The sequence below is a fragment of the Cynocephalus volans genome, chromosome 1 (genome assembly GCF_027409185.1).
Source record: "Cynocephalus volans isolate mCynVol1 chromosome 1, mCynVol1.pri, whole genome shotgun sequence".
In the NCBI taxonomy this organism is placed as follows: domain Eukaryota; kingdom Metazoa; phylum Chordata; class Mammalia; order Dermoptera; family Cynocephalidae; genus Cynocephalus; species Cynocephalus volans.
This window is the reverse complement of record NC_084460.1, coordinates 303,508,170-303,580,258: the sequence shown is the minus strand read 5'-3', so window position 1 is coordinate 303,580,258 and position 72,089 is coordinate 303,508,170.

The following is a 72,089-nucleotide window of genomic DNA, read 5'->3' as shown; positions in this document are numbered from 1 at the left end:
ACGAACCATCCACTGTCCCCACCCAACACGAACCATCCACACTGTCCCCACCCAACACGAACCATCCACTGTCCCCACCCAACACGAACCATCCACTGTCCCCACCCAACACGAGCCATCCACACTGTCCCCACCCAACATGAACCGTCCACTGTCCCCACCCAAGACAGACCATCCACTGTCCCCACCCAACACAAACCATCCACTGTCCCCACCCAACATGAACCATCCACACTGTGCCCACCCAACATGAACCGTCCACTGTCCCCACCCAAGACAGACCATCCACTGTCCCCACCCAACATGAACTGTCCTCTGTCCACTGTCCAGCACTTACTGCTCACTGAGTTGTTTTCCTTGTGTTCAGTTGCAGAAATCTGGGTTTTTGGGGTTTTTTTCTCCTGTCAAGACTTGTGGCTCCAAGAAAAACCAAACATCGTCCAGCAAGGGAAATCGGCTCGTAAACCCTGAGGATGTCCGGCATTGAAAAGATGGCCCTGGCTCTCTCCATTCTGTCACCTGGGTGGCAGCCGTGTCTCTGTCTCCTGGCCCAGCCCAGCCTCAGGCTTTAATTGCCTCTCTCCTCTATCGTGAGGGAGACCCTGACCTCAGTGTTTGCTGCACATTGACTTGGCCACAAAGACACCATCCAAGCAGATTTTCCGAAGCCTGTGCATCGTTTATTGCCATTAATTGGGGACAGGCGGTGTCTCCAGTTGACCCATGGTGATGGGAGAGGATTCACCCTTCTCCTGTCTCTGTGATGAGACTCTCGAGGTTTCCTCACACCGAGAGCACCAGACTTCAGCAGCCCTCAAAAGAAATGAACGGTGTTATTGGAAATCATCTTCTGTATACCCCGACTGCACCGACAGCCCTTCCTTCTGAAACAGCTTCCCTTCCCGTGGATTTAGCTGTGCACCTCACTCTGGACGTCCAGCTTTGGCGCTTGGTGGTGAAGAATTTAATCAGAAACCACAGGGACGTTTGCCCCTCTCTGCCGTCATTCCTCACTGAGCCTCTGCTGAGACCGAGCCCAGCTCTCCAACCTCCGCTGAGCCAGACTCCTCCTGCCTGCCTCTCGTGGCCACCTGCAGGACCGAGGACAGTTCCACCACATCTCTCATCGTCCCAGGAACCACCAGCGCTGGGGCTGGAGAATACACAGGTAGGTACTTTCAGGTCTGGGCTGAGAGCTGGCCGGGCCCTGATTACGTGGATCAGGGCCCCCCACTCCTGCCCTGCCCAGCACCCTGGTCTTTCTCACACGCTGCGCTCGGGGCTTGGCTGGAGTCCCCGCATTGACCCCACTCTTCTGTCCCCACTGCGCACTGCACATTCTGATTATGAGCTGCTTTGTAACCTCATGTTGTCATGCCCAGGATTTGCATCTGGACCTTGGTGGTCTGCTGGGAAGTGTTTAACAGCCAGCTCTCTGGGAACGGCCCTGGATTGTGGTGATTCCACAAGCAGACTCCAGTGCCCAGGAGTTGCCTGCACACCATGCACAGGTCCTCCCACTGCCCAAGACCACGCCGGGGTCTGTGCATCTAAACCAGTGTCCCGCCTGTGGTCACAGGAGTCAGCCTCTGAATCTCCTGTGTTCTCATCTGCCCTGCTGAGCTCACCAAGATCTGGTCAGAATGATGTCAGGTTTAAGTGGAAATATTTCCCAAGGCGAAAACCTAAACGTGCATATCACCTTGGTCCTTCTTTTACTTTTAGTTTATACCAAATGTTACCATCTCTCCTGGAGAAGAGAAGTTAACTCAGTTCAACTGGAACAGGCAATTTCTCAAATACACTTGTACGTAAATATATCAGATTCAATGAAAAGTGCAGAGGTTAAAGTTCAATGATGCATTTTAGCTTTGAACGTGGAGGTAGTTCATGATGAGACAGGTTCTGGAAACAAGCTGAGAAGGGAAAAGTCATTCCAAGCGCAAGCCCTGATGACGTGGGCTGTGGAGGCTCCTTCCACTCGGTATTTAACACCCAGACACGAGCAGCTTCGGCAGGTCTCCAGGGCTCGTCCCCACTACCATAAAAAGATGCCCTCATGAGGCTTTGTGTTTCCAAAGAAAGCTTATGACCCATGGAGTGTCGCATTGTGCCAAACACAGCTACGTACATGGTGTTCATCTTCAAATAACCAAAGCTGTCCCAATGATAATGTGGTAAACCTCAACGCGTCAACATTCAGTCTGAACAGATAAAGGGACGTAGAACTGAATTTACACGCAGCTCTTCAAAGGCAAACCGGCCATCGCCTACAGGTTCGGGAGACAGATGGGTTTTGTTTCTTTGCTTCTCCCTGTTTCAACACATGCCGCTAAGTGGTTGGTGTGTCCAGTGAGACTTACTGCACGAGCTCTTAAAAATGATATCAGTCAACTCTGGAAATCTGGCGTTAGGAAGTAGTGTGCTACATACTATGCATACTGTGCAGATGTTTTGATAAAAACCAAATTTGTCTGTAGTCGACAGCACCCACCGGGCTAACTCAGCCAAGCACCTAGCAGTTCCTCACTGGTGTATTTTATGGGAAAGCTAATAGCCAGACTAGCAGTCCCGAGAATAACATTCCAGAAACAGGAGAGAAGTTTGCTGACGGTGACTCTTCGGAACAAGTGCCTCATCTGCCCCATCTCCCCAGCTTGTGAGGGGCTAAAACCCAAAGACCCTCCACCCCTTCTCTACTCCACGCAGAGCAAGAGGGGGGTCCCGCTCAGCCATGTCTCCTTCTCTGGAATGGGAACCTGGGCATCCTCCACATGCACGTGGGAAACACAGAAGGCAGGTAAACTGAGGAATCGTCAGTGCCACGTGTTCAGAGTTGGCTGGGCTCACTGCGTGAGAGCTGCCCTCAGGAAGGACACATTCCGTGTCGACTGAACACAGCCTGGACACCCGCACTGAACATACCAGTAAGTAAATTAGTGACTCTCCTCCAGCAATGCGGCTCCAGCATGCAGGGCCCATCTCCAGTCCTCCTTCCCCTGGTGTTTCCCAGCATGAGCAGATACCCTAGGCTCTTCCACCTGGAAACGGCCTCAGGATGCCCTGGCCCCTCTGCCCCATCCCTGTGCTCTTGTTCACATTCAGGCTTGCTCAGTGCACAGAACCCACCGGCAGCTTCAGGGGAGCCTGGGAGGGTGGTCATGCTGCATCCACAGGGAGGGGGACGGGCTGGAAGTGTGAGCCAGCCTAAACCTGCCGCCCCTCCAGGAGCAGCCAGAGGCAGCAGCCACAGTGACACGGGGGAGTAGGTGGTGGGCCAGGCCCTGGGGAGGTGGACCAAGGAGTCTCGGGCTGGAGTACAGGCTTGGGGGTGTGATCAGACAGGAGCCACTGGCCCAAGCCCCTGGGTCCTGGCACACCTGCGGGCAGGGGAGAGGGACTGATCCTGAGGGTGGACCAGCTGCTGCTCCAGATTCCCTGTCAGAACACTGCACCTCCAGGCCACGGCCACCTTGGCACAAGTGAGAAGGAGCCTTTCTAAGGCACACTCAGGCTGGAGAGAGGCCAGTCGGGTCCCACACCAGGAGTCATCTGCCATCACATGGAGAGACATCCACACGATCTTCCCAACGTGCAGGTGCAGCTCACCAATCAACGAGACCCACCCACGGACCCCGAGTAGCCTGCTGCCACCTCACTCACAAAATGGGTGACAGCCACAGGTCTCAGGAGCTTTGAGGAAAGATGCACACCAAAATAAAGAAGCAGAAAAAGGCCCCCTGGGGAAAGCTGCTAGGAAACAATAGTTACTGTAAATAACTTCGAAAATATATCAAGTCCTAATCCCTGGAACCTGTGAACGTCCTCTTATACGTAAAAAAAAGATCCTTGCAGATGTGAGTTACTTAAAGATCTGGAGATGAGGAGATGATCCTGGATCATTGCAGTGGGTCCTAAATGTAATCACATCGCCCTCATAAGACAGAGACAGAGGGAGCTTCGTCTGTCTCGCACGCACACACACACACACTCGTGCGCACACACACACGCACTCGCGCGCACACGCACGCACACACGTGCACACACGCACACACACGCACGCACGCACACACGCATACACACATGCACACACGCACACACACTCGCGTGCACACACACACATACACGCACACGCACACACACGCGCACACGCACACACACACAGAGGAGACGGCTGTGTGAAGACAGAGGCGGAGATTGCAGTTTGCAGCCCACGAATACCAGTAGCTACCAGAAGCTGGAGGAGGCAGGAAGGACCCTCCCCAGCCCCCCCACCCCAGGAGCACGGCCCTGCCGACACCTTGGTTTCAGACTTCTGGCCTCCAGAACTGTGAGAGGACAAACCTCCACTGTTTTAAGCCACTGGGTTTGTGGCAATTTGTTACAGCAGCCCCAGGAAACTAGTACAAAGAAATTGCAAGCATAAAGCCAAGGCAAGAGAAAAGAGGCCATAGAAGAGGAACGAGACAAGCAGAAAGAAAATAACACCTGGCAAAACAAACAGTTAAAGGAGGTTTGGAAGGTTAGAAAAAAAAAGAAAAGTCTCAGAAAGTAAAACCCAGAAAACGGAGACGAAAATATGAGAGACACAGACTGATGATTACGTAGTTTTCAACTACAATGAGGCTCCACTGAGACAGAGAGGCTCTGTTAATAAATACAGTGTGACAAAGAACTGTCCCAGGCAAAACAGGACACCTGGCCAACTGCTCCCTGGCACATTGGGTGAGGACAGTCAACAAATCAGAAGTCCAGAATATTGAACAGAGAAATTATAAAAATAACAGTGGAAGATAATTTCAAAAAAGTGACCCACAGAAGTCTCCCTATTAAAAAGATGTCCTGGGTTGCCAGTACACCAAGCAAGGATGTCCTTGTGAGAGTCCATGAATCCAGTTCTAAAGAAAAAGCAGTGATAATAAAATCCTTGGGGCAGTGAAAGGGACAGGACAGGAAGCCTCCTGACCTCCGACCTTTCATTATGAGCACTCATGGTCACAATGACACAATGTGATGGAACAACTTTTGCAAATTCCTGAAGTAAACTTATTTTGATGTACAACTCTATACCTACAGTCTGTCACAGTCAAGGAAAAGGGAGAAAACAAATATTTTCAGATATACAAGAACTCAAAAACCTTTCCTCCCAGATCCTTGTTCGGAGAAAGTTATGCCAAAATGTGCACCAGCAAACATGGGGACTAAATCAGGGAAAGGAGATGCCAGGCCTCGGGGAGCAGGGGCAGGGGCGGCTCATGGACAGCCATCTGGAGAGAAGCAGTTAAACTGTCCTTAACGTGACCTACGACTTTCTCTTGAAGACATTGAGGAATCTGAAGTGTGAAAGGTACTGGAACAGCAGGGTGAAGAGTGTCCCTTCTTGACAACAGCTTGAGACATTCTGTATAAACACTTGTTAGGACTGATTTCCCAACATGCATAGTTTTCTCTCTTTTTTTTTTTTTCTTTTTTTTTCAATAGTGTTTTGATTTTTATTATAATTTTAAGGAATGTAGCTCATATAATAAATCCTTCAAAACAAGATAAGTCAGCATATTGCAGGCAATCTATTTCTTTTATTTCTAACATTGTAGCAAACTTTTTTTTAAAGGATTTAGCTTGGGAACAATTAAAGATTATAGTGCTCATTGAGAAGGATATTTTTTGTTGATAAAGGCAAAATTGAGAAAGATGGGGGAGAAAAGAAGAAAAAATAGACAATTCACCAATAATAACTGAAGATTTCAATACCTCACTATTAGTAGGAGATGGAACAAAGGCAGAAGAACAAGGAAACAGCAGACTAGAGCAGTGCTGTAATCCAGGTAGACTAAACAGGTGTCCATAGGACTCTACGCCGTCTACCAAAGTACATGTTCTTCCTCTGTTCAACCACAGCATTTATAGCACAGAGCTTATGCTAAGACACAAAACAAATCTCAATAAATTCAAAAAGGTAAAGTCATGCAAAGTGTGTTTTCCAAACACAATGGAATTAAAAATTAAACAGAATAAAATTGGGTGAAATTCACAAATATGTGAATATTGAATATCCCACTGCTAAATAAGCAATGAATAAAAGGAGAAATCACAAGAGAAATCAGAAAATAGTTTTAAATGATTGGAAACCAAAGTACAACACATCAAAACTTATGCAGTGCAGCTGAAGCAATGCTTAGAGGGAAATTTATAGCTGTAAACACATGTAACAAATAAAGAAAGATTTTGATTGAATTCAACCTAGCCTCCAAAGAAACTGGAAAAAGAAGATCTACCTAAAACACAAAGAAAGCAGAGTAAAGAAGGGAATTACTGTCCGAGTGGAAATAAGTGAAGGAGAGAATACCAAGAACAATAGAGAAGATCAACAAAACCAAAAGTTCGTTTTTTGAAAAGATCAACATAATTGACAAAAAAGAAAAAGGGAGGGGCTGGGAAGAAAGAGAGAGAAGATTCAAGTCACTAGATCAGAATGAAAAAGGGACATCACTACGGACCTGACAGCAATGAAGATGATTCTGAGGGAGTGCCATGAGCAGCTATGTTGTGATGCTTAATTCTACGTGTCACCTTGGAGGATGTTTTTAGAGGGTATTAATATTTAAATCAGTGAACTTTGGGTAAGCAGATTGACCTTTCATAATGTGGGGTCGTCCTCAACCAATCAGCTGAAGCTCTGAACAGAATAAAAAGACCATCCTACTGGACAGGAGGGAACTCTCCAGCAGAAGCATCTGACTCCACCTGCACCATCCGCTGTCCCGGGTCCCCAGCCTGCCAGCCCACACGGCAGACTTCAGACATGCCAGCCTCCATGATCGTGTGGGCCAATTCCTTACAATAAATCTCTTTATATATAGAAAAGAGGCAGAAAATATTCACGAATCATAAATCTGATAAGGGACATATATCCAGAATATATAGTAAACAGTTTGCCCTCAATAATAAAAGACAAGTCCATTGAAACGATGGGCAAAAGGCACAGAAAGAGAAATAACACATGTCCTCACTCATAAGTGGGAGCTGAAAATAAACAAATTTTTTGAAAAAAGAAAGATACAACAATCACAATAATAAATTGAACTTTCAAAATGAGACAACAGAACTGAGGTTACCAGAGGGGGGAAAGGTTGGGGGGTAAGGGAGGAATTGGTAAAGGACGTGAAGACTGACTACATTGGATAAGGCTGAATATACGAATTATCCTTTTTGAGGACCCATATTGCACACAGGTATTGATATTCAACTCTGTACCCCACAGATATGTACAATCAACTCTGTTACAATAAAAAATAAAATAAAAATGAAAATTTAAAAAAATAAGCATGGGCAAAGAACAGGCAATAAACCCATGAAAAAGATGCGCAGCCCATTAGTCATTTTGAAAATTTAAGTCAAAATCACAATGAGAAACAACTTCACAGAATAAAAAATACAGACAATAAGTGCTGGAGAGAAATTAAAGCACTCGTACATTTCTGGTAGAAACGGAATGACACAGCCACTATGGAAAACACTGCAGCAGTTCCTCAAAACATTAAACACAGAGCTGTCATGCGACCCAGCAATTCACGCCCGAGTGTATTCTCAGTAGACTGGGAAGCCTGTGTCCACACCAGGACTTATGAGCAATGTTCACAGCGGCAGTGTTCACGGTGGACCAAACGCTGACTCAGTCCAAATGCCCACCCACTGACAAAAGGACGGACACGACGCGCTGTCATCAACAATGGAACATTGTTTGCCCACAAAAAAGAATGAAGTCCTGCCACACAGCACGACGTGGATGAAACTGGAAAACATCACGCTGTGTTTAGTCGGCCACAGAAGGACACATCTTGTTTGATTCCATCTACAGGAAAAGTCCAGAACAGGCAAATCTGCAGAAACGGGAAGCAGATTTTGGCTGCCTGAGGTTGGGGGAGGGGTGCAGTGAGGTGAGATTGCTGAGTCGGGGGCTCTTTGGGTGATGAAATGTTCTAAAATTAGACTGTGTAAGGACTGCACAGGCCCGTGAACAGGCTAAATCAGCTGAGCTGCACACTTGCAAAGGGCAGATCTGAAGGTGTGTGAATTGTATCCCAGCAAGACGGTCAAAACAAATTTATGGAGGGGGACACTTAGTGAAAACGTGTAAATCGTGTCCTTTGGAGGGTGATAATGAAGGAAGGTTGGGAAGCACGGCTCTGCAGAATTTTGCTGTGTGACTTTAGCAGCTTTTTGTCCCTTCTTCAGTTGCTTGGCGTTTGTACCCACGTGGGGCTACTGGGAACACCGCTCCTGTAACGACATACACCTGCATCTAGTGCCCCGGGCCTGCGACACTCTTAGGGGCCCACAAACACATTTTAATTTTACTTTAATTTTAAAACAGAAGAAAAAATGAGTAGTATGATAGTGAATACTCATATTTAGTAGAGAGTCCATCCAGAGTCTGTTTGTGTTCATAACAATATGGTCATGGAATATAACTTTTTATTTACATTGTTTACGGAGAAGAGGCCCAGGAAAGCAGCCGCGTGGCCCCAGGCGTGTGCTCAGGGCTCTGCGCACTGTCACCAGCAGGGAGTGAAGGTGCCATGTGTCTCGTGACTTTGCCAAGAGCGGTGCTCCCAGCCTTCCTGACTTGTGTCACCCTGAGCTCATGTGCTGGTCCCTCCTGAGGTGCTGGTGACATCAGTCATCCCGTGTTCATCAACCACTTGGATCTCTCTCTGCAAGGGTCTGGCCAAGCCCTTCGCCCGCTTTCCTGTGGGCTGCCTGCGCTTTGCGTGGGACTCTCTGGAGCACTGTGCACACAGGGTGAGCTCCCCACTGCCCACAGGTCCCCACGTCCCCTCCCGCCCTGCAGTTCACACGTTCACTCTCTCAGCACCGTCCTTGGATAGCAAGAGTTCCTAAATTTAATACTGCCCAATTTATCATCTTTTTTCCTGTTATGTTTAGTGCCTTTTGTGTCCTCTTTAAGAAATCTTTGCCCTGATTGACTTCACCTGCTTTGTGCATTTGCAAATCGTCAGACCGTTGCCTCCAGGACGCTCCTTCACACACGGCGAAATGCTCCTGGGCCCGGTCCCAGCGTGGCGAGGCCGCCTGGACTCAGCTACTGGGCTGTTCTTTGGTCCGGAGATGCTGGCCCTGGACTGGAAGTCATGGAGTGTTAATGTGAGATGGGTCCTCTTGGGATTCCAGACGTACCCCACATGCTGCTGTGATGCTCCTGGGGACAAAGCTGTCGAGTCCGCATTTTGGGCAGCTGCCTGTGTTCCTTCTCACCGTTCCTGTGAGCCGCCCCCTAAACTCCACATGCCTCACTTCCAACTGCCAGCCCCTGCTGCTGTTCTCTGGTGACACTCCTGAGCCCCCGAAGCTGCTTCAGCAGATGCACAGCCAGAGGGGCATGGGGTTGCATCCCCTGCCCTGTCCCCATCCCGCAGGCCCTTAGCCCTCGATGCCCACTAGGGCCTGGAGCAGGCAAGCCCATCCCTCCACACAGGGGACCGTCGTGCACGGTGTTGGCTCTCCTGTGGTGCCACATGGATGCAGCTACAGCCACAACACATCACTGCCTCCCACGATGCTCCCTGCCAGAGGCCATGTGCACCAGGGAGACTGAGGCAGACCCATCCCAGGAGACCAGGACACCTTTGTTGGGCCATCTTGGGTTCAAAGACTGTCCTGAGGCTTAATGAACCTTCTCAGAAGGTAGGGGTCCAGGGACTCCCCAACCACCCCTCCCTCTCACCACAGTCAGCCCTGCATGGTCCCCAGCAGGCCATGGCTTCATTTTTATTTGGTTAGTTGATTTGGCCACCTTTGAGCCCCTGCCCCTTTGAGCAATCAGATTATTGCCATTTTGGCCAAATTTACTTCCCCCTGCAGCAGTTACCTCACCCCTGCACAGGCCCACCCTGGCTGCATCTGTTTTTGTTTCTCTGTTTTTTGTTTTAATTTAACAGTTTAAGCTAGCAACCTTGGCTGTGAGGTTTTGCTCCGGGTTTGCTGCGGGTGTGGGAGAATATCATGTAAAGAGTTTTATTCAGACAGGACACACTGACAGGTTTGTTGAGACCAGGAGATGCTGAGAAGCTCTAACAGCCGCTCAGCCTTTGAGATCAACCTTACAGTGCAGAGGCGTCGGTGAAGACTTCACAGCCTGGGGACCCGCGCAGTGTTTTCTCTCTCTCCACTTTGCAGTCAGAGAATGTCATAAAAGGCACTTGGTCACACAGCCCTTTCTGTCCAGTATACCAGGAATTCTAATCCCATCCCACTGGTGCTTGCCTAGTGAGCACCTATGTATGCTGAGTGCACACAGGGCTCTGTGGTCCCAGAGGGCACTCACCTGTGACACCGCGGCTCCAGAAGGTGTTCTGATTGGGGCAGGCAGCCCCCAGAGATCCCTGGGGGGCAGAGAGAATCACGCCTTCGGGGAGGAAGCAGACACTGGGGAGGCGAAAGTGATAGGAAGCAGGATCTGCACCAAGAAGCAGAGGCCAGACCTCAACTGTGTGCACAGAGCAGCCCAAAGCCAGGCAGCCCTGACCACGTGTGGGGATCCAGAGCACTCAGGCGCGTCCACACGACCAGCAGAATTCAGAAGCAACTCGCTAGGCCCTGTATTGACCAGCTCTGAATTCCCCAGGGTCCCTGCCTCGTCCACCCCATCTAACCACGGCAGCAATCGCTGGCTGCTCCAGGTGTGGGAAGCCCCGCGCTGCAATCTACCACGGTGTCTCCTTTTGCACGCACATCGACCACGCCAGCCATGACTCTGAATCTGCTCAGCAGCTTGTGTTTCTTAGTCCCAGTATGCTTCTATGCACAGACCTGGGTGTCAGACACATTTCATGAACATGTTTGAAAAATAATATTCAGTCCGCATATTTTACAGCCCACTTCCTAATATAATGGAAGACACAAAGTAATTACTCTAAATGCAAGGAGATGAAAAGTCTTTCCTTTGGGTGCAAACAAAATTTATTTAATATTTCTTCACAGATAAATCCTCAGATATAATGTAAGCCTTGAAAGATTTTAAGGTGCTCCTGTTTTATTTCTTTGGAAAAGAAAAGAGAAGATAATCATAGACAGTAAAGCATTTTCTCTTGGTGTGCGCATGGCTTACCGAATATTAAAGCTCTAAGTGCCTTCTGCTCTCTAAGTAACACTTTTGCAAAATATATTTATACCTTCTGATATATGTAATTTTCCGTGTGGATTGTAGAGAAAGTTAGCATATAATAACAGCAGGGGCTTGATTTTCTGACTAGAAATCCTATAATTCAGATGAGAACTCTGCCACCTTTCACGCACATGCAAACAGCAGGAGCCACTAAAACCACCCAACAGCAAAGGAGGTATTTGCTACAATGTTACGGATCAGCCCTCCCTGTCCACCTCTTTTGGGAAAGAATTCCAAAGAATTCTTTTCCTGTTCCTTTGTCTTTATATTTTATAGAGCGGGACCCACTTACAATGAGTCGAATTCAGTGGTCATTTTAAGGAGCATGTTTTAAGTGAGATAATCTGTGCCACCGAGACCCCTTTATTAATTTACCAGGCTCACATGGATACGTATCCCTGCAGTTGACATACGTCTCCGTGTTCTTTGATGGATCCCTCCAAACTGTTCAAGAAAAATAAAAAGGAGGCCACAGTTTAGATGCATCCCAGGACAACCATCCATAATAACCATAAAGCCAAAATACGTCGTCCTGATTTCCTCAAAATGCCGGTTCTAATCATGATCCCAGAACAAGACTTAAGCCTGTGCTCGTCAGCATGATTCAGTGAAACTGAACCAATCAGCTAAACAGCGCTACTTGCCCTAGAGAGAATGTTAATGCATAACAGCCAGTCAAGAAAGGGTTAAAACACTTCCTCCTACCAGCTGTGCAGAAAGTGCCGCAGGGCTGGGAGCTGGCTTCCGGGCACTTTCCCCGTGAGGTCTCTCAGTTCTCAAGCTATTTTTGTATGCACAATCAACCTCTACAGTGTTTTTTAATTTGATCTGGTTCTACTTTTGACAAAACTAAAGGGACAGAGAGAACTCCAGCCTGAGTTGTCTTAACCTCCTGCTCCAATTAAATCAGAATCCACTGGTGAGTCACCAACAGACAATGAAAATCAGTCACCAACATTTCTTAATCCACGAGACGCACAAACGCAGAGGATGGCTTGAGTTCCACTGTGACCTCCAGTACAGTACGAGTGCTGGGATGTTACTTGACTTAGCAATGGTGTTACTGCGTCTATCTCCTGCCCTTGAGGGGAGCCTATCAGGGCAAGAGCTGTTTTCTGTCCTCCTCACCTGTCTCCCCAGCACCTCTGCAGTGCTGGACACCAGCTACGGCTTGAAGATGCTCAGTCAGCTAGTGGGGACACGTGACAGAGCAGGGAGGTGCACGTTCTCTGTGTGGGGCTCTGTGGCCTCTGTCATGGCTACCAGCTCTGCCTTTATCGTATAAAAGTCACGGTCGCAGACACACACAGAAACTGTGTGGCTGTATTCCAGTACAACTTCATTCACACAGACATTGATGGGCCATAGTTAGCTGACCCCGTGATAGTTACACAGAAAAAAGAGAGAATCTGATCTGATTCAGTAAATATTAATTTGCATCTTTTCTTACCTGCTTTTAATGGTAAAAATTTGGCACTTAACATATAGACATATTCTGCATCCAGCAGTGTTGGTCTGTTCCTAGGAGCCTGCTAATAACACCCTGTGCCTTGCTTTGGTCCCATTAGTGAATAGGCATTTTTACTCAAAAACGGAGGTCATGATTAGCATGCGATAAATATGGAGCAGCATAAACCCAGCATTCTCGTTCTTAGTAAAAGAAGATTTGCCAACTGTTCATGGGAGTATCAATGTGAGGAGATCCAGATACTGGCCATTTTCCTATAATGCTGTCATCTGTATTCATACAGAAGCCAAATTTTTAAATAAGAATATCATCGAATCAGCTAAATCTTTCTTAATGAATGCGGCTTAGTTGCACCAAGAGTTCTGTTCAGTGTTTTAAACAAACATGAGATAACCAAGCATAAATACAACCAAAATCACTTTTTGAATTGCTTTTGAAGAGCGAGTATATTTGCTCAAGTCAGATGCACCAGAGGGCCCCAGCCCAGATCTGTAGAGGACGCAGAGTTGTACAGGAAATATAAAATACTAAAAAGCCCCATGCCTTCAATACGTTTTAGGATGAAGATCACTTTCCCACAGTCTTCAGTAGAGTCAGGCTAAAGCTTACTTGGTGCAATGAATTAAAAAACTAATATGGCTATATATGCACGTGCTCATCTTTTGTTGCCTTGATTGAGGAAAGATCAGAAATAAGCTGAACGTCAGTTGCAGTAACTGGCTCCAAGTATTGCTTTAATGTCAGGATTTTTTGTTTTGCTAGTAAGTTTTACTATATACGAGTATTAGTATTTCACTCTAGTTATTTACATGAACATGGTATTGAAAATTAGCTTTTGAAAATAGGAATAACAAAAATATATTGAGAAAATATTTATTTGCTAATTGCTTTATGAAATCCCATCTTCTTTGAATGACATCTTATTTCTATCCAAGTCACTTCTTACTACATCCCAGAATGGAGTGGGGGGGTTGCCTGATCACAGCATGATCCATTCATATCCCAGGTTAAGTTCTTTGTCAAGTTTACCCCAAAACCGTTTTCACATTTTTCCTCGAATTGTGCTTAAGTATAGAAATTGTTATGAGTTAATGAGAGCAGAGGTGGAGGTGTGAGCTTGTACCACCTCCCACCTGGGAGCAAGGATGCCAGCCTCCAGGATTAGATTCCCCAGCCTCTCGGGCGTCTGGGTCCCTCGTCCGTGGAGGGGTCTTGCTCACCATACTTTCAACAGGATATTGCTGGAGCAAAGGATTTACACAATGGCATGTTGCAACTTCACCCTATGCTTGCTAATTCCAACTGTTGTTCAGGTTCCCTTAGCTTTTCAAGAAAAGTGTCATCTGTAAACATGAGGCCTGTGCTGCTGCTTCTCAGAAGATGATCACCATGGCTGGGACTCCCCACGAGAGTAGAGTGACCACCGCAGGGCAGGGCGGTTGTGAATCACCGCTGACTTTAATAATGCTGGGAGAGTTTCACTGTTCAATACAGTGCTGTTGCCTGGTTTTGAAGTAAATGCTCATTTTTATGTTGAACAAGAATCTTCCATTACCTTATAAAGTGTCCAAGTTATAAGAAAACACAAGTCATTAATAGAAAACACACCAATCCCAAAAGTAGTAAACAGAAAGAAATAATCAAGATCAAGGCAGAACTAAATGAGATAGAGACCCAGAAAACAGTACAAAAGATCAATAAAATAAACAATTGGGTTTTTGAGAAAATAAAATAAACAAACTATTACTCACGTTAACAAAAAAAAAGGAAAAGATCCAAATAATAACAATCAGAAGTGAAAAGGGAGGCATTACGACTGATACCATAGAAATATGAAGAATCATCAGAGATGATGTTAAATTATATGCCAACAAATGTGAAAAGCTGTAGGAAATGGATAAATTTTTAGACACATACAAACTACCAAGACTAAACCAAGAAGAAATAGAGAACCTGAAGAGACGAATAACAGGCAACAAGATTGAAGCAGGAATCAGAAATCTTCCAATAAAGTAAAGCCCAGGACCAGACGGCTTTACAGCTGAATTCTATCAAACCTTTAAAGAAGAATTAATACCACTTCTCTTCAAACTTTTCCAAAACATTGAAACAGAAGCCATTCTCCCAAACTCATTCTATGAGGCCTGCATCACCCTGATACCAAAACCAGATAAAGATACAACAAAAAAAGAAAAGCCCAGACCAATAATCTTGATGAAATAGATGCAAAAACCCTCAACAAAATGCTGGCAACCAGATTACAGCAACACATCAAAAAAAATTATGCACCATAGTTAAGTGGGATTCATCCCAGGGATGCAAGTTTGATTCAACATACACAAGTCAATAAATGTGATACACCACATCAACAAAACCAAGGACAAAAACCACATGATTAGCTCAATAGATGCAGAAAACATATTGGCCAAAATTCAACATCCTTTCATGACAAAGACTCTCAGCAAATTGGGTATAGAAGGAAATCATCTGAATACAATAAAAGCAGAAAATGCTTAAAAAAAAAAAAAAAAGAAAGAAAGAAAGAAAAGAACACACCACAGGAGAAGGTGTGGGTCAGGATGGTGCATCATACCACATGAGGACTGTAAAATGCCGGATGCTAGAGTGAAGCCCAAGCTCACACCAGTGACCGGAACCTGCAGCTGAGTGACGGTGTGGGGAGCCGTCTCTGCACTCCAAAGCACTGAGAACTGGAAGCCTGACAAAAGTTTCCTTAATTGTCCACGTACATGTTGCAAATATTCAGTCATTAGCAGCTATTTGAGATGTTTCTCACCAATAAAAAAAAAGCATATGGCTGTTTTCTCCCCGTGGCATGCTAATTATGGCTCTTGGAGGTCCTTAGGATAATGAGAAAGTTTTTTAATGAGGCCCCTCAGAAAAAGGTGGAGGCAAGGGTGGGCCTGAGGAGCTGCCGCCTGTTGTCCGGTGTGGTTTGTGGCTGCAGGAGAACCAGCTCAGGAGAGCAGAGGAAACATAGCTGCATGACCACTCACTCCTCCACAGAGGCCCCTGCTGTTCAGAAAAGGGAAAAAATGCTTGTAAGCCCAATTAGACTGAAAATGTTCTTACATCCACTGATTTCAACAATCACTACTCTCGAACCCAGCACTTCCCAATTAACCTTTCTGTGAGGATGGAAACGCCACACACCTTGAAGCATTCAAACAGGAGCCAATGGCCACATGCAGCTACAGGGCACGTGAAACGTGGGCAGTGTGAGGAAGAGACTGACTTTTGAGTGTATTTCATCTTAATTAATTTAGACACAGAATTAAACAGCCCACGTGACCAGTGGCATCTGCTCTGGGTGGTCCCGAGTCTCGGCATCCCTGCCTCCCTGGCTCTGCCCTGGGACATGAGCCCAGGGGATGCTGCCAGGGCTCCCGGGGTGCCCTGCACTCCTCCTGGTTCTGGGGCCACATCAGCACAGACAGCAGAGTCACTGTGCTCATGGGTGCTGGACGTCTGAGGCTGAAGACAGAGGTATAAATGACGTGCAAGGCTCTGGGTGGCAACAGCACCAAGAAGAAAAGCAAAGCTGGTGGGGGGCAGGGACGGCCCCTCAAGAGCCTAAATGAGGCAGGGGCAGCCACAAGGACATATCAGAAGAGCTTTCCTGCGTGGCATATGCGGGGTCGCTGGGAGGGGTGAGGCTGGCACAGCTCACTGCCCACATCCTCAGCCTCACCTCCCCCCTCGGCCAGTAAGACACAGGGAGGTCTGGGCCAGGGACCCCACCCTGCAGTGCTGGTGACTAAGCCCCTCTCCCTGCCCTGGAGACCCCTTCCCCAGCCCACCCAGGCCACTGAGGAGCCAGGGCAGGCTCGGGGCCCCTCGCTCGAGCTTCTGTGTTCTCATTGCTGGGTGCTTCAGGGCAGTCTGCCAGGAAAGAAACGGGTTTATGTAAAGCAGCATAAGTGCTCAGAATTCATAAACTCCAACAGAGCCTCCCAGTGAATATCACAACCGCAATTCTGGTAGGAAGCTGTCTTTTTTCACCACTGTAAATGCCTGCTACCTTTTAGTACATACTCTGTCACCTGGATTTGCAAACCTCTAGGACTCAGGAAGTGGGGTGTAGAGCTGATAAGTTGAGAAATAATTTCATACAATTGTGCTAAAATTGTAATGTGCCAACGAGTGTATAAAAGTGTCCTTAAATCCAAGTATGCGCTTAAAAACCAAGTTTGTGTGGCTGTACATACACATTTTTTTTTTTTTTTGTCTTTTTCGTGACCGGTACTCAGCCAGTGAGCTCACCGGCCATTCCTATATAGGATCCGAACCCGCGGCGGGAGCGTGGCTGCGCTCCCAGCGTCGCACTCTCCCGAGTGCGCCACAGGCTCGGCCCCATACACATATATTTTTAAATTAAGACACATGCCCTCGAGTTGCTCTTCCTCAGCCTACCTGTAAATATGGATACACACGACCCCAGTCATGCCCCCATTGGTGTTAGCGCCGCTGTCTGTTTAAAGAACATGCAAAAGCACTTGGCAGGTGCACTTTTGGTATTGCGTGTGCATATTTATTAGAATCTACTTATGAGGATAAAAAGTTCTCACTATGCTAGGAAAAGACTGGTTATTCTTTCACCATTACAGGTAAACATTGGAACTGGTTTTAGAGCTGTTCTAATTAATCAATTAATCAGCAAAAGCTCACACCAGTCCACTGGGTTCTGACAGCAGCCAATCAGTGACACTGTGTTTTTTACAGTCAACCAATCAGTGACTTCTGTGCTCTGACAGCCAGCCAATCAACCTCAGTCTCACCCCCCCACGTGGAAGGTCCCTAATCCACAAACACCCTACACCCTAGCGTCTCCGAGTCCACCAGTCCCTGAACGCAGATCCTCCCACAAATCCTGTCACCATTCATCCTGCTTTTCCTACGGACCCTGCACTTCGCAAGCACAGCTCCTCCACGCTTAGCAAACAATAGACCCAGACTTTGTTCAGACTTGGGGCGTGGGCTCCTACATCCGACCTTCCTCATTATTCTCAAAGTCGCTTCTCAGCAATATTCCAAGTTCTTGGCCTTTTTTGAAGGTTTCTCTTTGAACATAGAGACTCCACAGCCTTCAGCACTTAACTGTGCCAGCTTTAAGTAGTGTTTTCCTCTTCTGCATATTTGAAACTGTGTCAGCGTGCTACAGCTCCCAGGACACAATGTCAAGCCTGGGGGACTCACACAAAGGACACTCATTGTCCCCAGTTCTGGAGGCTGGATGTCCGGGTCAAGGGCCAGCTGGGCTGGTTTCTCCCGGGGCCTCACCCCTTGGCCTGCAGAGGGCCGTCTTCTCGCTGCACCCTCTCCTGGCCTTTTCTCTCTATGCAAACATGTCCTAGGAAGATGCCAGTGCTGTTGGATTAGTTCCCACCCTATGGCCTCATTTTAACCTTAGTTGCTTCCATAAAGACCCTAAGTCCAAATACAGTCACATTGGGGGCTAAGATTTTAACGTATAAACTTAGTAGGGGGGGGGATGCAATCAGTCCATGACAGAAATATTCTATTAACAGTTAAGATATATCAGCATTAGCTATGTATTGACACAGCAAATACATGAACAAGCATGAGAACACCTGGAGTTTGGAGAATGCAGTGTTTCTGGTAAGAGGATTTTGAAAATGGGCAGCCCTTTCTGATTGATTTTTGATAATTCACATTCATTCTGATGACGTCCCACTCATTAGCTTCGGGTGGACCCCGCGACACTGAGCTCTACCCAGAGCACTTCCACAAACTGCTGGCCCAGGACCACCTCCCTCAGTTCTGCTGCACAGCCCCTGCCCAGAAGCTTCTAGTCCGCCTGGTCTGCGCCTATCTCCCCTCCCCCACTTGCCAAGTGAAATCTCCCACGTCTCTGACCAATGCTGCTGTCAATGTGTCCTGTCTCCCGGGGCAGCCTTTCTGCACCCCTGTCCTCCAGGCACCCTCCTCACCGGACCAGAAGCTCAGCACACAGTCAGACACTGAGGAATCTGACTGCCCAGGGACGCGACTTCCTTGGACCAAGGCAGGTTTTCATAAACTGGTCCCCATCAAACTTTAAATCACTACTAAATACCTCATTTTTTCCTAATTTAAAGAGAAGAATAGACTCATTCCCAGATTTACCAACTCCATGCACCTTCTCCTAGACTCTGACACCCTAACTTTAGGAGTTAATCAGACAGTTCCAAGCAGAAATTTCAAAGGTTTGGCAGGCTTATCATAGAAAAACTTGGTGGTGTTTTCTTTCTGATTCTCAAAGGTCCCGAGGGGGAAGATTGACAATCTGAAAACGGATGCTGGGGCGGCACCACCTGCCATGCTAGCAGCTGGGATGGGTGGACAGTCACGGGCCAAAGCTTACGGAGAGGCGGTGAACCCAGACACGGGTCAGTCAGGCTGCACGGGGACAGGAAACAGAACTCGCCCTGGTTGTCTCAGGTGAGGAGGATTTAATGAAGGGACACTCGTCGGCATGTGGCCGGGGCTAAGGGACCCAGCAGGCAGGGAAGCCTCCAAAGACTAGCAGCAGGGAGCTGTGAGCATCCCATGCTGAAGGAGGCCCCAAGGCCAAACATGCAGGGCTGAACCAGGCTTGAGGAGGGAGCAAACACCGACCTCTGTGTCCCCACCCCTGATCTCCTATCAGGCAAGTCCGCACAGAAGCCAGCTGGCGGGAAATGCCAGGAGACGCAATCTGAGGACTCCTGGGGGAGCACAGTGGGCAACGAGAATAAAAACACCGAGGGAAGGAGAGAGAGAGAGAGAGAGAGAGAGAGAGAGAGGAAATACCCAGCACAGAGAATAAGAAAGAAAAACAAGGAATAAAAGAGGAAAGAGGCGCCTGTAACAGGGGAGAGTGCGGTCAGAGGACACGTGCACACAAAACCTTGACAAAAGTGGGAACCATCATTAAAAGTAGACCCTGGAGAAGATAAACATTCAAAAATGCAAGGAGTTGAAATTTGCTCGACAGATTTCCTTCCCTTGAAGGGGAGGGTTGAGACCAGCCTGACTCATTCTGGGAGAGGAGCATGGAGAGGAGTAGAAGTTTCTCTCTGTGGGAAATAACCCGGCCACTTGCCCTCCACGGCCACGGTGCTGACTTCACAAACACGTGCACGTCCCTGCCATGTCACCCAGGATACGGGTCCTTCTAAAACAGCCTTTCCTGATCCTTCCTCCCTCAACAATCAGTGAATGGCCTCACCTACTGCATTTTCTGCAAAAGTCTCTCCCTCTGCACCCGTTGTGAGTCCAACTCCCACCTGGACAACAACCGCATCACTTTGTGAAGAAACGTTATCAGGGAAGGAGAGACACTCAGATGGCTTCGCCCATTAGCCCAGCTAGTGCATGAAATTCTTTACTCCCGGTATGAATAACCGGTTTTCTTAAGTTATCAAACCACAGGAAGACTGTAGCCACTGTAATTTTCAGCATCAAAATCTTCGCTGCTCATGGGAAGACTTTGTCTGGCCCATTTGGCAGATGAGATCAGAGAGAAGGGCTGGGGTCAGAGTCGGGACGCACCCATTTTTGTCAAAGTCAGTGCAGGGATAATGGATGAATGGAGTGTCGTGGCCCCTCCCTTCACTGTCTTTGTCCAGCACTTTTGGTCCTAGAAGTTTAATACGTTGCAGGCTCATGTCAGGTTTAATAGAACGCCACGCGAGGCAGAAGTCTGCAGGAAACACCCTCCCATCCTTGACAAGGAAGAACAGATTGTAATGAGGTGGAGAGCTGTGGAGCACAGCTCAGCAAATTGTCAGGGAAGTCAGACATATCCGGGAGCCATCCACCACTATGGCTCGTGGCCATCTCCTCATGCAGGAATAAAATGAACCTTAAAAAGTCACTTTGCTATTAAGTGATAACAAGATTAATCAGAAATAGCCACAGTTGGAGTGGGCAGTGGGTTTTCTATTGCTGGAGCATCCTGGGAGACTGTGGGTGTCTAAAGGGGATCTGTGAATCAGAAGGAACTTACACTAAATAAACCTCCAAGCCTTGTAAGTGTTCTACAATGAACATCAGCATGGCCTGCCCATCTGAAAGGTCAGTAGCAAATAAAGTGACATGAAAAAGTAATTGGTGGAAGGAAACAGCTAGGGAGGGACTTCCAGCTGTGGTAGAGCAAGGACATCAGCAGTTCCTCCCCCAGAAACAATGATAAATCTGACAAAACTGATAAAAAGCAACTGTTTCACTGCTCTGGAAACTGACCAGGGCACTTGACAGTCTGGAAAGCCTGGGTGAGAGCAGCAGGGCCCCTTGGAGCTCCGAGCTGGAGGAGCACCCCTCTTGCCCCAGTTCGGTTGGCCCAAGGGTTCTGATGGGGCAGAGCAGGTCACAATGTCTGTCACTCCCCCACTGTGACTGAGGGAGACTCACTCAGTGTGAGGCAATGGGCAGTGCCCACCACCGGGGTGTTGTCAGTGCAAGTGATGTCTCCAAGGTGGCCCACAGGAAGGAAGGGCAACAGCTCCACTATCCCGAGGTTGTAGCTGTGGTTGGAGCCATTCCTGGCTGAGGCTGTGCACAGTAAAGACTGGTGTCCATTTGGGCCATTCACACACTACCTGGTGACCCTGGGGCTCTACACATGGACACAGGGGATGCTAACGAGACCAGCACATAGGAAAGCCCTAGCAGGCTTACAAATGGCTAGAACTTTAAGTGTGCACTCCTACCCACACACTGATCGATCTGGAGAGAGAAAGAGACTTACTGGCTCCAGGTGACAAGCACGACACTGTCCAATCATTGGCTGACCACTGAACTAGGCAGACACCAGGGCAACCCCTAGAAAGTCAGGCCTCAAAATCCAAACAAGAGCAAGATTACATATATAACTTTAGCAGAGACAGCAGAGGACAAACACCACCAGGGAGACGGATTTCACAGATTTAGCCCAAAGAAACAAACAATGAAGCAGTAACATCAAATTTCCAGGGAAAATGTCAGAATTCAGAGTTGCTACAATACAGTATCTAAAGTGTTCAGTCCAACAACAACAACAACAAAATTAGGAGATATACCAAAAAAAAAAGAAAAAAGAAGAGGAGGAAGAAGAAAGAAAGAAAAATAGATAGATAGATGTAAAGAAAAGTATAACTTGTACTCAGGGGAAAAAGCAGTCAGTGCAAACTTTTGCTGAGTGTCCCTAGAAGTGGGATTTAGAAGAGAAAGACTTCTAAACAGCTATTATAATTATGTTGGAAGAACTAAAGGAAATCATATTTAAAGAATTAAAGGAAAGTGTGATGACTGTGACTGAAAAAAATAGAGATTCTCAATGAAGACACAGAAATTTTATACACAGACACATACATATTCAAAATGGAAACTCTGGAGTTTAAAAAGACAGATAATTAAAAAGAAAAACTCACTAAAGGAGATCAACAGCAGATCCAAGATGGCAGAAGAATGAATCAGTGAACTACATATAGGTCAAAAAAGTTGGGCCGAGCCTGTGGCGCACTCGGGAGAGTGCGGCACTGGGAGCGCAACGACGCTCCCGCTGCGGGTTCGGATCCTGTATAGGAATGGCCGGTGCACTCTCTGGCTGAGTGCCGGTCACAAAAAAGACAAAAAAAAAAAAAGTTACCTAATCTGAACAACAGAAAGATAAAAGACTGAAAAAAAATGGACAGAGATTCAGAGATGGGGAGCAGCATCAATCAAACCAACACGTGTATAATTGGAATCACAGAAGTAGAAGAGATAAAAAAAGGTGCCCAAAAAATGAAAAAAAAATTGTAGACTAAAATATCCTGAATTTGATGGAAAATATTAAGCTACACACCCAAGAGCCTAAATGAATCCCAAGTAGGATAAACTCATAGAGATTCACATCTACACATCTCATAGTCAAAATGTCGAAAACCAAAGCTAAAAAGGAAATCTTAAAAGCAGCAAGATAAAAAAAATGACTCATCACATATAGGAGGTGTTTAATGGTTGACTTCTCAGCTGAAACATGGCAGCCAAAAGGCAGTGCAATGACAGACCTAAAGTGCTGAAAGAAAAATGAAACTGTCAACCAAGAATTCTATATCCAGGAAAACTCTTCTTCAAAAAAGTAGGTGAAATAAGACATTCTCACATTTAGAAAAAAAAAGACAGAAAATTCATTGCTAGGCATATGTAAACATATACGCACCTACAAACAGAACCCAAAAATGCATGAAGCGAAAAATCACAGAACTGAAGGGAGAAACAGACAATGCAGCAAATATAGCTGGAGATTTTAATACCCTGCTGTGCTAGCGTGTTTTCTGTTGCTCATAACAGAATTCCTGAAACTGGGTAATTTATGAAGAAACAATTTATTTCTTACAGGTGTGAAGGCTAGGAAGGCCAAGGCTGAGGGAATACATCCAGTGAGGGCCTTTGTCCTGGTGGGGACTCTCTGCAGAGTCTCGAGGAGACACAGGGTATCACATGGCTAGGAGCTGAGCATGTTTACATGCTCAGGTCTCTCTTCCTCTTGATACGAAGCCACCAGTTTCACACCCATGGGTCCATGAATAAATAGATTAATTCATTCATTAGGGCAGGGTCCTCAAAATCCAATCACCCCCTAAAGGCTCCACCTCTCAACACTGGCACATTGGGGATTAAGCTTCAACATGAGTTTTGAGAAGACATTCAAACCATAGCTTCAAAAATTGGTAACAGACAGAAAAATTAGCAGGGATACACAAGACTTGAACAACCACCTCAACCTAATTGACACATACAGTACATCCTACCCAATGACTGACAACTCATTCTTTTCAAGTGCACATAGGTCATTTTCCAGGATAAACCATACAGTAGGCCATAGAACAAATCTCAGCAAAATTAAATCATTCAAAATAGGCTCTCATATCACACAGGAATTAAGTTAACAATCAACTACAGGAAGAAATCTGGGAAATCCCCAAATTTTTGGAAAATAAAGAACAAAGTTCTAAATAGCCCATGACCAAAGAGAAATTAAAATAGAATTAGAATTAGAAAATATTTCAAACTCAGTGAAAATAAAAATAGGATATCAAAATTTATGGGACATGTGTAAAGCAGTGCATAGAAGAAAATGTATATGTTTAAATGCCCATACCATAAGACAAAAGGTCTCAAACTAGTACCTGAGATTCCACCTTAGGAAACTAAGAAAAAAAGAGCAAACTAAACCCTAAGCAAGTAAAAGAAAGGTAAAATAAACATGAGAGTAGAAATAAATGAAATAGAAAACATAAAATCAATAGAAAAGGCAAAGAAATGGAAATTTGGTTATTCCCAAAGATCATCAAAATTAACAGAACTTTAGCTCATCTAACCAAGAAAAAAAGAAAGGAAACAAAAATTATCAAAAATAAGAATGAAAAAGGGATACCATTACTGACCTCAGAGAAAATAAAGTGACTGCAGGCACACCTCGCTTCACTGTGCATCTCAGATGCTGCATTTTTTACGAATTGAAGGTTTGAGGTGACCCTGCGTTAATCCATCTATTGGTGTCGTTTCTCTAACAGAGTATGCTCACTTCACTTCTCTGTGTCACATTCTGGTTGTTCTTACAACATTTTAACTTTTTATTGTTATTGCGTCTGTTGTGGTGATCCATGATCAGTGATCTTTGATGTCACCACTGTAGTTGTTCTGGGGCACCATGAGCCGTGTCCACGTAAGATGATGAACTTAACTAATATGTGTTCTGTGTGTCCTGACTGCTCCACCGACCAGGTCCCCCATCTCTCTCCCGCTCCTTGGGCCTTCCTCTTCCCTGAGACACAACAATATTGAGATCAGGCCAATTAATAACCTTGCAATAGCCTGTAAGTGTTCAGATAAATGAAAGAGTCACCTGTCCCTCACTTTAAATCAAAAGCTAGCAACAGTTAAGCTTCATGAGGAAGACATGTCAAAAGGTGAGACATGTCAAAAGTGAGGCCTCTTGTGCCCAACAGCCAAGTTATGAATGTGAAGGGAAAGTTCTTGAAGGAAATTAGAAGTGCTTCTCCAGTGAACAATGAATGACAAGAAAGTGAAACGGCCTTACTGCTGACATGGAGAAAGTTCTAGTGGTCGGGACCAGACCCCCCTCCACAACCAGGCACAGTGTGCCAGCTTAGGGTCCACCGAGGGAGCTGGGGCATGGAGAAGTGGACCAGACTCCCCTCCCACAACCAGGCAAACCACCAGGGCCTTGGGGCACTGCCTGGGGACCCAAGGCATGGAGCTGGAAACTGGAACCCCCTCCCACAACCGGGTACACTGTGCCAGTGCCTCGGGGCCAGCCCAGGGACCTGAGGCATGGAGAAGGGGACTGGACGACCCTCCCACAACCAGGCACACCATGCTAGCACCTCAGGACCCACCCAGGGACCTGAGTCATGGAGAAGTGGACCAGACTCCACCTCCCACAACCAGGCACATTGTGCCAGTGCCTCAGGGCCCACCTGGGAACCAGAGGCATGGAGAAGGGGATGCCCCTCCCCACAACCAGGCACACTGCCAGCACAAAGGAGCATGCCAAAAGCATCGCCTCCATGTGGGTGGCCCAGCACAGCCACCATGCAAGCATCTAGATGCCACAATCACCATGCAGGTGATCCACCAGCCACTGGAGTGCAGTGAAACAAGGAGAGTCACCAGCACAGGTAAAGAAAAGAAGAGGACATCTCTCTGCACAGAGTCCATTCCAGAGTGACAGGAGAAGCTTCTGTTCTGTGATAATATTGGGGGACCTGATCACACCTCTCAGCATTGGACAGATCATCTAGGCAACGAATCAACAGAGTAACCATTACTCTTTCAGAGAGAGAAGAAATCTAGGGTCATTAGAGGGGGAGGGGGAGGGAATGGGGGAAGGGGAGAGATTGCACAAGGGGCATAAAGAATAATTACGATTTGTAACAATATATATGCTAGTAATATTGATTTGATCAACATATCTCAATGTTGAACTCCAGGAAAAAAAAAAGAAAGTTCTAGTGGTCTAGACAGAGGATCAAACCAGCTACAACATTTCAGAGGCCAAAGCCTAGTCCACAGCGAGGCCCCAGGTCTCCTCAATTCTGTGAAGGCTGAGAGAGGTGAGGAAACTGCAGAAGGAAAGTCTGAGGCCAGCAGAGGCTGCTTCATGAGGTTTGAGGAAAGAAGCCGTCTCCATGACATAAAAGTGCCAGGTGAGGCAGCACGTGCTGATGGAGAAGCAGCAGCGAGTTATCCAGAAAGTCACGATAAGATCACTGAGGAAGGTGGATACACTAGACAACAGATTTTCATTGTAGGCAAAACAGTTCTATATTGGAAGAAGATGCCATCCAGGACTTTCATAGCTAGAGAGTGGTCAACTCCTGGCTTCAAAGCTTCAAAGGACAGGCTGGCTCTCTTGTTAGGGGCTAATGCAGCTGGTGGCTTTACGTTGAGGTCAATGTTCATTTACCATTCTGAAAATCCTAGGGCTCTTATGAGTTATGCTAAACCTATTCTGCCTGTGTTTTATAAATGGAACAGCAAAGCCTGGATGACACCAACTGCTCAGAGAAAAAGATTCCTTTCAAAATGTTACTGCTCACTGACAAGGCCCCTGGTCACCCGAGAGCTCGGATGGAGATGTACAGGGAGACTCACGCTGTCTTCGTGCTGCTAACACAACATCATCCTGCAGCCCATGCATCGGGGGGTGGTTTTGACTTTCAAGTCTTACTATTTAAGACACACATTTTGTAAGGCTATAGCTGCCATAGATAGTGATTCCTGTGATGGATCTGCGAAAAGTAAATTGAAAACCTTCGGGAAAGGATTCAATATTCTGGACACTATCAAGAACATTTGTGATTCATGGGAGGTAAAAATGTCAATGTAACAGGAGTTTGGAAGATGTTGATTCCAATCCTCACAGATGACTTTGGGTTGAAGACTTCAGTGAGGAGGTCACTGCAGATGTGGTGGAAACAGCAAGAGAACTGGGATGAGGAGTGGAGCCTGAAGGTGGGACTGAATTGCTGCAAGCTGAAGATAAAACGTCAATGAATGAGGTGTTATTTCTTACGGATGAGCAAGGCGGTCTCTTGAGATGGAATCTACTCCTGGTGAAGACACTCTGGACATTGTTGAAATAACAGCAAAGGATTTAGAGTATTCCATAAACTTAGTTGATAAAGCAGCAGCAGGGTTTGAGAGGACTGACTCCAATTTTGAAAGAAGTTCTACCGCGGGTAAAATGCTCTCACATAGAATCACACACTACAGAGAAATCTTCCGTGACAGGAAGAGTCCATGGATGCAGCAAACTTCTCTGTTGTCTTAGTTTAAGATATTGCCACAGCCACCCCACCATCCTGCTCGTCAACAGCCACCAACATCGAGGCAGGACCCTCGACCAGCAGAAAGATTATGACTTGCTGAAGGCTCAGATGACCATTAGCATTTTCTAGAAATAAAGCATTTTTTAATTAAGGTATGTATATTTTTTAGACACGGTGCTATTGCACACTTACTAGACTACAGTACAGTGTAAACACAATTTGCATACGCACTGGGAGACCAAAACATTCGTGTGACTTGCTGCACTGTGACGTTTGCTTTATTGCAGTGGTCTGGAACCAACCCTGCAACGTCTCTGAGGTGAGCTCGTGTAAGGAAGTATTGTGAACAACTTTATGTCAACAAATGACACAGCCTGGGTGAAATCTAAGATTCCTTGCTCTGGATTAGGCTTTGGCTTAAGGCAATGTTGTGGCAGGTTTGATCTTCTATATAAGATTCCCGAGAAGACACAAAACAGCAAAACTAACTCAAGAAGAAACAAAAACATCTGAATAAATCTATAATAAGTACGTTAATTGAATTGGTCACTTAAAATATACCCACAAAGAAAAGCCTAGGACCAGATGACTTTTTGTGAATTTTCCCAAACTCTGAGGAAGAAAGGAAACCAATCCTTAACCAACTCTTTCAGAAAAGCGAGAAGGGGAAAAACTCAGCAGACGTTCCCTGGGAACGAGGCCGGTACTGAAAAGAAATCTATAAACCAGTGGCTCTCACAAAGTTAGATGCAAAAATCCTCAATTAAACACTAACAAGCCAAGTGCCACGATACATACAATGGAAGGAGACGATGGTTAAACACCCAAAAAGTAACTAGTGTGATGCACCATATCAATGAAGTGAAGGGCAAAAACCACGTGACTGTTTTAATAGATGCAGAAAAAGCGTTTGACAGAATGCAAAATCCATTCATGACTAATATTTTCAGCGATCTTCTCTAAGGGACTTGCTCAACGTCTAGAAGTTTACAGATTGGCGGGGTGGGGGGCGCTTCTCACGTGGTGATGGATCAGGGTTGGAGACACTGGTGTACACCCGAGTTTGGCTTAACACAGACACAGATGGCTTCATATAGGAACATTTATAGATGCATGTGCACACCTCAGTGAGTTTGCACATGCATGTCTTCTGCTCAGACAGCTGGTGATGAAAATGAGGGTCGTTGTTACTTTAGGTTCTCACTTAGGCCTTAGAATACAAGCTCCATTGTGAACCTCCCTAAGGAGCTCTGGGTCAGCTACACAAAACAATGACCTGCCAATGTCCCTCCTCATTCCCATCTGACCCACTCACTCATGCACAGCATGCTTTCCTCGTCTCCACAGACAAGCTCTCACAAACAGAAGCTTAAGGAACCTCCATACGGGATGGTAGTTAAGTCTGGTGCAAAGGAAGGATTTGGTGAAAATGGTACTTCAGTTCAGTTCAATAAACATTTGCTGTGGAAGCGAGCCCAGATATGGAAAATAAACGTCAGCTCACCTGGGCTTTCCTGAGGTCATTGTCTTCCACGAGCCCTGTCCAGGCCTCTGCTGAGCACCCCCTGCCCCAAACCAGATCTGAACCCCACCTGCAGCTTCCCTCCCCCAACCTGCACACACACAGACTGCACAAGACAGTCTCCAGATGGAACACGAGGCCCAGGTGGGCCGTGGCCCCCTTGTTTGTAGTTGTGATGCATCACATGGCACTGTCCAACAAGCTGAATTGTGTGTTCGTCACAAGTGTTTTGAACCCTGCACCATCAAATCTCTCTCTAGAGTGACGCAGAGGTAAATCTGCAAACCAGAGGCTATCAGCATCATCTGGGTGTTTGCTGAAAATGCAGTCTCAGTCCTCACCCCAGACCTCCTAGACTGGAATCTGGATTTTAACAAGTGTCTCCACCCCAAAGTGCGGGAAGCCCAGCTTGGAGTGGAGTGCCAGCGGTAACGAGACCAACGTAGCGAGCATAATTCTGGGTCCAGTGGACCTGCTGTGCCCTGGGGATACCCACTGCACCCTACCTCAGGTCCACCAATTTCCAAATCCACGTCCTTTCTCCCAAGAGCTGTTAGGTACAAGAGCATGATTAAAGCAGTCAAATGAATCGTTATCTTGCCTCAGAAGCTCAAATCCCAGAAACTGTGAGGCAGGTGGACATTGTCACTTTCATACAAAGGTCAGTGTATTAAATGGGTCGACAGGCCAGAAGCTATTGCTAGTGTTGTGGGCAGAACTGTGCTCCCAAATCTATATGCTGAAGCCTTAACCCCAGTTACCTCAGAACGTCACTGTATCTGCACACAAGACCTTTAAAAAGGTGACTGAGTTAAATAAGGCCATTATGGTGGGCCCTAACCCAATCTGACGGGTGTCTTCATAGAAAGAGGAAATTGGACACACAGAGACAGCAGGGATGTGGGCCTGGAGTCGTGACCACATTAGGGCACAGCAAGAAGGCACCACCCCGAGCCAGGGAGAGGGGCCCCAGGAGAAGCCAACCCTGTCCACCCCCTTGATCTCAGACTTCCAGCCCCGAGGACTGTGAGGAAATACCTGTCTGCTGTTTAAGCCACCCAGTCTGTACTAATACAGTAGTAACCGCAGGCACTGCAAAAATGAGAAATCAAGACCTGACTGCACACACAGGCCATTCCTCTGGCTTCGCCTGCAAGATGCTGCTGCGTAACAAAAGAGCACGCGTGCCTGGGTGTCTAGCACGTCTACTCACGCTCAAAGAGCTGCCTCTGCCAACGCTGATTTCACTCTCATTTAAAAGCCCTGTGGCCTGTCCTTGCCTCCTCAGGGTAACAAGCAATGCTTCCTTCCATCTATTCCTTGTTTATCCAAAGAAATGAAGATGAAAACACATGGGCCATGGACTGGGGATCACGGTCTGTTGTCAAGGATGTTTGAGAGCAGACTGCACACATTTTAATTGGAATAAAGCACCCACACGCCCGAGCAGCCTGCACGGCCTGGACGCAGCAGCTTCAATTTCAGTGCAACATAAATGAAACCGCTCGTGAATTAAAACCCACAGCAGATGGAGCGGCCGCCCTCCAGGCACCTGAAGGCCGGTGGAAGTAAGTTCAGACCTTCGTAATATCCCACCGCGAGGCAGTGACTGCACGAGGAGACACGGGGCAGAAGATGGCTGCAGGCCACAGACGCCACACCCACAGGCGTTTTAAGCTTCACCTTCACATAAGATAAAGAATGAAGCCAGAAGTAACTTTAGGACGTGAAAGGAAGGATAATCCACTCAGACACCTGGAGCGAGCCTCAGGAAAGGTTCAACCAGCGCATGAGTGACATACAGGTAAGAAGCAAAACGGAAGTCAAAATGACAGAATGTGTGACAAGAACGTGTCACCTTCAGATGTCGTCAGCATATGCGTGTGAAGGCGAGCTGTGTGTTTGACCTCACAGTGGCTCCAGGAGGCGCGCTGTGTAACGGGCTGAGGAAGCTGCCGAGCGCTCCGAGTGCCGGTGCCAGTCTCCATGGCCACGACGACCACGATGGCCACGACGGCTCCCTCCCTGCTCAGACGCCAGTGCAGGCTTGGCGCTCCTCAGGGACATCTGTCCACCAGCCCCGCCTCCCCCCAGGGAGCCTCACTGGGAGGTGGGACTGAGGGGCCCATCAGGGTGTCATTTGGGGACCATCAGTACAGGGGGACAGAGAGACACAGGAATGGATGGAGTCACTGGGGGAGACGCCAAGGGAGAACAAGGTTCTGGGCAAGCCCTCGACGCGACGCTCCCGCGGCAGGTAAATCCAGGGTACAGAGGAGGACGGAGACCAGAGGGGGTGAGGCCGAGGAAGCGCCCAAGGCGTCATCCCAGGGCGGGGGCTCGTGTGCCCAGGGTCGCTGGCGGGACACGCAGAGCAAGGTGGTTGATGAGTTTGGCGAGGACGGCCCAGCCCCCGAGGGCAGAAGCCCCTCGACCCCCGTGGTCTCCGGGTGAGCAAAGAGCCCACGAGACGGTGTTCCTGAGAAGGGCCTCGGAGAAGGGGCCTGGAGTCAGGGTGGCCTCTGGCAGGTTGGTGGAACAGTCCAGAAGGAAAGGGCGTCGAGGGCCCGGGGTTGAGGGGGGAGGTGAGCCGAGCCTGCCCTTTCCTCCTCTGTCCTTCTCTTGGTCTAAATGTGTCTGTGTGTTTGTCTTCAAAACGCATTGATGAGTCCGGGCGTTATTATAAAACAGACCCTGAGACATAAAACAACGAGACCACTTCATCATCCCCAGAAGTAAAGTGAGGTGCACTCGGCTTCCAAAACAAGAAAAAGAAAAATCCCAAGCTGCGGAGTCCCTGAAGGGCTGCAGAGTCCCCAAAGCCAGCTCAGGGCTGGCGGGAGAGGCTGTGCCAGCGTCTCGCAGGCCACCGTCGCCACCTCAGGGACAGCGCCTGGCAACGTCTCGCAGAGCAGACGTCCCTGAACTCGCTCGTCAGTGTCAACTGCGATTTCTCCTCCCTTCAGCCACTCACCTTTCTGAAGATCGTATCACTGAATAGTAAGAATGTGCCTTAAGTTTGCAACACGTTTCCTCCCAGGGATCACAGTTGACAGGGTAGTGCCCACCCTTTCCTGATTAGCCTATTTTTGTACTGATTGCTGTGCCCCCTTATGGGGATATTGATTGGTGCCACCCTCACTCAGAGGGTGCACGAATCCCTCAAAGTCCCGCTTACTTTGTCAGCCGGTACTCTCCTCCGACAGAGCTTTGCTGAGGAGCCAGAGCCGGTGGACCCAGGCTTGTCCCTGGGGGCGGCCACCATGCCTGTGCCCTCCCCAGACAGGGCGTCTCCCCCAGTGACTCCATCCATTCCTGTGTCTCTCTGTCCCCCTGTACTGATGGTCCCCAAATGACACCCTGATGGGCCCCTCAGTCCCACCTCCCAGTGAGGCTCCCCGGGGGGAGGCGGGGCTGGGGGACAGATGTCCCTGAGGAGCACCAAGCCTGCACTGGCGTCTGAGCAGGGAGGGAGCCGTCATGGCCATCGTGGCCATCGTGGCCATGGAGACTGGCACCGGCACTCGGAGTGCTCAACAGCTTCCTCAGCCCATTATGCAGCGCGCCTCCTGGAGTCACTCGGTGGGTGAACCAGGTGTAGACCGAGTCACTCAGTGGGTGAACCACGTATAGACCGAGTCACTCAGTGGGTGAACCAGGTGTAGACCGAGTCACTCAGTGGGTGAACCAGGTGTAGACCGAGTCACTCGGTGGGTGAACCAGGTGTAGACTGAGTCACTCAGTGGGTGCACCAAGGGTGCACAGATGGGGCCGCTCTACTCTTCCCGGACCTGGATATCTGCTGCTCTCAGATGTGGTGATTTTTTCAGTACTTCTCGGCACCTGCCCGTAGAGCTGAACATGTGGTTGTGTCTGTGCCTTTAACATACAGGTGCAAATCTCCCAAAGTGAAATGGCTCTGGGACATCATTGTCATGTTCCAGAGAGAGACTGACATCTCTCTGTGCAGGCTCACCCCACCCCTGCCAGGGGTGGTCTGCAAGCAGGAGGTCGAGTCCATCTGTGCCATTAGCCAGACAAGCCGGATTTACCCTACACAGAACAGACACGCACCTGTATGTCAACTGTAAACTCAAGCCATTTTACCGAAAAAGAACTCCATATGTATTAAATGCTGAACTAATTGAATTGCTCCAAATAATCTCCAGAGTGGGTTATAATGCATATCATAGCTTAAGTCATGGTAAAGCTATAGTCACACTCTAGTTGGACGGGTGTCCACTGCGACAGTGATCAGGAGCTCCATGTTCTGACCAGTCTACTCGACTCTCCACGCCATGGTCCCTCCCTTTCCTGTGCCTTTTACTGTAAACAGTTCTCTTATCAGTGTTTTGCACAAACTCCTTTATTTCCCATGGAGTTAGTTTCTTACTAGCAATGAACAGCATGGGTAGGTATATGTGAACATATCGTGTAATCAAATTAAATATCAAAATGCAAAGCACTTTTATCATCAGTAAAACAGAGTCAGGATCTATTTAGAAATGAAGATAGGTAATATATTGTTCAAACATTTCCACAGGATAACATCATGCTTAACACTGTTGACAGTTTCACTGGAAAATGTCTAAGCAATACAAAAGTTGGAAGGATTATATAATGAACGGCCACCGATCTTTCACTTAGATTCGGCCATGAACACTGAACCTTCACATATACACACGCACATGCAGACCGTCCCCAGCCCTCGAGGTTCCCTTACAATGTGTCCACTGTACGATGCTGTGAAAGCGAGGCCACTCAGTAGAAACCATACTTGAGTCCAGCATTCAGTAAGGTACACAAGACGTTCAGCACTTCATCATAAGACAGGCTCTGCGCGAGGTGGTCTCGCCCAGCTGCAGGCTCATGTGGGTGTTCTGAGCACGTCTGAGGCAGGCTAATCTGTGATGTGGTTATGAGTATTAAATGCATTTCTGACTTATGATATTTTCAACTTACGATGGATTTATCAGGACATAACCCCAATGTAAGTGGAGGAGCATCTGTATTTTACTTTCTGAACAGTTTGGAAATAAATTCCAGACAACAGTGTATGTCACCCCCAATGACTGCAGCACGATCTTATGGAAGCAAAGACATCCTCCGACAGAACCAAAGGACCGTTTTTATATCTGAGCCTTTCACATGGATTGAGAACGTCAGACGCACGCTCTGCCTCAGATATCCCAGTTACCATCTCAGTACCAGCAGCAACAGGTCCAGATGAAGCTCACACGCAGCACTGGGCCATCATCTCTTTCTGATCTTTAATCCAGAGATGTCCTGGCCTCTTCTATAAACAACGTTGATACTTGTCAAAGAATCTAAGCCAGTTTTCTTGTAGAACGTCCACCGCTCTGGATTTGTTTCTTTGTGTCCTCTTGACAGGTGGGCAGGAATCCCCCACCACCATGCCCTATCAAGAGGAATGGAATGTGCATTTGTTTCAGGACTGGTGACATTGGGTTCGGTCCCCTGGTTGAGATGGTGTCACACAAACTCTTCTTGGAAAAGGATCTATGGGTGAGACATTGAGACATGCAGACACATCGGTCCCCAGAAGCTGCCACCAGTGGTTTGTCACCACCGAGAACCTTGCCTGGACCAGTTTTTCCACTGGGTGGGGAAGGTGATGCCCTCGACCCGGGAGTCCTCTTCTGACTTCCAGCCACATCTTCTGCAAACCTCCACTCTCTCTGTCTGAGTAACACAATGGACCCCTTGATTCTTCTTGTGTTTCTGTTATAATCCATCACCAGCATTTTCCTTCCTGATGTTAGACTGCTCCAGTTTGGGCTCGCCCTTTAAGCTGCCCCTCTGTCCTTCTAACCCCATCCCCAATTAGTCTTTGAGGCATCTTTGCTTCAGGAACATGAGAAGATGTTCCCAAGGTCAACTCGTGTTTACCTGCCCCCCCCCCACCAACATGGAATTGGCCCCAGGGAATGGATTTACAAGCCAGGGCCTGGGTGCTGGACTCCTCACAGCCAGTGGGATTGGGATGCCGTGGATTCCAGACCTGTCTAGAGGCCAAGTAGGTGTGTGAGCACCAGGAACTTAAACACAATACCTCAGGGTTCTTCCCACCCATCCATGTTGCATGTTGAATTCCTTCACACACGAGGAAGGTCCTGGCTGCAGTGGTGACAGACTTAGTCGTCTGCTCCCTCCGATGTCACACCCTCGCTGTCCGTAGTTGCTGCTCAGACACCGCTGCCAGCAGCCAGCCTCTGAGGAAGCTCACTGTGTCGCCGTGGTCCCTGGCATCCTCAGCCTGACATTCAGGCTCTGCGTCAGAGTCGCCGAAGTGACTTTTCATCTGTGTTCATGCTTTCAGCTGTGCACAGCGAGCTTACCTCTCTGTATTCAGAATCGTGGTTTGTGCTTTTTTGCTTTTTATTCTTTTCTAAGTTTTCTTTTTTGAGTATGTAATATACTTTACATGTTCAAAAGTCAAGATTATATGAGCGTACTTCGAAAAGTTCCTGGAGAGATTCCTGTTGTGTTTTAATTCTACTTTTCCTCCCGTCCCAGCTCATTCTCATCCATCCCCACACACTGCTGTGAGTGACAGTGCTGGCTTGTCCCTGCTCTGTCCCCCGTCCTAGGCAAGGTGCAGCAGAGCGTGGACGTGCTCGCACTGGGCTCCTGCTCAGCATCACCCGTGGTCCGTCCACAGGAAGCCTCCTCAGTGCTTGTGTTGGCCACGCTGCATTCCCTGCAGAGTGTGCCGTGGTTTATGTCACTCTCACCCTGTGTGCGGGCACCTGGGTCTTCCACAATATCTTGCTGTTAGAAATAATGCCACAGTGAATACCCTGTGCATGTTTCTTTTTCAGATCAGTGGAGGTGGATCTTTGGGTAACTTCCAGTGCTGGGATTGTTCGATCAAAAAGAATGCACACGTCCTTCTGTGGAACAATGCCACCCCTCCACGGGGACGCCTGCACCTGCAGCAGGATGGAGCCCACCCGCCATCCTGCCGACAGAGGCCGTCAGGCCTCGGAGCCGCTGCCAAGCCGAGAGGCAAGAATGGAGTCTGGTGTGGTTTTAACTTGCATTTGTCTTAAAACGGGTAGAATTTGAGCATCTTTTCACCTACTTAAAGGCTATTTCTGTATTGTGTGTGTGTGTGTGTGAACTCTCTGCTAGTATCAATTTTGTTTGGTATTGTCCTCAAGTTTGTAAGACCCCCTTATGTATCAGGGAATTGAGCCTTTGTCTGGAATGTATATAAATATTTTCTTCTGCTGCCAGCTGCCTCTTGACTTTGCTTATATTTTTTTGTTTTGCCATGGAAAGTTATTTTTGGAGCAAAACTTGTTAGTCTTTTTCTTATTTTAAGTGTAAATACATCTCAATTTTAAGTGTACATTAGGAAGTTTTTCCCTGCACTCAGTTTATCTTAGAATCCACCTGTGATTGCCTCACTGTCTGGATTATACTTAGATCTGATCCCCTGGGGATCTTTATTCCTCGTGTATGGTGGGTGTATGGATCCAACTTCTTTTTCCAAATGGCTATTGAGTTGTTCCGAGACCATTCTAAGATAGCCGTGTCAGATGTCACTGTCGCCATGGACTGAGCTTCTGCACATCCCTGGGTCCCGTGCACGAGGCCCAGGCTGCTCTCACAGGGATGGTTCTGGGTGGGTCCGGCTCTTCTTTCAAGGCCTTCCCTCGTGACTCTTGCATGTTTATTCTTCCATATGAACTTTAAACTCAACTTGTACAGCTTGAGAAAAAACAGTGTGTTGATTTTGTGTCTGTGTTATTAATTTACTGTCATTTATTCACGAATGTTTCAAAGTTTCCCTTTTACAAATTTTAAACATTTATTACATCGATGCCTGAGTATTTTATTTTTCGTTGCTGTTGTAAAAGGCTACTGTTATCATTTCTAAACATGCAAGTTATTTACTTTATGCTAGTTTTATTCTGCCAGCTTACAGAGTTGTTTTTATTGTTTGTGTTAGCATTGTTGTTGACGTTCTTGGGCTTTCTAGGTAAACTATCACTATACTAGTTGTCTGTTGCTGCAGAACAAATTACCACAAATTCAGCATCTTAAAATAATGCACACCTATAAAATCCCAGTTTCTGTGGGTCTGTGGTCCACACGCGGTGTGGCTGGGTCTCCTACCTCCAGATCGCTCCAAGGCTGACATCTAGGACTCAGCCAGGGTGGGGTCTCCTCTGAAAGCTTGACTGGGGAAGGGTCCACCTCCACACTCATGTGGTATATCAGTCCATTTTCTGTCGCTCAAAACAGAAGACCTGAAACTGGGTAATGTGTAAAGAAAACAGGTTTATCTCCTACAGTTTTGGGGACTGGAAAGTCCAAAGTCGAGGGGTACATCTGGTGAGGGCTTCCTCCTGGTGTGGAGTCTCTGCAGAGTCCTGCAGTGACCAGGGTGTCACACTGTGAGGAGGCAGAGAGCACTCCCACATGCTCACTCTCCTTCTAAAGCCTCCAGTCCACACCCGTGACAACCCTTTCAGCCACTAACCCACTCCTCATTAGTGGATTCATCCACTTGTGACAGCACAGTCCCCATGACCCAGTCACCTCTTAAAGGCCACACCTCTCAACATTGCCACACTGAGGATCAAGTTCCCACATGAGCTCTGGAGGGGATAAGCGTTCAGACTGTAGCATGTGGTTATTGGCAGAATTTCACTTCCTCGAGGGTTGTTGGACTGAGGTCTCAGTTTCCAGCTGGCTGTTGGTCAAAGGCCACCCTCAGGTGCATGCTGCGTGGCCGCTCCAGCATGGGCACCCTGCTCATTAAAGCCAGCAAGGGAGGAAGTCTGTCAGCAAGACGGGCTCGCCAATCTTGGAAATGACATCTGGTCACCTGTGCCATATTCCACCTGCTGGAAGCAACTCACAGATTCCAGCCACCCCCAGGGGAGGAGGCCACTCAGGTGTGACTACGGGAGGTGGATCAAAGCCCCACATAATCCACAGAGACCACGTGTGCTTCAGAAATTACAGACGGGTGGGTTTTATTTCTCATGAAGGCAGGAACCCTGCTGCCTGTGCGGGAGTCCAGAGCACCTGCTTTTGCTGCTGTGACAAATCCATTCCAGCATCTTTTGTGTTAGAATTTTTGTTTTATTTTCTGTTTTTATTATTATATTTGGGGGGTTAAGATTTTTTTCTTTTATGTTTTAGTGAACTTTAAGTATTCTGTTTTCTATTGTATGTATCAGATCTAAAGGGGATATTATCAGTTCTTTCCCATTTCAAACACATTTTGCATCAAATACATTTTCGACTGTTTTGGTCATTTCAGACGTTTCATATCTGTTTATATTAGTTTTTAAAAACCTGGACTCCTCTTGGTGGAGATTGCAAGAATCTTCTAGGCTAGTTTTCCCATCTCTCACAGGTCTTCCCCCTCTTCATTATGTCATGACAGCCAGAAAGTCTTTATGAAATTCTGCAATTAACCCTTCTCTCACTGAATTAAATTGAATCAGGTCGCCAAGGAGTGAGGGAATTTGAACGCCATCTCTTGGTCATCCTCTGATATCCATATCTCATCTGATCCATTCCTTCTTAGGGCTTTTACCCACCTGACGTTCAGCTGCCAGCTCTGGGAGGTGCACACCCAGCCTCAAAGGGGATCCTCGGCCGGGCCGTTGTCTCACAGGGACCCTGCAAGCCCTGGAGCTCTGCGGAGGGCTCTCCCCTCCCCGCTTCTCCTCAGACATGGGGGAAGCTCATTCCGTGCTCGGTCCTTCAATGCCACCTTCTTTTCAGCACCCAGTATAACCTCCTTTTACTGAGAAGTTCAAGTCACTGACACATGTATCCAGAACGTCTTTCCTCCAGAGACGCTCGTGGAGCAGGCACAGCAGGCTCTGCAGAGCCGGGAGGAAAGCATTCCCTGGGCACGGGCGGCTCCTCACCCACACTCCTGTTTGCTTGCAGGAGCAGTTCTGCTGCTTTCCTCTTCCCACTCATTACACAGCAAGCCCAGCCTCGCGACCTCTCTCCTGGCCCATCAGCCTTGCCTTCTGTCCCGTCGTCTACGATGAGGTTCCACCGAGGCTGGGCTCTGCGTGGCCGCTGGTCCTCGTGTCTGACTGTGAAAGCTATGTCAGCACCTCCACCACACGGCAGCTGGGCGTCTCACCATGCAGATGCTCGTGCGTGTTTGCATGTGCACCATTTGGCCTCTGCTGTGTTGAGACTCCTAGGCTGCGGTTTGTTAGCCGTGGTCTTCACTGCCTTCATCTCTGCGGCGTGAGCAGCCCCTGAGGCTGGCGTTTCTGCTGCTGCGGTTCTCCTTCTGCAGCTTCTCTAACCTGCCCTTCCCTGTGTCTCTCTCTTCCCTCGGCACACACGATTCTCCAGCCAACATCCCAGCTCTGCCCATCTGCACCGCACTGTTCAGGCATCACTGGCCCCTGCCGGCTGCTCCACTTTGGAAGACAGGTGAGCAGTTTCTTATAAGTTAAACGTGGTTGTACCACGGGATCTGAAAACCACACCTCTAGCTTTTACACAACTGACCTGAAATCTTGTTCTCATGAGCCTGCATGTGAGTGTTCATAGCGGTTTCACTCTCAGCTGCTGAAGACTGGAAGCAACCAAGATTTCTGCTACAGACTAAACGTTTGTGTCTCCCCGAAATTCATACATTGAAGCCCTGACCCCCAGCGTGATGGCATTTGGAGGTGGGGCCCTTGGGAGAGGGTCGGGTTGGATGAGGCCATGAGGCTGGCCCACAATGGGATTAGTGTCCTTGCAAGAAGACACAGTGAATCTCTTTCTCATTCCCATGTGCACACAAAGAGGTTGTGTGGACGCACACTGAGAAGGTGGCCACCAAGCTGAAAAGGGGCCTCGATCCCACCTGCCCTGCCAGCAGCTGGATCTCGGACTTCCCAGCTCCACAACCATGAGAAATACATTCCTGATGTTTGAGCCACCCAGTATATGGTATTTTGTTACACAGCAGCTCAAACTGACTAACGCAACAATCTCCAACAGGGAGCAGAAAAACAAACATACTTCTCGGTGCAAGAGGATGCTACACAGAGAGGAAAAGGAACCAGCTATTATTCATGCAGCAACTTGGGGGAAACAGTTCCAAAAGCCTACACATTGTAGAAAAGTCAACAACATATTAGGGGTTGCTGGGGTGGGGGCATTTGGCTCTCCAGAGGATGCACAGGGGAACTTGTCTGTGTGGTGTGGGGTGGTGACATATGATGATGCACTTGTCAAAACCCACAGAACCAGGCACCACAAAGCATGAGCTGCAATGTGCACTAAAGACAAAAAGAACTGTACACAAATACTGTACTCTTCGTTGGTAGAGTTGTTTCTCACAGGGTACAGGTTAACAATTCAGTGCACTGGGACTAAACGAACAAGTGTGTGGAAGGTGGGTGGTGGACCAGGCTGTCCTGCTGGAGAAGGAAGCTGTTTATACACAAGAAAGAAAGGCTGGAATGAACCCTGTGTGCTGGACGGGAACCCGGGACATCAGTGTGAACTCAGGTTTGACTCAATGTGCATATGCAGACGGACAGATCCAGGAACCAGCACGAGTACGTGTTTGACACCTGTTAACATCCGTACGAGTATTACCTGCTCTCTCCACTTACAGGCTGGGGGCAGCTACAACCCCGAACCACTCAGCACACCCAAGGCCCAGATTCTGATTTCTAAGTATCATTCCCCAGTGAAGGGGGCCAGGGCCGATTCTAGGGCTGAACCACAGAAATACAGGATGAGCCTGGAGTGTCTCATAGTGTCAGAAAGCAAGGAAATGCTCAAAAAACAGAAGTAGGGGCATGTCGAAGGGACACAGGAGCCAAACCAGAGAGCTCCCAGTGACCAAAGCTGGAGCAATATGAACACCAAAGAAATAATGTAGCCCTGGATTATACCCAAAGAATAAAATAAATACGCACAAGCCCACACTGTGTAAATAAATAATTGAACAAATAAATAAGTGAGGGAGACGAGGCAAACCTTTTCTACTAAAAATTCCAAGTAGCAGTGTAGATGGCCCTCTCCAGGGGAGCCTACGTCCGCCCGCCCTCCCGGGAAGGTGGCACAGCCTTAGCACCTTGCCCGCTAGAATGGAGTGGTGAAAGGGAAACGCAGTAATGACTGCGGAGAAACCAGGCGATCAGGTCAGCATCATCCATGACATGGTGAGGACAGCACGGGCCAGATACAATGTGATCAGTGTAATCCTGAGAAAAACGAGACACACCCGGACAGAGGGGTCGTCCACAGGACACCCGGATGGTATCCTCAACACTGTCAAGGTCACGGCAAATGAGGAAAGACTGAGAAAAGGTCGCAGAAGAGAGACAGGGACACAGAGGAACAAATCCAGATGTGGCACCCGGATGGGGTCCTGGAGCAGAGGAGCTGTCGATGCGAAAACTCTGAACTGCAAACGAAGCCCGGAGCCCAGTCAATAGCAATGTGCCAAGCCACTGTCACCACGTGGCAAGAGCTCCACGGCCACGCAGGGGCACAGCACTGGGGGAAATTGGGATGGGGTCTGCAGAAAGTGCCTGTACTATCTGCACAACTTTTCTGCAAATCTAAGATTATTCACAAATCAGCAGTGCATTCACAGAGATGCATGCGAGGTCTCCCTTGGCCTAAACCCTCCTGTCATCTGTGGTCTCTTAAGCGGCAGGCAGCTCTGGAGAACAGCTGCTCTTTGAGCTTGAAAGGCAGGGGCTTCCCCGCCTCCCACCCTGGCAGATTCCAAATCAAGCCTCTGAAGAATCCGTGCATCATTTTTGATCCAAGTGATTGCGATTGAGACGAGTCCAAATCATTAGCAACTGCAGCATCTCCCTGCACCCCGCCCCCCAGGACAGACATGGCTTGATAACTAATATTGATTTGGAGAACTAAGAACTCTAGAAGAGAGTTAAAACTTAGCAACTTCCTCATGCTAAATAAATAAAGGAATGAATAAATAAGATGGAAAGACATTTGGCCCCATCTTCGAGGAAGCACAGCTCAGGAATGGCAGCAATGTGGGTGTGGCCACGTCCAGACCTGTGGGCTCTCAGCTCCTGTGGCCCTGGGAGCCTCCATCCTCATGTTCCTGTGGGACAACGGATTCACTGGGAGCATTAATCGCACTTGTTTCTAAAATCACAGGCACAGCGAGAGGCACAGAGTGAGCCCGGGCTGGTCCTGCCCTGTGCCTGGCTCTCGCCCACTCTGGTCCCGGCTTCTTCCCCAGCCTGGGAGGCCTTGAAGCTCGTCCTCGCGCCGGCCTTGCGGAGCTCCCAGCAAAAGCAGCAAAACGCTGGACAGTGCAGCTTCACTTTGACCTGACCATAAGCAACACACGCTAAGTCACAACAACTGTCCTGCACCCTATGTCTCAGGAGCATCAGCAGCACCCCGAGGTGGACACGCCACGTTTCTCCTGCCACAGCGTCCCTGCCGGTGCCGCGTCCCACCCCACACCACCTTGAGGGGCAGAGAAGCTGCAGATGGAACAGGTGAGCATCCTCCTGGGCTTCTCCCCTGAGGGCCAAGGCCCCTTCACAAGCCTCCTGCGTTGGCTCTAGTAGGGGGGACTCAGACCCAGGGCACCCCCGTCCTGTGGAGCCCACTCTGGAGCAAGTGCAGAGAAAACCTAACAAGATCCAGCCACAGGCACCTCCTGTCTGCGGGCAAAGCCTCAGAACCCCTCGAGTAGGGAGGAGCAGGTGTGGGTGCCGGTCGTGGCCAGGATGACCCCTGCCCACTCGCAGGAGATGCAGTAACATCTCGGGACCAGAGAAACAGCAAGAACAGGATGAAGCGCTTCCAAGTTAACAGCACATGTGGGCCAGGAATTTACAGCCAATTTACAATTCTCTTTTAACCCCAGTCTTCAGACTAGAAAACATCTACCGCACAGACAGGAGTAATTTGTCCAAGGCCACAGGTCCTGTCCTTCCAGACAAAACATGTTGTCAGCTCTGTGGGGGCTGACCCATGGTCCTTGCTGCAACACCTGGTCTTCACGGGCATCTCCTGCCACTGACTCCACCAGCGCACCGGCCCCCAGGTCCTTTCAGCAACAGAGTCACAACTGGGGCTCCATAGACAGCCCACCAAGGTTCCTTCTCCAGTGTCAGGGTCCAGGAACTGACACTATCCACAGAAACACACAAATGCCACACGTGGCCACACACCACACCCCAAGGTGCAATGCCCTCTGGTCGTTTGTATGCAACTATTTTGAAACCCTGTGCCAACCAGTAAATACAGCCCAGACTGGGATTTGGCTGCAGATGAGCAGAAGGTGGGTACTCTTGGAGGGCAGAGTCCAACAGAGTCCAGGGATGAGCAGGCCCAGGCTGAGTGCTGGGCCAGCAGCCACTCTCTGGTGGCTCCCAGCAGGCAGGAGGGACAGTGCCCACTCAGCAGAAAGAATTCTCAGAACCTCAGCTTCTCTCGCTGGGTACTGTGTCACCTGCCTCGCTCCTGCACAGGGGCTGGGGATGGATTTTTCGACCTGGGCCTCATTCTGCCCCTGCGAGGCTGGCCTCTCCAGCTGGCTTGGTCAAGCCCTTCACACCTCCAGCCTCCTGCAGCCACCTGTCCAGCCTTGTCCCCAGTGCCCTGGCACCGAGTTCCCTATCACAGCATCTCCTAGAACCAGCTGGGTCATGGCCGGGTTCCCGTCCCACCCCGGGTGCATAGTGGAGGGAGGGGCGCCACCTGCTGCAGTGTCAGGACCAGCAGGGCTCAGTAAACATGGATCAGCAGGGGTGACCCCTACCCCACATTCACTGACTCCCTCAAGAAGTTAACCTTTCCCAAAGACATCATGCAATGGCAAAGTCCACCCAAAGTCATCAGAGGCCAGAATGGAAGGTCCCAGAAGACAGGATGAGCCTTTGATCTCCCAGCTAGGGGGCCTCGGGCCAGAGGGAGACGTGTCTCCAAGGTCCCTCTGCCATCTGTCATGGAGCAGGTGCCCGAACCACACGCTCCCAACCCCAGGTGGGCTCCGACTGCCTGTTCCGGGGACACTGCCTAAGCCGTCTCTAGAAGGACTGTTACTGGCCGTATTTGTTTCTGTTGCTTAAAACAAAATACATGGAACTAGGTAATTTGTAAAGAAAATGAAATGTATTGCTCACAGTGTAGGAGGCTGGAAGTCCAAAGTCCAGGGAACACATTTGTTGAAGGCCTTAGTGGTGACGACATGACCTGGGGGCTAACGTTGCAAGATGGTGGAAGTAGAGAGAGCTTCTGGTGCCCTCTCCTTTCAAAGCCCTCAGAACCACACCCCTGACCACCATTTTTAATCCATTCACTCCTGCACGGTCCTACAATCCAGTCACCTCTTCAAGGCCCCACCTTTCAGTTGCCATCATAGGATCTCCCACCCTCAACAGTCACAGTGGGGGTTTTGGGTGGGCGCTCAACCCAAGGCATGGCCAACACCAGCTGTGCCTGAGGAACCAGAATTCCAGGAATTCCAGTCACATGGAGAGTCATCGTCCCCAACGCCCCTGGCTCTGAGAAGCAGCTGCTGTGTCATGAAACCTGGCACCGTCACCTGCCAGGAAATTGACTTGACAACAGGCGAGGCCACTCCTGACTCCTGCTCAGAGTGGCCTCCCTGAGGCGTCTGTTTCTCTCTTTCCATCCTGGAGGGCAGGTGCCCGCACCCCACTGCATGTTCCTCTGAATCAGCAATCGCTCTCCATGAGGGCCTTTCTAAACATCTTCCTTTACAAAGACCAAAAGCAATTGTGCACAGTTTTTCCAAGGCCGAAGCTGTAAATCACAGGCACCTTCAATCAATTGGTTGTGTGTGAAGGAAATTAACAATCTCTCTGATGGGTAACTGAGATTCCCTTTCTTCTGCCATTTGTTTTTCCTTTATTCTGCAGTTTCCCATAAATGGTCAATCTAAGGTAGTAAATGTGAGATATATGGAAATGGCAAAATAGAAAAGACAAAAGTTTGTGCCCCCCGCCACCTGCCACCACCACCTCTAGGGGAGCTTTGCCCAGTGCTGGACTGTGTTTGTGATGTCGTCACCATTGTGGGCTAAGTTACCTCCCACAAAAATATACACTGACATCCTCATCTCTGCACCTGGGAATGTCACTACTTAGAAATTGGGTCTTTGCAGATGTGATCACGTTAAGATGAGGTCATTAGGATCACTAATGACTCACTAATTCAGTGATTGTTTTCTGTATTAGTCAGTTTTCTGTCACTGATAACAGAATAGGTGAAACTGGGTAATCTATAAAAAAAAATTAAATTGATTTCTTACATTTATGGAGGCTGGGAAGTCCAAGGTCCAAGGGGCACATCTGGTGAGGGCCTTGTTCTTGGTGGGGACTCTACAGAGTCCTGTGGTGGCACAGAGTGTCCTATGGCAAGAGCACTGACGTACTTCTTCCTCTCCTTTTAAACCCATAAGTGTCACTCCCATGGTGACCCGCTAATCCATTAACCCATTAATCTACAAATGGTTCAAACCATTCATGAGGGCACAGTCCTCACAATACAGTCACCTCCCGGAGGATCCCCCCTCAACATTGCCACAGTGGGGATCAAGCTTCCACATGAGCTTTGCAGGGAACACTCATTCAGACCACAGCAATGTCCTCATAAGGAGCGAGAGATCTGGACACAGACGTGGTCATGACGTTGTGTGAAGACAGAGGCAGAGATGGGGGTGACGTGTTTACAAGTCAAGGAATGCCAAGGCCAGCCGGCAGCCACCAGATGCAGGAGGAAGGCACAGAGAGATTGTGCCTTGGAGCCTCCAGAAGGAACAACCTGCAACACCCAGACTCATGGCCTCCAGAGCTATGCGAGTCACCAGGAGCTCTTTCCACAGGAGTCAGACACCTATGACGCTTTGGTCTCAGAGGAGCCTGCCTGGGACACAGTCATCCACAGAAGCAACAGCTACGTAACGTCGATGCCAGCATCACAGCTGGCCCCGGTGACAGAGCTGACCAACTGTCCCCTACAATTCTCTGACATCTCGGGGCTGCAGATCTAATTCTAGAGTCGAATCACTGTCTTATGAGCTCAACTCCAAGTTAGAAAAGATAGTCAACTAAAGCCAACCGTCCTTTAGGGTGCCACCGCCACACATGGAGCAGTTTGGTGGAACAGGCTTTAGTGACACAGGACATTTCAGAGACAGCAGATGATGACGATCACTGACCTTCCCAGGCAATGGAAAGGTAAAAACCAGACACACTGGAAACAGATGTGCCAACTCAGTCTTCCCATCAGCGAGAAACGGGATTAACTGGAAGCAAAAATACACGGAACAATGAATTGTAATAGAGCATTGACAGAACACGCCGTAAAACATGAGGCTGGAAGGACGATGCGGTTTCCAGCAGAAACGCGCAGGAAGGGGAAATTATATGGCTTTCTAGGAGAGTTGACCGACAAGCTGGCGGTCAGAAAGGTCGCTGTGTGTGTCTATTCCTCTTTTACATTGACTCTGGAATTTGAGAATTTAACGGGTTCAAACAACCCTCCCCGGCCCTGCCTCCCCTCCCACTTCCCTGGAGGCAGGTCAGTGGCTCCTCTCTGGGCTCCTGGCTCCTATGACGCCTGCCGTAGTCAGCTCGGGCCACTGTGACCAATCACCACAGACTGGGCGGCTTAAACACAGACATGCACTCTCACGGCCCTGCAGGCTGGACGTCTGAGGTCCGGGTGGTGGCTGAGCCGGTGCCTGGCGAGGGCCGCTTCCTGTTCTGTTCACGGACGCATCCTCCAGCTCTGTCCTCACACTGGAGAACGGGGCGAGAAGAGGAAGCCCTCGGTGTTTCCTTTAATAAGGGCAATAACCCCATCATGGGGCCCCACGCTCACGCCCTAACCACCTCCCGAAGACCCCACCTTCTAGCAACATCACTTGGGGGTTAAGACTTCAACATATGGATTTGGGGGGACACAGACATTCGGTCCACAGCAGCACCCCTTCCTCTCCTAGACTTTTTCCGCAGGGGACTTGGCAGGGGCTCTTGGTCTTTTATGTTCTTGCGGAAAGATAGGCCAACCAGCAGGTGTCTGGCACAGGATCAGTTAGGAAGAATTTGACTCTGATGCAAATAATGGAAACCAAAAATGCACCTGCCCAGTTGGTGACCTAACAAGTCGGCACTGTAGCCACACCGTGGCCCGGGCTTCTTTTCAATGCCGGTATCCTTGACCTCTATTAATTAACCTAACGACCTGATCATATTAATTTATCCTTTTCAAGGCTTTTAAGAATGGTATCAGGGGAGGCGGTTTTGGTCACATGCTGAAACCATCATTCCCTACAGAAATCTGGGGCGGTGTCACAATTCCACGTCCTGAAATTTCTAATCAAAGCTCCTATTACAGTGTCAAATATTTAATAGCTAAAATACCACTTTAATTGAAAAGTTAAAAGGATGGGAGGAAAATGTTGATTATTTCAGAGCATATGGGTTCCTAAAACATAGGAAGTCTAGTTCATCCCGAAGCCAGTGTTCTTCCATTAGGTTGACTATGATTCTTTGTCAGCATAAACCGAAGGCCACTCAAAAAGCAATTATTATGCTGCCTGCCATGAAACAGACACGTAGAGCCAAACGTTGTCATACTCTGTGGCCTTTGAGTAAATTTTTAGTGGCCCAGAAGAATGGCCAGAACCACTGGAGGAACTATTGGAAGAAGCCTGGAAGTCAGAGCCCGGCGGGTGAGCTGGATTCCCCAGAGGCGTGGCCCAGAAGCTGCCGGCACAGGATAGAATTTGATGCTGGAAACTCGGAGCATCCTTCCTTCCACCCACGGCTCCACCCCCAGGGACGTCCCAGCTACAGAAGCCCCAGTGTCACCACGGGCTTCCCCTCTGTCCAACCTCATCCCCACGACAAAACAAAGCCTCCGGGTAACAAGTTTTCACAACATGTAAGTGCATCCATTGACATTAGTTCTGCAGGCTGCTCACATGTGCAGAGACAAGGGTTTGTGTCTTTGGGCTGTGCTTGTTATCTGAATCACCCCACTGCTTACGGGCACCTCACCTGAAAGGTGTGATTTATGGAAAGACTGTGCTGAATTATTTAAAGCGTTCTCTCTCTACAGCGCAGAGACTGTTTAATTAGCATTCTGCTGTGCTTAGCTGAAGACTCACAAACCTCAAAGCTGCTTACCTTTTGGCAGCTCAGTAACTTCACAGAAATCTCCCAGGAAGGGCACCCTCTGCACAGGCCGGCCCATCTCTACTCCCAGCCACATGCATGAGCTTCACGCTCTGAGAACAGCGGTTCCACATGGTCAGAGAGAGGCTTGACTGTGCGGATATCACAGCAGAGAAAGGCTCTGTCGGCGCTGGTCTTCTCTTCGTGTACGGACTCTGGGGTCTTGGTGCAGGAAGACAAATCCACCAGCAGCCCTGACTTCATATAGAGATGGTGACTAGGGAGAAACCAGGTCTGACCCCATTCTCTCAAGAGGACACGGAGCCACAGGGAAACGTCTCTCAGAGTCCTTGCTCCATTAGCACTGAGCTCCTCCCAGCAAAGGCCAAAGCATGGACTCCTTCCAGGAGGGCCCAGAGATCCCATGAGACGCCATGGGGACCTGCCTGCCTGTAAACTCAGGATAAAATGCCAGCAGCAGTGACCCGGTTGCAGATTGGAGGGAGCTGGGCCATGGAAGACAGGAGGGGGCAGAGGGAGGCTCTCACTGGGTTCAGCCTGCAGACGGGGTTGAAGTCGCACAAGGCAGCAACAATCCCGATAGAAAACCTACAGTCTTTGTGGCCTGACCCCAGAGAGCCTGGACACTGGAAATGAAGCATCTCAGGAAGGAGAGACATTCTTCAGGCTGAGCAGAAGTGATTCCGGGTGAAAACGAGAATATCCAGAAGGAAATAAGCAACACCAGAAATGGCAAATAGTGGGTACACATACGACTTCCTCTCTAACGGGAGCTGTCTGCAGTGCAATATGTGTAAACGTGATGCACCGGATGCCCCGGAACAGGATGACAGGGCGCTGGACTACAGAGCGGGAGGCAAGCTTGCCACATTTTATGGGAAGTGCATAAGAATCATAAAAGGTTACATGAAATACATATATATTAGAAATATATAAATACTACCTATGGCCATTAGACTTTATCAAAATTAAAATCTTCTGTTCATCCACATAAAATGGTAAGCCATCAACTACAAAAAAAATTTCTCAAAAACCTGCATTTGACAAAGGACTGACATGCAGAATAATTCCAAAAATTCAATAATATAACAACTCAATAAAATAACAGTCAAGGATCTGAACAAAGACTTGCCCATCAACGGCCATGTGAGAGCCATGACTTCTGCTGCAAATCATCCTTTAATAAAACTTGCGGTGAAAACAGGACATTTGAGAGGAAAGCATTTGATGCTTTAATGAGGGGACTTTTTTCTCTGTGGCAACAGCAGAATCTCTCGATGTATAAACAGCGTCTCTGTGATTCCCTGCTCTCCAGGCAAAGCCCTTCTGTCTCTGCCTCGGGCATCAGGTATCTCCTCCTGTCCCTCTGCCTTCGGGGCCAGGGTGAGGATTAGGGGCCAGGGACACAGGCCGTCACCTAAACTCTGCGATGAGTCCTGCGGTCAGGTCGGGGCGTGGCTTGTGAATTGTGAGCACCCACGTGGCACAAAGCACCTGCTCCAACCTCAGCCTGGCCTGCACCTGCACTGGGCGGGGTCCCCAAAGCTGCCCCAGACCCCGGCTGAGTCGACAACGCTGCCAAAGCAAACATGTGCCTCATCCCAACCCACACGGCCAAAGCAGCTTTAGCAGCTTTCCACTACCCCCCTCCGTAATCTTCCATTTCCCCAAATCCCCAGCCCACTTTTGCCTGCTCTTTTCACATCCTCATCACCCGTCTTGTCCCCTGCTTGTCCCCTCTCAAGCCCTTGGTCACCTCGTCTCCGTGGGAGCGGAGCTCAGTCTGCCCTGGAGTCCTCCCACAGCCGTCATCTGAACGAAGTCGTCTGGCCACATTTAACAAGGGTCCAGTGCTGTTTCTTCGACACACTGACCATAGTTAAGGCTCTTTAACTGATTTATTTCTGTGCCCAAAATACAAGTGTATTACTCTGAGCTAACAGGAAGTGTGAGCAACACTCGCCACCAACTCTACCAGATCGCGGCATAAACACCTTGTAGTGTCTGACAGACGACGATTTCTCCCTCTGCTCAGAGCTGACGGCGCCCACACAGCCGAGACCCGGTCTGGGGGTGGTGGGGCGCCCTCCTGCATCTGCAGTCCCGGGCCAGCTCCTGACCACGCAGGGCAGGGAAGGGGGCATGAGTCCAACTGTCCAGGGAGGCTCAGGGACTTAGCTAGAAGCCCGGGGCATCTTTGGTCCTCCAAGAGAATGGCTAAGCTTGGGGGTCCCGAAGGCCCCTCATTTCGAGGCCAACAGAGAGTGAGGCCAGTGCAAGAGAAGCAAAGCCAAGACGGAGAGAGAGAGACTCAGTGACCGCATGGGGCTGAGGCTGCACCTTTGCCCACCTGGGCTACCGTGAAGCTGCCGTCACTGTTTAAACTGCTCTGAGCTGGGTTTCTGTGACCCAGGCGCAAATAAGGTCACATTGACCCATGCGGGCCCCAGACACCTCCCACCTGTCGAACCTGCATTCTGCTTTCTTCCAACTCATGATTACACCACAGCTCATGGTTGGTTTCGCCAAATTCCTGAGTGTACAACTGTCATCTGGCGTCATGTGTGCAGATCTGGCTCTGGTCTCTCGGGTTGTGGTCCTGCCCGGCACAGGCGAGTGGCCTTCAGTTGTGTCCAGCATGGACGTGTGGCCCCTGGGCTCAGGAATTCTCCAGACTTCCTTCCTTGCATGGTCTCCTCTTCATCTTACTGGCACACAGGACACAGGACAGTGGACAATGGGAGCTTCCCACAGTCCCAGCACCCAGGGTGGACGTGAGGCCAGCAGCACTGTGGGGCTGAGAAGAGATGTAGGAGGCCCATGGAGGACAGTCCCGGGGAGCCGCACTAGACATGTGGACAGTGCCTGGCAGACGGGAGGGTGTGGACGGTGGGAAGAGGACAGCCAGCTGTCCCCGCTGGGCATGTGGATTGCCAGCAGCTCATGGGCACGCACAGGCCGAGGGGCTCCCTGGCCGGAGCCTGTCAGAGAGAAACAGCTCTGGACACTTGTTAAATGTGGCCAGACTGACTTCCTGAGCTCAGTTGACAGAAGGACGAGCAACTGAGGGCCTGAGAGAGGACAGGGGGAGCAAGGGGCGGGGACAAAAGTGGGCCGGGGGCTTTGGGGAAATGGAAAATTACAGAAAGGACAAGTGGAGACTCTCCAAAAACAGCCTGGGCATGGGGGCTGGGACGGCAGCACTGCGTTTTCTTGAGAGGACTCAGCCTGGAGACCTCCGTGCCCTGAGGCTCCACAGCTGGGCCCACCATGGGACGGAGGAATCTCCCCCAGGGAAAGGGACAGTGAGTCTCGCTCGGCACGGGGAACAGGACTGTCCTGTCCAGGGGGAGCCGGCAGGAGCATCGGCCCAGCCAGTGCTTATGCGATGAGTTAAACCCATAGCAATTCTGCGAGGTGGGTGCAGTGTCTTTCACAGAGCCTGAGGGCCACAGCCCCAGCAGGTAGTCCCCAGGGCCAGGCAGGCGAGATTTCCTGGTCTGGCACTGGTGTCCCATGCGGGGCCCCACGAGGCTGCCATCCGAGGGTCTGGAGTTGCGAGGGTCAGGCCACCAGGGCTTCGGTGTGACGCTTCCTTCCTGCGAGCCCCGCGCTGACCCGTCTCCTCTACTGACCGTGCGCTCCTCGTGGCCTCGGCGGCTGGTGGTCGGCGTGTCGGTGCTTCTCCCGCCCAGACCCCAGGAATGCAGAGGACAGTGGCCTGTGCTGTGTGTGCTGAGCCCAAGCAGGACCCAACCATTGGCAGAAGTAGCTCAAACGGGGAGAGGCAGGGGATGGAAGACGGAATGAAGCCACGCTGGACAGGACGAGAGACGGCGGGGCACAGCTCTCGGGGACAGACCGTCTGCGCTGTGCCAGCATCAGAGACGCAGGCCGCGTCCGCGTCCCAGCCACAGTCACCCTCACAGGGAGGATGACACGCGTCCGAGGCCACCGGTGAAAGTCGCCGCCGGCTGATCAGCCAGACTCGATGTGAGCGGCGTCCAGACACAGCGTGGTTCCCTGGGCCCGTCAGGACATCGCCGTCTGAACTGTCTCCCCGCTCCCCGTAGCTGTGCAGATCCCAGCGCAGCAGAACCACGGGGTGTGGGCATGTCGGACACAGCGGAGCACGCGTGTGCCGGCGTCAGAGACAGAAAGAGGCAAGAGTCACTCCGGAGCTTAGCCACGACTGCAGGAGGCACCCGTGGGTCCCAGCGCACAGCCCTGGCGGGAGCTCTGGAGAAGGGGCCTCTGCTCAGCCGGGTCTGGGGCCTCTGGGGGTGGTGAAGCTCGTTCTGTGAGGGCAGGAAGCCTACAAGCGGGGTTCACTCTGCTGCTGCAGGAAGAAGCCACACACCAGATGCTCCCGGGGACCGCAGTGCACGGGGCAGGACAGTCCACCTTCCCTGCCCCACCTCTGGGCTCCTGTTGTGCCCCGTGGCCCCTCAGAGCAGGGCCAGGGTCAGAGGCCAGAGCTCAGTGCCTGTGAACTGGCGCACTGTGCTCAGACAGAAGTGTGTCCCCTATAAAGGCTTCCCAGCAGTCAGTTCTACAAACCGCTTATTTGCAGACTCTGGAAAATGCGGGACAGAAAAGTCAGCCTCCCTGTGCAGACTCAGCAGGCGACCCCAGGCTCTACAGCGCACAGATGTGACACCAGGCAAACGTCTCCTGCCTGGGAGGAAGGTCACTGGGGATGAGAGCAGCCAGCAGCACAGGGCGGCTGGAATTTACTATGACAACAGAGCCCGCCAGCCTGTGCGCAGGGCAGCAGGGACTTCATCAGATGCATATTTAACTCCTGAGCTGTGAATGCAGACGTGAAATATCACCAAGAAATACGCAAATGTGGTTTTTCATGCAAAAAAGTCACAGCCGGGTGCGATTAACTTCTAGAAACGTGACTTCTCACTAACTGCTGCACTGCCCAGAGAAGAAGAGAAAGGAAGTGGGTTGTCAGAGCCGCAGGCCTCTCTCCTTCCTGCTCAGCAGCCGGAGCCCACACGAGCACAGGCCCCGACACCGGCGCAGGCCCCGACACCGGCGCAGGCCCCGACACCAGTGCAGGCCCGACACAGCAACACCAGCGCAGGCCCCGACACCAGTGCAGGCCCCAACACCAGCGCAGGCCCCAACACCAGCGCAGGCCCCAACACCAGCACAGGCCCCGACACCAGCACAGGCCCCAACACCAGCGCAGGCCCCAACACCAGCGCAGGCCCCAACACCAGCACAGGCCCCGACACCAGCACAGGCCCTGACACCAGCACAGGCCCCGACACCAGCGCAGGCCCCAACACCAACACCAGCACAGGCCCCGACACCAGCACAGGCCCCAACACCAGCGCAGGCCCTAGCACCAGTGACACCAGCACAGGCCCCGACACCGGCGCAGGCCCCGACACCAGTGCAGGCCCAACACAGCAACACCAGCGCAGGCCCCGACACCAGTGCAGGCCCCAACACCGGCGCAGGCCCCAAACACCAACACCAGCACAGGCCCCGACACCAGCACAGGCCCCAACACCAGCGCAGGCCCCAACACCAGTGCAGGCCCCGACACCAGCGCAGGCCCCAACACCAGTGCAGGCCCGACACAGCAACACCAGCGCAGGCCCCGACACCAGCACAGGCCCCAACACCAGCGCAGGCCCCGACACCAGTGCAGGCCCCGACACCAGCGCAGGCCCCAACACCAGTGCAGGCCCGACACAGCAACACCAGCACAGGCCCCAACACCAGCGCAGGCCCCGACACCAGTGCAGGCCCCGACACCAGCGCAGGCCCCAACACCAGTGCAGGCCCGACACAGCAACACCAGCACAGGCCCCAACACCAGCACAGGCCCCGACACCAGCACCAGCATAGGCCCCGACACCAGCACAGGCCCCAACACCAGCGCAGGCCCCGACACCAGTGCAGGCCTTGACACCAGCGCAGGCCCCGACACCAGCGCAGGCCCCAACACCAGTGCAGGCCCGACACAGCAACACCAGCGCAGGCCCCGACACCAGTGCAGGCCCCAACACCGGCGCAGGCCCCAAACACCAGCACAGGCCCTGACACCAGCACAGGCCCCGACACCAGCACCAGCACAGGCCCCGACACCAGCACAGGCCCCAACACCAGCACAGGCCCCAACACCAGCGCAGGCCCCGACACCAGCACAGGCCCCGACACCAGCACAGGCCCCAACACCAGCGCAGGCCCCGACACCAGCACAGGCCCCGACACCAGCACAGGCCCCGACACCAGCGCAGGCCCCGACACCAGCGCAGGCCCCGACACCAGCGCAGGCCCCGACACCAGCGCAGGCCCCGACACCAGCGCAGGCCCCGACACCAGCGCAGGCCCCGACACCAGTGCAGGCCCCAACACAGCAACACCAGCGCAGGTCCTAGGAGCTTCTGGAGCAGGGACAGACCAGGCAGAGGGGCTTCGCAGGCCTGTTCAGAGCTCAGACCCAGCCAGGCTGCCTTCTGTGGCCCCCGGGGACTTCCCGCCCATGAGCTGAACCCACCCATCCTCTACATTTGGTTAAAGGAATTCCGTGTGTCATTTAAAGTGTAAATAACTGAACCACACTGACTGGAGCAGGAAAGCAGAGCCCCGGAGCAAGAGAAACCCGTGTGGTTAGACTTGGAGGCACTGTCCCTTAGGAACGCTGCTCCCGGGGGCCTCCTGCAGCCAGAGCCCAGCCCCTCTGTCCACACTCAGCTGCCTCTCGGCACTGTCCCGGCGGCTGTGCAACAGTTAGATCTGACAGCCCTGAGCCCAATTCTCCTTGAGCCCTCAGAGCACTCCCTAAAGGCAGGAAAAGCACTTTCCTTGGAAAATGTGTCTGGTGCTGAAGCTACATGGCCAGTTGCCCTGTGCTGGTGTCTGGGCCACCCGGCGCTGGGCTGCAGGAGCTGGCCTGGCGGTCTGGGGACTCGTCCCTGCTGCCCACTCCCAGGACCATGTCCCTCCTGCTCTCCTCCTGAGCAGTTGTCCTGTGAGAGAGACCACGGCCCTCTCCTCATCTCTGAGGCCCCTGCACTGACAGCGGCCTCACCACCCCCAGCCCACAGGCAGGTCAAGTTCCCCCAAAACACCCACAGTCTCTGCCTTCACAGAGAACTCCCACTTTCCCACTTTGTGTTTTCCCCAAAAACATATTAAAACCTCCACATTCTGATACTCTGTGTCCATTGTTCAAGTCCTGGGCATATTCCTTGCAATTCCCAAAATTTGTTCCCAAGACAAGGTTAAGAGACACTCAGCATGCAGCACGTTCCGGTGGAGTTTTAAAGCACAGCCTAAGACCTAGAAGAGAGAATTACGTCCAAAGATGTACAAAACCTCAAAGTTTTAAGAACCAGGTGGGTTCACCGCAGAGTTCACTGGTGTAGCCAGCAGGTGGGTTCAGAGGCCACCAGATCTCACTGCAGTGGGTGTCATCATTTCAGGCTGCCTGTCATCACCCACGTGGCAGAGGGAGTGGAAGCCCCGGGCGAGCAGCCCCCGCATCCTGTCACAGCCACCTCGTGGGTTCATCGATCACTGCGCCAAGTTCACAGTCACCTGGAGTCTGAGCCCAAGGAGCGGAAGAGCCAGCAGATGGATCCACCCCAATGTGTCTGGCCAGTGGTGAGGAAGGGGACCCAGACCGTGCTGGCATCAGTGTGCCAGGAGAGAGGGAGACACAGGAACCAAGATGGCATGCATGGGAGCCGCTGCTCGGGGGAGCTTGGCCTCTGCAGGCCGTGGCTTGAAAACGGTTCTACCAAAGGAGCTCGTGGTTCCTCACGATCGCTCATGCTTCCACCGTGCGGGACTTGGCTATGTGCCGGGCATGAAAACAGGAGACCGTGCACTCGCAGCCAGTCTTGCAGACCTGAACCCAGGAGAGAGCTGTGGCAGAGACGCTGGCACTGGCATGGCCGGCTCTGGGAGGAGGAACAGGATGGGCCAGAACCGGGGAAGGGCTTTTCGGGGACATGGGGAGAAGCTGCACAGAGGAGCGGCAGGAAGGGCTGTGCAATCAAACCCCCGGGTGTCCAGTACAGTCAGGGCTGGAGGGCCAAGCAAAGAACCTGGAGACAAAGGTCAGGGCTGGATCTCAGGAGCTCACAAGCCAACGTGTAAATGGGCCTTAACCTGCACACCAGGGCTCCCAAGCTCCCAACCATGAGAGTCATGGCAGGCGGCCACTAACAGCAGGACTCTTGGGCCCCGTGCTGGGCCTCTGAGCTGGACCTGCAGGGAGGAGCCTGGGACAAGTGTTGATGGTGACCTACTGAGTCATGACCCAAAGCTTGGGGAACCAGCCTGCACAAAAGAGGTTGCCAGCATCCCCGCTAGACAGTGGTCCTCAATATCTCTGCAAGACAGCAGTCCCCAGCATCCCTGCGAGACAGCGGCCCCCAGCATCCCTGCCAGACAGCGGTCCCCGGCATCCCTGCCAGACAGCGGTCCCCGGCATCCCTGCCAGACAGCAGTCCCCAGCATCCCTGTGAGACAGTGGTCCCCGGCATCCCTGCCAGACAGCGGTCCCTGGCATCCCTGCCAGACAGCGGTCCCCAGCATCCCTGCCAGACAGCGGTCCCCGGCATCCCTGCCAGACAGCAGTCCCCAGCATCCCTGCCAGACAGCAGTCCCCGGCATCCCTGTGAGACAGTGGTCCCCAGCATCCCTGCCAGACAGCGGTCCCCGGCATCCCTGTGAGACAGTGGTCCCCGGCATCCCTGCCAGACAGCAGTCCCCGGCATCCCTGTGAGACAGTGGTCCCCGGCATCCCTGCCAGACAGCAGTCCCCGGCATCCCTGTGAGACAGTGGTCCCCGGCATCCCTGCCAGACAGCGGTCCCCGGCATCCGTGCCAGACAGCAGTCCCCAACTTCAGATCACTGCAGCACCTGCATCCGCCCGTCCCCGGACCCGACCTTGCATTTTGTAACTGCGTAAGTCAATCATCCCTCCCCTTCAATGATTTTCTTTCTTTTTTTTTTTTTTTTTGGCTTATGTCATCTTGAATTGGGTTCTTGATAATATATATTTTTTTAAATCCCGTTACACCTGTCACTGTGGTCACCTTGAGTTCAGGGTGCTCCCTGCTCTGTCACTGAACACAGCTGAGAACAAAGAAATACAGTCAGTCTCAGGTTTTTCTTGCATTTTGTTTTTACTTTTTCTGCTGCTGCTGTTTTGCACAGAGCAGGAGTTTCGAGCACCGGGCCTTTCGGGGTGAGGTCACCCCTCACAGCAGCCTCACCTGCTCTGGGGTCCAGCCGCCTGCTCTTCACTAGACTTCTTCACACACCCGGGCAGCTTTAACCATTAAGCGAATAGTCTCGACCATGAAGTAGGACCAGAAAACGGGAGGCTCAAGACCGCACGGGGTTCACAGTGCGTGGTTAAATTTGGGGGGTGGACGGGGAGGGCACGTGGCCTCACCCGTCCCCTGTCATACACCTCGGGGGCTGCCAGGGGAGACGCGGGACACACTGGCCCGCTGCCCAGCCCACAGCCCGACCCGTCCTGGGCCCCACATTCTGCCCAGAGAAAGGTCAGGGTCTGCCCCGCGGGAGCTCCATTCCCATTAAGAACATTTCAATGACATTTCAATTCCATTTTTTCTGCCAGAACAGCTCTGACTGGCAGAAGCCCTGCCTGCTGACCCGTGATGCTGTCTGGGCTTCGCCAGCCTGGCACGTTGAATGAGCTGGCGATTCGATTGCAAGAGCACGTGCTCCATGTAGCGGGTGAGACCGAGCTGCGTCGCTGGATTTCCCCAGACGCTGTGAGGCGTTCGCTGGGGCCGCGGCCTCCGCCTCCAACAGTCGGGGGCTGGGTGTCCCTGGGCTCTGGCTCCACCTCGTGGAGATAAGGAGAGGCAGCATCGGGCAGACATCCCGGAGTCTTCAGACCCCAGACTCAGACCTTCACACGGGGCTGATGATTCCAGACTCCCCGCGCTTCCATAAACTGCCCCTCCACCACGGTTTACTTGCCCTGCAGCGCTCGGGGCCCGCAGCAGGTTCTCTGTGCACGAGCCGGCCTGGCTTCCGCCTCTCCCCCGGCCCCTGTCCCCCCTGAGCCCACACCTGCAGCTTGCCCTGCCTTTACAATCACAGTTCTATTAAACAAACAAAACGCATTATTCACCGTGCCCCGGCGGTCTCAAAATCTAGGCCAGCAGTGAGTAAGAACGACCGCATGGATCACAGGCAGGACAGTGAAGCCGATTGAGCATGCCCTGAGCAACGTGGCATCTTACCCGCCCACCCCACACACGTGCACTCACAGGCACACACAGACACACAGATGTGCAGACACACACACTCAGACACCCCTACACACAGACACACATTCATGATACACACAAACATACATACACAGGCACAGAGACACACGTGCACACACAGAAACACACAGACACACAGATGTGCAGACACACACACCCAGACACCCCTACACACAGACACACATTCATGATACACACAAACATACATACACAGGCACAGAGACACACGTGCACTCACAGGCACACACAGACACACAGATGTGCAGACACACACACTCAGACACCCCTACACACAGACACACATTCATGATACACACAAACATACATACACAGGCACAGAGACACACGTGCACACACAGAAACACACAGACACACAGATGTGCAGACACACACACCCAGACACCCCTACACACAGACACACATTCATGATACACACAAACATACATACACAGGCACAGAGACACACGTGCACACACAGAAACACACAGACACACAGATGTGCAGACACGCACACCCAGACACCCCTACACACAGACACACATTCATGATACACACAAACATACATACACAGGCACAGAGACACACGTGCACACACAGAAACACACAGACACACAGATGTGCAGACACGCACACCCAGACACCCCTACACACAGACACACATTCATGATACACACAAACATACATACACAGGCACAGAGACACACGTGCACACACAGAAACACACAGACACACAGACACGCAGACACACACCCAGACACCCCTACACACAGAGACACACATTCATGATACACACAAACATACATAGACAAGCACACAGAGACACATGTGCACACACAGACACACACATGTGCACACAAGCATAAACACCCATGCTGATGCACACAGATACACACACATACAGAGAAACACCCACGATACACACGGGAACACAGTCACATGGACACATGTGCATGCTCACACACACGTACACACAGAGACACACATTCACAGACACACACACACATCCTCCCTGCACTCCTGTCCGCCTCCCCATACCCCACCACAGGCCTCCAGGCCCAGGGCTCTCTGTCCTGCTCCCAGGCCCTGCTGGGTTGCTGGGCACAGCCAGCCAACTTTGTGGACCAACTGACGGGATGAAAGACCCTGCACGGACGGTGGGAACCCCTCGGATCCGCCCCCACCTCTGTCTCCCGCGTCACGTGAAGGCTGGACGGCTGCAACCTCACCCCGTCTTTTGTTCCAGCCCAAAGTCATCCTGAGAGTAAAGCAAAGCTTTCACAGGGTGAGGTCAGCACACATGGCACGTCCCTCCCTCACAGCCACACACGCGTGCACGTGCTCATGTAAACCCATCCTAATTTCAGACCACAGACCTTCCCCTGAAGTGAGGGCTGTCGTTTAACTTGGGCTCGTCAGTGCTGCAGTTTACCAGGACGATTTTTCCCTGAAAACCTTTGCCTCAAGGCCACTTCTGCAGCAGCCCAAGCAGAGTCTCACAGTGTGCCCTCTGTGTACGGGTGAGCTGTCAGGCGTTGTCCCCAGTGGTGGCCCTCGGGAAGCCACCAGTGTCCACCGGCAGCCATAATGGCCCTGGATGGTGCTGGGTGGTCGCTCTTTTGCTTGGACGCACCCACCTGCCACCCTCTGCTGGGCCCCACCTGCCCAGCCCACTCCCGCCATGGGCTGCCCACCCTGGGCTGGGTTGGGTTTGTCAGGCGGTGTCCCAGAAGGAGGGTGGGAGGGCAGAGGCAAGTGACGACTCCTGGGTCCGTGACTGCCCTCCCCAAGGGGCGTGGGGGACAATGTCCAGTCCAGCCCTCCCGTTGGTTAACTTGATTCCTGCCAGGACCCTGTGGATGCCAAGCGGGAAGACGAGGCACTGAGTCCAGGTGGTCCCTTCCCAGCCCGGTATCCAGGCCTCTGCTGGTCACTCTCTCACTGACACGTCCCCACCTAGTGCTCCAGGGCCACCCACAAACACCCAGTGTCCCCCAAGAACACAAGACAGGTGCTGGCATGTGTCTGAACTGTTATGTTGGCAGCAGTGTCGACAGACTGACTTTTCAAAAAGATGTTCAGACCCTCGATGCAGATTCCTGTAAAATCAGTTATATGGCGACTGATGCCAGCAGCAGGTTTCTGTGAGTCCACTGGTGCTTTAATGAAATGATCTGTTAGTTTTATTCTGTAATAAGATAAAAGTTATTCTATTAATAGAAAAATATTTTTGTTTGATTTTTTGTTTGCTGGGGGTTTTCTGGTGGGATCCGAATCCTTGGCCTTGGTGTCACAACACGTCACTCTAACCACATGCACTAACTGGCCAGCCCTGAAAAGTATTTATTCTATAAATAAAGATAGAAGTAATAAGCCGTTCTCAACTCAGTGTCACATTGACGTGTTACACCTGGCAGAAAACACACTCCAGGAGGTCAGCAGAACAGTCTCTCTACGGTCCCCTTGGTTCTGTGTGTCCTTCCCTCACCGGATCTTTTCACTGAGCTCCTGGGAGCCGGTCTCACCGGTGCCACCTCTCAGTATGACCCGGATATGTCTTGACATCGGCCCCCTTGCCGATTTCAGTAGAACGCCCCCTGTTCTGCATCTCAGAATGTGTTTTCTGCTTTTGATAAATTCACTTGGACCCACATGTCCCCTAATATGCGAGCACAATTTATGCGGCGTTGTCAAAAAGAAGGATGGGTTCCACCCACGCCCTGCACAGCCTCCCCCTCTGGGAATCGGCCTCCGGCAGCGGGGACTCAGAACAGGTAGGGCTCACCTGCAGGACCCCTGGGGCCAGGACACGGAGACGAGCACAAACGCCCTGGGCTGTCCCTTCCTGTCCCGTGTTTAGAACGTGGTCGTCGGGGTTTCCATGTTGAAAGCATCATCTGCAGAGTGCACATCGTCTGCAGGCAGAGCCGCCGGGAGCAGGGACTTCTCAGCGGGCGTGTGGGTTGAATATCCCTGTCGAGACCACCCTCCGTGCTCTGCTCTGGTTCTGGGGCTGGGGTCTCCAAACCTTTTCAAGACCCCCACCAGCAGTTTCAGGCAGGTTCTGCCCAGTAGCCGCCCTGGCAGAGCCTGGAAGGTGGGCAGACGGCGGGCTCCTTCCTCCTCCCCGCTCCCCACACGTGGGTTCTGGCCTCCAGCTTGTCCCCGTCTGGTTACTTGCCCTGCAGTGTCCCTCACCCCCTGCCCCCCATCTCCCTGCTGCAGCCCACCCCTCGGGGGCTCAAGGACCGCCACACCGAACTCCTTCACCTTCTGTGCCCACCCAGGAGTGCCCCTCCTCAGCCCTGTCGTGCTGGGAGCCCGTCCCTCCCCACCCCTCCCCAGGCCGGCTGTGGCCTCCCTCGGTGCTAATGTCTGGGTTACTCACCCTGGCAGGAAGGACAGCCCCTGAACCCCTGCAACCTGCGAGGAAGCTGTGTTCCGTGGCAGAATGGACTTCGCAGGTGTGAATAAGGCTACAGACCTTAAGGTAGGGAGATAGATCAGACTCTCCTGGTGTGTCCAATCTGGTGACATGATCCCCTAAAAGCAGAGAACTTTCTCTAGCTAGAGACAGAGGAGATTGGGCAGAAAGGGACAGCAGGAGGCCTGAAGTGTGGGAAGGACGCAGCCACCACTGCGGGTTTGGACAAGGCGGGGTGGGCAGCACTATGAGGAACGCGATGGCCCCACAGAGCTGAGAGGGGCTGAGCAGGCCAGGAGACAGGTCCTGGTCCTACAGCTGCAGGGTCTGGACTCCGCACACACCCCAGGTGACCCTGGAGGCAGCTCCTCACTGCGAGCCTCCAGATAAAGCCCAGCCCAGCCGATGCCCCGATTCCCTCCTGTGAGACCTGAGGACCCAGCCGAGCCACCTGGAATCCTGGCCTCAGGGCTGCAGGTGCTCTGAGCGACCGCACCGGTGGTCACGGTCACGCAATGAGAGAACTAGCACACAAGGCACCATGCTGCGCTCTTCTGTCCTCCAGCATCCACGCAAAGGACTCTGTGTTAAATCTCAAGTGCAACTCGAAATACCAGGGGGTGTCCGTTTCCTGACCGGATGATGCAGAACTTGAATAGTGAGGAGAGGTGTCTCTGCCGAGTGCAGGGCATCACAGGACCACCCTCCATGACAGCTGCACTCTGGACCCACCTCTCGTCATGTCTAACTGTTGTCACCCATCGTGACTTTTAGGTCCTCAAACATTCGAAGGCCCCGTGCCCGCCTCCGCCAGACGGCCTGCTGTCCAGGATGAGACCCCCGAGCCCCAGGCATTCCGTGGCTGGCAGAACAGTGAAGCCCTCACCACCTGGTCGCTCTCCTCTGGATGGTGCCGTTCAGTCACATCGTGTTGCAGGACCCTCAGATTGAGGGATGCCAGACGGCTTTGTGGCAGTTTTCATTGGTAACAGATTTTTCTCTATCAAATCAGATACTTTTCAGCTGGTAGACTTTAACATATGTCCTTGTAAAGCATTCCTTTGTCAAAGATCGGGCGGGTCTTGCAGCTTAAGCTCCTGGAACAGCAGTTGACACGAGGCTGGAGTTCTAATCCACACACTTCCGAAAGAAATAGGTGCAGAAGTCCGTGAAACGCAGAGGCTCAAGAGCTGACATTAGGTGTGAAAGGAAGCGTATCCATGCTTCATGAGTATGAAAAAGCATAGGCGCGGTCAACTAACAGGATTCATTGTTATTAAAATATTTACAGTGTGGATACTTTAGCATGGATCTAGGTGAACTGCAACTCTAGCAATAAAGAAATTTTTTATACAACAAGCACATTAGGAAGTCTCCAGTGATGAATTAAATATGTGTCCACCTACCTAACCACCCCTCTGCCCATGTATCTACATAATGACCTCCCCATCTACCCATCTACCTACCCCTCTGCCCATGCATCTACATACCTACCTCCCCATCTACCCATCTACTTACCCCTCTGCCCATGCATCTACATACCTACCTCCCCATCTACCCATCTACCTACCCCTCTGCCCATGCATCTACATACCTACCTCCCCATCTACCCATCTACCTACCCCTCTGCCCATGCATCTACATACCTACCTACCCAACTACTTACCCATCTGCCCAGGTCTTCACCAATATATCTCCCCATCTATCTTCCCATCTACCCGTCCATCTACATATCTACCTCCAACCCACCTATCTTCTGTTTCCATCTGTCTGAATAGCACGTTCAGATACACATATGAATAATAAATCCAGTGTGGTATGATGGTTACATATGGGAAATCTGGGTGAAGAGAATACAGAAGTTGTATGTACAATTTTGAGAGCATTTTCTGTAATCCTGTAGCTATTTCCAAACAAAACAATTTTTAACAAGTCCCAGAAACTCAGAACCTCAGGCAGACCTAGTGGCTGGAGCACCACGCCATCCTCTGGTCCTTGCCTGGGGACCGTCACTGAAATGAGAGCAGAGGCAGGTGACGATTCCAGGAGACCCCGGCCGGGCCATGCCGACTGCACCCACACACCCGTTCCTGACTGCAACACCTCCATTAGTGGAGAAAGGTCACTGATGGCTGCTGCTGAGACCTGGGGACAGGGCCATGGCTCCATCACTGACATGAGGAGCAAGTGCCGTCCCCCCACAGGCTGTCATGTGGACACAGGCCGCTGCCATTTTCTCTCTCGAGGTCAATATTAGACCCTCACTTTTCTCCTGGAGATGAGAAAAGACCTCAGACCTCCTTTGGGAGAGACCGTGCCCGTCAGCTGGAGGAGGGTGGTGAGCCCACTGCCCCTGCGGAGTGGGGACTGCCCTCTGCCAGGGCCCAGCCCAGCCGTCTCTGCCCATCCAGCTCCCTCACTGGAGTCCAGCTCCGGGCTCCCTGGGGCCTGCCACGTCTGTGCCGTGGCCTGAGACTTTCCCTGCTCAGCCCTCGCCCCCTGCTTGACCTTGACCCTGACCTTCTCTCATCCCCTGGCTCCATCTCGGTGGCTGCTTAGGAAGAGCTAAAGACACCTTAGCTTTCTGGCCACGTTATTTTCACATTCATTTTTTAAATATTTTATTTGGGCAGTAGTAATATGCCAATTTTTAATCGTCTCAGGTGGGAGGGAGCCTGAGGTGAGGAAATAGGCCATATTGGTTTGAAAACCTGGCTTCTGTCCACGCCACCTTGAACAGGAGCGTGACATCACCAGTTACTGATGGGGAGATGCGGCTCCCACCTGGGCCACACGGCTGTGGACCTCAGCAAAATGACCCGTCCACGCAGACGCCATGTCCACCCCCAAGTCACAGATGAGACATTTCATACGTTTTACAGTGGTAAGATGTGGAATTGTCTTAACGAGTCCTTTACTGTGTAACATTATGATAGAATAGAAAAACAGAAAAAGGAACATGCCCACAAAACACAACGGGTTTTGAAGAAAACTCTGACCTCATTTACTTTGGAGCCTACACGGCCTCTTTCACTCTCAGGATCATTTGCTTACACTCCACTTTCTAAACAATGCTACATACTTGTTCTTAAAAATGTAAAGCCTTTTAAGGAACAAGGATTTACAAAATATCAATTCATAATTAATTCAACTACTTGAGGAAATGGTAAATTTCCACCACTTGTGCAGATGTGTACTTTTTGTCAAAAAAGGAAGGAGCCATTTAAAGGTGCAAGTGGACCTTTGTCACTTCTGGGGGTTCTCTAACAGCATCTAAGGCTGCAGAAAGTTAACTTTTGTAAGAGCTAAACTTTTTAATAGAAATGCTATAGTTGGATTTAGTCTGTTTTAATTTGGTGTTTGAATTCCAGATCTACAAAATGTGTGCTTAAGGAGCGCAATCTGCAGAACTCGATAGGTAGTTACACAAAATTAAGTCTGGAGACGGTAATGGACGGTGCGCGTCCTCTTCTCAGCTGGAGAGGGCTTCCTTTGACTAATTCTGCTCTTTTTCTGCAACAATTGCTGTTTCTCACAGGATTTATGTTTCCTGCTGTACTGTGGCTACAACTGTCAACGTTATCTTTTCTATTAACTTTCTGTGTCTCCCTGAAGCTTTATTTTTATATGTCATTTCATTTTCCTGTTAAAAGCAAGCAGTATTATGAGTAATAAATCTCACGCGCTGGCATTAGACACACTGTTACTGCTGCCTTGGCTTGGCCATTTTTTCTCGGCTCAGCACCAAGAAGGTGTCTCCTCTGGGAGACGAGAGGAAGCTGGGGGAGGAACCACCGGGAGCCGGGCTGGGCCGTAGGGGACGCCCACTGTGCCCCCCTTCCCAGGCACGTGTGTCGGAGGTGTGGTGGCCTCACACCTGCCAAGCCACTAAGCCACCTCTCACCTCCACATCCCGTGGTCCCTCATCCATCAATCCACGGCATTAATTGGAATCAACATTCCTGAGGCCAGTGACACACAAGCCCCTGATCTACATCCCAAGGATGATGCAGGGACAGACACGGCCGAGCCTGGCCTCCTGGAGCTCACATACCCATGTGTGTGTGCATGTGTACATGAGAGTATGCATGCCTCTGTGTGTGCTAGTGCCTCATGCAGGCATGTGTGTGTACACATCCCTATGTGTGTGGGTGGGTGGGTGTTCGTGTGTATGTGTGCATACATGTGTGCATGCATGTGTGTGCATGAGTGCATGTGTTTTGGGGTGAGGGAAAATAAGCATCAAATGACTCAGCATGTAAATACAAAAGACGGTTTCCTGTGGCAGTGACAGCCGTCAAACAGGAGGGCGTGGTGGAGAAACAGCAGAGACCAGAGAGGAGAGAACAGGTGCAGGAAACAGTGTAAGGGGGAAGGGAGAGAAGAAAGTAGAAAAGAGAAGGTGGAGGGGACAGAAGGGCACAGAAGTAACAGAAGGTTGCAGGGGGATGGAAGGAGACAGGAGAGGACATGCCTGCAGTGCCCTCGTGTGTCATCTGTGCAGGCATGTCCTCTCCTGTCATGTCCTCTCCTGTCCTCTCCCTCGTGTGTCACTCACCCATTGGGCTGGGTTATTCCCACGTCCAGGTCTTCAGCTACTCTCACTCCTATTAGGTGTGTCTCGAGATAGGAAACTTTGAATCACAGCCTCTTCCACCCCCGTGACGTGCTTTCCTCCCACCTCCGTGGGGACCTGCCGCTCAGCACAGGGACGTGACCCTCAGTTCATGGAAACTGGAGCTGTCAGATGAAAACACACTTAATGACTTTTGAAACCTCCACATCCTCACCCAGGCCTGGCCCCTCACCCATCCTCCTCCCTGGAGTCTGGGGCTTCTTGCCGTTTGAGGCGCTAAGCCCAGATGCCTGGGGGTCAGGCTGCCGTGTCCCCCCAGGACCTCGACACCCCCCAGGGGGCTCCATCAAATGCAGCCCCACACAGAACGAGGGTCAGCAGGTGGGTGACACTGGGGAGGCAAGGACCCAGGTCCCCAGTTTCCTTCCCTACAGATGCCACAGTACCTGTTTCTACTCTGCCCAACTCGGGGTATGATTTTCTTTCAATATATGAGCAAAATTAAATTGTTTACTCAATGGCATTTCTATGCTTTTCCTACCCCAAATACCAAGGGTTTGCAAATCCCAGCTGGTGCTAAGGACCTGACTGGGTGCAGGATAAACTCACAGAACACATCGGGGGCATCACTGGGCCCTCCGCATGACAGTGCCTGTTCTTTACCTGCTCAGTCAGTATTTTCTCAGTCTTATGGAAAGGGTTCTGTGGCTGTGGAATCCAGAATGTTCCTGAACACTTCCCGGGGCTGCCCACATACTCGTGAGCACACCAGACCCCAAAACATGATTAGAAAACATCAGTGTGCTTTTGCTTATTTATTCTATTTTTCAAGTACACTTTGGCACTTTTTAAAAGATCCCCCGAATGACTTGTCAGCATAGCCAGGGTGAGCCCCACACTCTCTGAGCACCGAACCTGAATCAAGAGGTGACACTGGTTTCTTGTAGGACAAACCAAAGACAGTTCCCTGGGCTGGTGGAACATCCCATCAGGCTCAGATCCCAGACGTAAAGTATTGTCAAGCAGGCGCTGGGCAGCTGTCCCCAAACCTGTGGACCTGAACGTCCAGAGCAGCAGAGTGGCCTCGGGGCCCTCAGCTCCCTGTCCAGAGTCCCAGAGAGCAGGATGGTTCCTTCTACCTCTCCACACTCCTCCCCCACGCAGCACACACTGTGTCCTCCCGTGGCACAGGTGTTCTCACTGCATGGACAGGTGAATGCTTCCCCCTGTCGTAGCAAACACACCACACCCAGAGCCTGACCCTCTAATTTGTCTTTAGCCCAGCACTGCCAGCATGACATGGCGTGCAGCAGAGCAGGAGTGACCTACTAACAGGGAAAACCATGTTCACGTACATGCAATAAGCACACATACCGTGTGTGTGCATGCGTGTGCGTGAGTGTGCAGGAGACTGTGCATGCCCCCTTCATCCCTGTCCCCATCCTCAGGCCCAAGTAGAGGCCACTTGATCCTTGGCCATGGGTAGAGGGGCTTGGGCAGACAGGTCTGACCGGTGGGCCTCTCTCTGTCCCTTAAAATGAAGCAACGGTGGACTCTGTCAAAAGGAAAAATCTCTCCTCAGCCCCCTGGGTTAACTAAATAATTTTTATTTTGATGTTTAAAACCCACAAGTATCAGTCTAACTCTTTATCCACATAGCTCTATTGGAAGCATAAAACTAAAATGGGTAGACAAATTAAATACAAGCCAAATGTTCAAAGGGCAGTAACGTTCAGTGACTCTGACCTAACGTTCTCAGAGATGCCGATCGGCCACCTCTCAACACTGTGGTCACAGCTCCCAGGCACAGGGCCCACGGCACAACAGGGCCCGTGGTCATCCACGCACAGGGCGCCCTCGTCCACCAGTGCACCTGGATGACATCTGACCATCGCCCAGCCCAGGAGCCCCAGCTCCTCTCCCACCCTTCCCCAACCTCGGGCATCTCAGTAGAGCCCCCTGGCAGGGATGGCAAAGGCACACCCGGGCCTGGACAGCAGCCCCGGCTGCGCTGGGTCACCAGGTGGTCACCAGAGCAGGCTCCCACTTGTCTCTTTCAGACCACCATCAAAAGGACAAACCCTTGTAAGAGTCCTGTGTCCTCCCAGCCTCCCACGGCTGTCCCTCTGCGACAGCCTCTCTCCTGGTGTCTCTTCATCTCGTGTAAGGTCACAGTCCTATTGGATCAGGGCCTCCCCCCGTGTCCTCGTTTAACCTGAATCACATCCTTAAAGACTCTGTGTCCAAGTCCAGTCCCATTGGGGATTAGGGCTTCGACACATGAATTTCGGGGCACACGTTTAGTCCACTATAGGGGGCACCTTGTTTTCTCTGATCTTAGTGGAAATGCCACAAGTGTTCCTCCATTAAATAAGATGCTGGCTTTAAAAACTTGTCATGTTAATAAACTCTCTTGCAATACTGAACTTCTTGATTTTCCTGTTTCTTTTTAAGAATCAGGAATTGATATTAAATCTTGTCAAAGGTTTTCCAGAATCTGTGGAGAGAATCATATTTTTCTCTTTAAATCTATTAATATGTTTTAATATATTAATGGATTTTTAAAATTTGAATCAACAGTCAAGGGATGATGTATATTACTTTCTTAGAGTAGCTTTGGGTTCTTATGCTAATATTTTATTTAGCCTTTTTTCATCATTATTTACAATTGATATTGGTCCACAGTATTTTTTGGACTATCATTTTTAGGTTTCAGTATCAATGTTGTATTTGCTTCATAAACTCAATTTAGAAGTTTTCCTTCATTTTCCCTGCTCTGGAACAATTTGTGTAGCACTGAGTTTGATTTTTTTTTTTAAGTTTTTATACAATTCTGTGCAAACTTCTGGCCTTAGGTTTTGTTCATGGGGACTTTCCTTAATAAGTTTTTATTTCTTCTACAGAAATTTGTCCATATGAACATCTTTACTGAAATGGGAAAAAGTTTGGTAAACTGTATTTTTTCAGTAAATTGTTAATTTCATTTAGGTTTTCAAACGTATTTGCATAGAGGTTTAATACATAGTCACATGTTTTTGTTTTTCTTTTTTTTCTAATGGTTATTTCTAACTTGTCATTTCTTATTGTATATTTTTGTGCATGTGGCTGTTTTCCTTGACCATGCCAGCTGGAGATTTGTCAATGTACTTATTTATAAAAACCAGGATTTTTATTTATTCATTAGATATGCTATTTTAAAAATTATTTTTATTAACAACATATACTTCTTTTTCTTATAATTTTCTTACTTTTTCTTTCTTTTGGTCTATTTTGCTGTTCTTTTTCTAGCTTTTTGAGTTGAAAATTTAACTCACTTGTTTTTTCATTCTTTCACTGTTATACACATACGTGTTTAGGCTAGAAAGTTTTCTCTGATTGTGGCTTGAAGTATTTCCCATATATGCTGATATGTACTGTTTCTATTCACATTGATTTTTAAAAATTCTATAATTTCAGTTGGTGTTTCTCGGCTCGTCTAACAGATTCCAAGAGATGGTTAGCAGAATTGTTTTTTGATTATCATTAATTTTCTCAAAAGGCCTTTTTGCCTTTTGATTTTGTTATTTCTTTCTAGTCTTATTGTATTTTGACCAGAGATTGTTGTCTATAATTTAACATTATAAGGCTTAGCTGATTTTTTGTGTGTGTGACTAAATATATAATAATTTATTTTGGTGATGTTCTATGTGTGATTGAGAGAAATGTGTTTCTCTGTCGTATGTTTTGAACATATATTCAAAAGATATACCTTATTGACGTTGTTGTGATAATCTGCATTTTTCTTTGTCCACCTGGTCTTCATTTTACCAACATCGGCAGAACAGTATCACGTTAGGGTATTTCTACACTTGTCCTTGCATCTTCTGTTGTTTCTTTTTTCTAATCATGGTTGTTCAGTGATTTAGTGTGTAGATATCCATACTGATATACGTTCATTATGATTTTTGGCTTTTAGCATTAAATGTGTCCTTTATCCTGTTTAATGTTTGGGGGATTGGCTGCTCCTTTGGGTGATGTCAGGATCAAAATCTGAGGTCTCCTGATGTTTCCACTGGCCTGGTGGACTTTGTCCATGCTTTTATTTTTGGCTTTTAGAATTGCTTTCTTTTAGTTGTATCTCTCGTATACATCAGAGCGTTGTGAGGGCTTTTTTCTTTTTAATTTTTTCCAAATTGGAAATCTTTTTTCTGATAGGAAAAGTAAGGCCACTTGTGCTTACTGACATAGCTAATACATGTGCTCTGAGAAAGGTGCATCAGGACGAGAACTTAGTGATGCTGTCTGCTGCGTCTCTTTATCCTCATCATCTGTGCATCTTCTTTCTTCTTTTGCTCTTGAATTTCCTTTAGCATTTATTTATAAAGGTTTCCTTTTTTGTTGTTCTGGTGGTTTCATTTGTACTTACCCCCTAGTGCTGGTCTTCGTGCTCCCCTCTGTGACTTGACCTTTAACTTTCTGGCTTTGCAGTTTTCAGTGGACTCATTTGGCTCCTGTGCAAAAATTCAGCGAGCTAATTACACTTTTCTCTCTCCTTCCTTCTTATCCTCTGTTTTAGTAGTTGCATCATTTCTACTTTATCAGAACATATTAAATTTATATTTATTTTTTCCTCCTTTTACCCACTTGTAACAACCTAGATCTACGATTAAATATATTGAATGCTCACAGTCAGTTCTTTTCCCAAATTTCCCCATCCATCTCCTGCATACACTACTCCTATGTTTATGAATGTTTAAAACTGCTTTCCTATAGCTCTGCTATTTGAAGGAAAGCCTAGGTGGGTATAAAATACTTGTTTCACACTGTCCTGTGTTTCTTGAAAATGAGGTCCATTGTTTTCTTGCTTGGTGTGTTGTACGGTGCTTATGTTGCCTTATAAATGATTTGACTGTCTTTCTTTCTTTTTTGGCCTGGAGGCCCAAGGGATTTTTTTTCTTCTTTGCTAAAGTCCCTGGTTTTACTAGATGATGTTTCAGAGTAGATGACTCTGGGTCAAGCTTCCCAGACACCTGGGAGTCCTGAGATGCAGATGTTCCTTTATTTCTCGGGTTCCAGTTTTCAGTGCCGGTTCTGTTGCGTTCCTTGCTCTTCCTCAGGGGCTCCAGCTGTGCGTGTGTCGGGCTGTCCCTCCTGCCGTCCTGCACCTCAGCCCCTCTCACATTTCACTTTATTGGGCTTTTCCTTTCCTTCCTCCAGGCTCTCACCATAGTTTCATTTGATCTCTTCTCCTCTGGGCACTTTTCAATTTAATCTTAATTTATAATGTGACTTTGTCATTTTTATACATTTATTTCCTGAGTTCAATCAACTTTTGCTTCATTTCTTCTTGATAGTTTTGTCCATGGATGCTCTTAATTTTTATTATTCTGATTTAAGGTATTTTTTAATATCTTCAAATGATTGTTTGAGGCTCTTTATTTAATTTGTAATGTTATGATTCAATACTCTTCTGCTCCGTGGTTATGGTGTGGAGAGGAAGGAAGTTGCGCTAGCTGGAGTATTTCCACTCTTGTTTCTGTTTCATTCTCACAGTGGTCTTGCATGGACGGAGTTTCCTTTGCTCTAGGATTTCACGGCCAGGTTGGCTATTTGGGTTGTTGGCAAGGTTATAGGTCACTCTTCTCTGCTGGTTCGGCAAAGTGCAGTGTATTTACCGGATGCCTTTTGGATGCAGCAGGGGAGGGGTTGTTCGCTCTTGGATTTTTGGTTCTCTGCCTTACTCCACAAAATGTCCTTCCTACCTCCTGTTTCTGTCACCGCCTGTCTTCATGTGGTGCATTTCCCTTCCTTTGGACCCTCCTCCACAACCAGCAGTGCTCCTGGGGGAGGAGATCTCAAGTATTTGTCTTACCTCTTTTTGTCCTGGATCTTGAACACCTCATAATTATTCAGTGCCTTGTGAGAGCCCCAATATCACCTAACACATGTTTAAACATGCATTTTGTGTCTTTTCTAGTTGTTCTCAAGGGGACGGGGAGTCTCAATCAAGCAGCTTGCTATTGCTATAAGTGGAACACCTCCTCTGCTGTATTTCACTTTAAAAACATTCACACCACTGAGCAGAACCCTAGGTGATCATTAAGTAAAACTGCCATCAAGGCAGTGTCAGCAATTTTGAT